Genomic DNA, 72,089 nt, shown 5'->3' on the forward strand with positions numbered 1-72,089 from the left:
TAGAGCCTGAGGGGGCCCTTTTCGAACTCGGGGCCCTGGGCTCTGGCCCAACGGGCCTAATGGGAAAGACGGCACTGGGCGCTGCCCGCGTTTCTGTAACTTTAATCACTGTAATACGATTTCGCGGTGCTTTTTCAACATTACCGTGTCGATATTGGTTTTTTAGAACTTACTAGGATTTATTACCTTTGATCATATTACAATTTGTGAATTAAATAGTTGATTTTATAAAGGGGGGGGGGGAATCTAGCTTGAAAATGTTGCCACCTACGTCAGTGTCTATCTTTATCAAGTCTACGGGCGCGAGATAGAATCGTGAGACGTCGCTTTTATTCTTTCGCCCGTGCGAAGAATATTATATCTCGTGATGTAGAGAGCAACATTTTAACAAGTTGGCTAAGACCACAAGTTATTTATAAAATTAACTACTCAAATTAGGCATTTGAAAAAGTATTGATTTTGGATTTTATAAATAAATTAAAAACACCATTCGTATCGAGATAATATATATACACCAACTTTATTCTGACAAGGCTCAATCGAACATTTGGTTTGGAAATCAAATGGGTTGGTCACGTGTTTTAACTATCAGTGACGATAAGCTAAGCGGAGAGGAGAGTAGTTTTGACGGACAAGCGCGGCTAATCGGGTCCGGCGAAAAAGGGGTCCTAGTTTTAGGGGGAGGAAAAAAGATTTTTCCTGCCTACTAACTTTACTACCAAAACCTCCGTGGGGCTTCTTTAGTAGTACTATTCACCACGTGAAATAAAAATCCCGCTTCGGAAACCTTCAACCTGCCATCTACACATTTTTTCTTTATTTATCTTTAGTTTGGGAAACTACCACAAGGTAGCGACCGCGTGCAGATGGCAGTAAAGGAAAACGTACCAAATTCGAATAATTTAAAAAATTAGTTTAGTTACCAAAATATAATATATTTTTTAAATTTTTGTTTTGCATTCGATTAAATAAGGTTAAACTTACGAAGCGTATGAATCTAAAAGATTTTCGTTGTACCGAAGTATATTAAAAATGATGACGAGATATGTTAAATATTGCTGAATTTTGTAACCATATAAAAAATTAAATAAGCCCTCGATTAAAATTCGCTTCGCACAAATTTTAAAACGAAACTTCCAGAGCAACTAAAAACCTTTCACAAAGCCATACGGTGAACGGTTTTCTAGAATAACAGGCGCAAAGTTGATATGTATCAGCATTATCATTGAAGTTTAATGCTCATTATTTTAATGTATATTTAAGATAGCTGATTATTTCTTTTAACATTTCAGAGAAAACATGTTTGTCAAATTGTATCATAAATTTGAGAGTGATATCTATTTTTAAAGTATTTAAATAGTTTATCTAAATACTTATCATTTTAGGTACTTTTTCAAGGTGAATTAAAAATTAACTAAGCGATGAAATAAAATTTCCTTCGCACACTTTATAGTTTTAACTTTGCTAAAAACGATACAAGAAACCGCTTACGAGATAAACGGTGTTTTGTGTGAGCGTGTATGGGCATTTCAGTCATATTTAAGTACCATTATCTTAATAACTATTAATTATATAAAAATTTTGTTCGCAGGTATTTTAGAACAAAACCTCGTTATTACAAAACCGAAGAGTGCTTAACAATTAGACCTATAGAACTCTAGATAAACAGGCGCAAACAAGTCGCGTTTTTTAAAATTTCACACTGCTTCCCCTTAAGGTTACAAATATTCGCAAATTTCGTAGCCTTTTCAACAATTTTTATAAAATCAAGCTGAGTTATTTGGTGTTTAAGGTGCTCAACCATATTCCACGTGGTAAGAAAATCCAAATTCTTGGTTGGCAAGTATTTTGCGACTGGACCAGCTTCGTCGAAAATTGACAAGTACACGTGAGCCGTCAAAATTATTTTGAAATCACAAAGCATGTGCAGAAGAGAACTAGCTTCGAAGGTACATTTTGGATCGAATTTCTGTGATTTAATTATAAAATGTAGAGCACTAATTACAGCACAAAATAGAGGTCCATCTACTCCAAACACCCAATTTAGAGCCTTTTCGCGAGCCCACCATCTTGTTTCTCCAATTTTCTGAAGGCGTTGAAGTTTTTTGTGTCCAAAAGTCTTCTCCCTTTCTTTAGTCCAAAACGTCATTCTTTTGTAAGAGTCACCAAAGAAGGTTGCTAGCCTATTTAGAAATCCGAATAAGTTCTTTGCTTCCAAATTGTCGCAGCTGTCGCAAATGCAAAGATTAAGCAAGTGACTGTAACACCAAATATAAACGCTATTTTCGTTTTCTTTAGCTATTTGCCCTCTCAACCCTTTATTTTCACTTCTCATATTTGCAGCACCATCGAAGGATTGTCCGATGCAATTGTGAAACTTTAAGCCATGTTCATCAAAACATTCTTTAAGCAGTTCATGTAACGCCACTCCTGAAGATTCAGTGACTCGTAAGACTGCAAACAATACTTCTTTAATTTGTCAGTCGTAAATATATCGTAAGCAAACAGCGGCTTGATCGAATACACAGTTATGACTGTGATAAATGACGTGGACTGCAAACGCGTTTTTAATCGAAATATCAATATATATATATATATATATCATTTGAAAGCAAACGAGTATTTAAAATAGTCAATTTCACCTTCTGATTCAATAATTTATCATTATTTGGTCAAAGCCAGCGTTATTTTCATTTATATTAATGGGCTTTGGCTTTAAGCTCGTGAAAGATATTCTTCGTCAAAATTACCAGGGAGTTACACTGAGCGGTGAAAGTGCCATTTTCGTTTGCGACATTATGTATGAACTACGTGGCCCTAAATGAGTTAGAGTGTGCAATAAGTGGTGGCTTTACCGGGGAGTCGGGGTCCGGCTCTTGTAACCCATAAGGGCGGTGGCGCACTGGGAGATGTTAGCTCTGATCAAATGGTCCTATCTCCACCTCCGACTTCGGTCAGGTTTGGGCTGGATACTGAGCTTCGGTTCAGGCTAACGGAGAGGGTCCAGGCAAACTGGCCGCCTCAGCGGATCGGGTAGCCTGCTGTGGGGCGGCGAGCCTCCATATGCGCGCACGGCGGTCCTGTTTCCCGGCCTTTTGGGGTCCACCGGGATCTCCGGTGCCAGCTGTGCCGGGTTACTTGGGCTGCTGTGTGCTCGTCGTTCCCCTTTAGGAGCTCTCTCCAAAGGGCTTGACTCCCTGCCTCCATAGGCGGGGTGTCGGCTGGAGTTGCTAAAGCTTCCATTCTTAATCCCACTGCTGTGTGCGAAGTGGGGATTGGTCCACCCATTGCTGCACCTTCTGCTGGGTTGAGTGGCTTGCGTCAAAGGTGCGATCATCAGTAGTAGGGTTCTGCTACCCATGCTGGATTTGTCACCTGTCCGGGTTAGGTGGACGCTGGCGTACAGCACTATGATGATAGGCCTCCGGTGGTATGGTCTTTGTTACCGGGCTATAAATTCTGACACACTGTATGAACTACGTAAATGGGACGATAATTTTTAGAGCACGAATGAGGTTGCCAGCCCCTTTAAGTTATTTTGTTTATTCAGTAAAGTAGGATAAAATGAAATCTTGTGTTTGAAAATTTCCATGGTTTCACCGTTTATAGATAAGGCGTTGAAAGTTATGTAATTTCAAGTTTTGGAAAGACATTGCCTTTACGGAGATATTTCTATGATTCGAGCAGTATAATTTGTTTTAGTTGAGTCTATTGTTCATTTGTTCTAAATCCCTTTTCTTTGTTTCACATGCATTCTATTATTTCGTTCAATAAGCACCATCATTTAAGAAATGTAACCAAAGACGATAGTTAGAAATTTTGATTTTCTAAATTAAAAAAGACTTAAAACGGTTTGAAATTCCGCTGAAACGTTGGATTTTATCATTGAGTTGGGAATAATACTATCTAGAGCCCCAGTTCAAATTTCCCCCATAGGCTTTAACACAGCATTAGTGAAGATAGGAACGAAAATCATGGGAGGGTTATCAACTACGACAAAAGCCACCTATGAGTGAAAAATGCAACTATTTAAATGAAAAATTCTTCGATGGCCCCTGCCGCCACCTATTAGCGACTTTGTGAACTATTATAATTTAAAGCTAAAAAACAAAACAACGAAGTTTCTTGGTAAATCAAATTTCATTTTGAAATAATTTAGAGTATTTTAAAAGATTAAATTGCACTAAAACAAAATAAAGTATTAAAAAATGAATACAAATAAATAATAATGAATATAAATAAATAAATAATGAATATAAATAAATAAATAATGAATAAAAATAAATAAATAATGAATATAAATAAATAAATAATGAATATAAATAAATAAATAATGAATATAAATAATAAAGGATATACACTGACTATTACCGTTAACCTCAGCAAGTTTACATGGGATTGGGAAACCGTAGATCTCGAGCGCATTTCCTACCCATTATGCTTAAAATTTCACTCAAAATCTATTACGAAATAGTAAAGAACCCACAAAAGAAACCTTTATTGTGTTAATAAAGAGTTTTCAGATATACATGACTTTAATTTAAAAAAACGCGTTTTCAAAATTTTTCTTAGAAACGCGTCGCTTTCCCTCTTCAATTCAAAAGTTAAAATTATAATAGTTCACAAAATCGCTAATAGCAGAGATACTGACAATATAGAGATATGAAACTCCCTATTCATCGCTGCGCCCCCTTTTTTTTCGTTAACGTCGGCGCCATCTATTAACCGGGAGAAAGCTTTTTCTTCACGTGTTTATTTGTAGTAGGTTTACGTGTGAATGAAATTCAATGAATCATATGTGCACTGTGCAGCTTTAATAAAGAAATACGATTGCTTAGAGGATTTTCAATATAATTTATTAAGATAAGATAAAAAGTAAGTTTTTAATTAATTATATTTAATTATTTTAAGAACGTTCATATATTATCTATTTTTTTTGTTATTTTAGACCTTTGTTACTTGAATCAGGGCCAGAGGTTAATTAATGATCATTAATCCAAGGATATTTCTGGGATAAATAATTGGAATATTATTAATCCAAGTATATGTTATCGAAATGGTTAACGACTAAAATGTTTGGTAAGTATTTGTTATTGTTGGACCTTAAGTAATTTGCGATCTAGACGTTTCTGGGCTTTGTCATGCTTATGGTTTAAATTATGTTTTTCCAATGTACTACGAATGGAAAGTTGTACAAAAAAATTGATTTGTTTTTTCAAGTAATCAACACATGGAACATGCTGATGCATCTCATCTTTTGAAATAAACCAAGATTGATCGATTGTTCTTGAAATAATTCTGGTAATCCTCTCTTTGACTTTATTCATGTGTATTACCATTGGGAAAAGTGTATCAAACTTGTCATTGATCTCTGATACGTAGCTCAGGAATCTTTCAGTTGGTATTGTCAAGCCACTGAATGTTGATATATCATGAGACTTAAATGATGCTAATATATTTGACTGGTTGAGTGTTTGTTTTTCATCTACAAGTTTGGTTTTGCATGATTCACAATTGTGGTTTTTATTACAACGTGATAAGACATATCCTGAAATATAAGATAGTATGTTTTGTTTTCCAGGCCCTTGGCTTTCAAGTGAACTTTTACAAATTTGAAAGTATTCCTCCAAACATGCCCTGGGATAATAATTATTTGCTGATGGAAGACTTTCATCATAATCATCTGGAATTATTATATGGGTGTTATATGAGTCAATGTTAAGAAGGAATTCTTCCATATCATCGCAACAGTTGGCATTTGATGGTTTGAGGAGTGAGTTAGCCGATGCACTTCTATAAGAACTTCTGAAATGCTGTGGTGTAGGGTGATCTCTGTAACCTCCCTTTAATCTAATGGAGCCAAACAAATTCTCAAGAAAGTCCTGAGATATTTTCCCAGTTAATAGATATTTAAATCCATAATTTATTTTCAGGTCCTTCCAAATCATTAGATAACTTCCAGCCTTCAATGCATGGCAAAGTTTTAGATCTACAACCTTGGATTTTCCATTTATCTAGCCAGGTCAAAGCTTCTTCAAATATCTTTTCATGCATAGAGCGATCATTCATTGGTCTCTTGTATTGATTTTTATGATGGATCTGTCGACTGTTGCAACAGTCGAATAAATCATTAATTCGGTCTACAAACTCAACAGTGTGACATGCTTCTAACGGCAATTCCGCTGTACCAATTGCAGCTTCCATGCCATTCGCAACACTTTTACTAAATACTTGTGCAGCTAGAGATACTTTCATCTTTGAAAATGCTGGTAAATCCAAATGTTTTTTCTTTAACTTGTAGGCAGCTCGAAATTTACCTAATTTAACATCAATGTCATAAAATTTTCGAAGGTAATCCCATTTGACTAGAACACCATCAATTATGAAAATATATCACTGCAAGTTATTTCGGACACTCTTGAGCAAGTGGGGCACGTCAAAGAAAAAGAAAATATTTTCTCCTTCAATGGTAAGAAATGGTTGTTTGGAGCTAATTCCAAAATTTTTGAACAAGGCTTGATTGTTTGGTCCTTGATCACAGACAATTGCTTTTACTATAAGGCCAGCATTTTTCAAGTGGGCTAGGCATTCTTCAAGCAAAAGCTTTAAATTTTCAGCCGGACAGGAATCTTTCGTCAAAAAAAAACCTACAGGTTGTTTCCATTTGCTTTTTAAACCCTTCACCATGAAAACTAACGCTTGGTTTGCATATTCATTAGTGCGACCTATTGGGCCAAAATCTACAAAACCATCTACTTGATCATCTTTGACGTTATACATTAGTCCTTCTGTGAGACTCATTTCATCAAATGCTACTAAGCATAACCTTTCACTTGCTGGTTTGTTTTCAAATCTAGCTTTTATAGCATGAATCACGTTAACATCAAACCCTGGCTTGATCTCACTCTTAGATAACCATTTTTGTAAGGTTCTCTTTGTTGGTAGGCACAGAACATTTTGCCATTGACGATATGCCTGAGGGCTATGATAGTACAAGGATAACGCCCAACTTTTTATTTTACTTGTGTATCGCCTGCCTCTTGCTTTTCTAGATTTTAACTTAAGCTCAGAGTCAAAAATGTCTTTAGCAATGTCTGAAAGGAAATTTGTAGCTGTGTTTTGACCCATGTGTACGTTACTTGCCAACTTTTCATTTAGTTTTTTGATTTTCAATTGCAACCTTTTTATTTTAGATTTCTGTTTGCTTATAGTTCTTAAATGTGATGTTTCCTTTTTTGTCTTAAATCCAGCGGCTTGAACCTTTTTGTTTTCGTATGTTTTGCTATCTTCTGTTTGATTATTTTTGTTTGCATAGGTTTTCAAATCCGCTACTTGAACCATTTTGTTGGCGGTTGTTTTATTTGACTTTGTCTCGATATTAGGTTTAGTAGCCCGCTGAATTTCAATTGTAGGAATTTCTACTAATAAAGAAAATCATGTTAAAATTTAATAGAGTTGTTTCGAATAAAACTGTTTACAATCCTGTTCTGTAGATAAAGTTTCGCTGGAACTTGCTATAACTGAAACACAGGTCCTTTTTGTAGGTCTATTGTTGCGCACTTCCACCATTTCTACAGACCGTTTACTAGATTCTTTTTGAAAATTGAGTTTTAACTTATGACCCCGCTACTAATGTATAAATTTCATCGTACCAGTTGTTTTATGACAGTCCTTGATATCATTTTCTACTAAGTTCTCCGGAAACTTTACGTTTGAGCAACTAGCTAAATTATCATTCCCTTGGGAAATATGATTCATTTAAATTAACTTATAAATAAACAATACTTAAAACTCAATATTTGTTGGCTTAAATTCATTTGAAAATATTGTTGGAATAGCGTTTGATGTCAGTCTGTTTTTTGTTTTACCATTCATAAAACAAGAATCCTCAAAATGTAGGCCGCATATTTTATTATGTATCGCATCTTTCAAATAAAGATCGCTTCTTCCGATATTTATCTGCCATTTCTCAGAGCTAAGTTTATTGACAAACAACATATTAAAGATAGGCCTTAAAAAGAGATATTAATTAATTTTTCCCACCGTTCTTTCTCTTTTGGAAACTTAAACAAGGAGATCCTTTGCTTTTCTTTAGAACTTACAAAATTTTACAGAACAATTGCTTCCAGGCATATTTCTCTAGTGTTAATTTCTAAGTCAAAACGCGTATATACATTTTTGCGTCTGAAATCCTCTGTTTGGGATTTAGAAAAATGCGCTTTCTCCCGGCCGTTAGGCGTCACTCCGCTCAGGATTTTTTTAAAATTCCGGGGGTCGCTTTTCAGGCGGAGTTTCATATCTCTATATGGTCAGAATCTCTGCTAATAGTTGGCGGCAGGGGTCATCGAAGAATTTTTCATTTAAGTAGTTGCATTTTTCGCTCATAGGTGGCTTTTGTCGTAGTTGATAACCCTCCCATGATTTTCGTTCCTATCTTCACTAATGCTGTGTTAAAGCCTATGGGGAAAATTTGAACTGGGGCTCTAGATAGTATTATTCCCAACTCAATGGATTTTATAAATAAATATATTGTGAATTTCATACAGTTTTATCTCTTTAAATTTAGTTTTTCACAATGTACTTCTCTTAACTTCTATTAGATTTTCTAAACAAAAACTACCCAGGTCAAAAATTAAATTATGCAAACGAATTAACCTTACCTTAACAACTTGAAATTTGAACTACTAACACCAAAGACAACTAACAATTCTAAGTTAATAATTTACCACGTTTAACGAATAACGATCTGCTATAAGACGTGTGTCTGGATACTTTTCAAAATTCAGTAAAGTAGGACTCCCTACTCTATGTTACTTCCTCTATGTACGTTGTTCGGATATTTAGGCGACGATTATTCTGCTGTATTTATAAAAAAATTGGCGTAAACTATCGGCTTAGAAAACCTAAACAAATATTTGAAGCAAGCAAAACATTAACTTTAGCCGCCAAAAGGAAAAACTAGATGAGTCCCCTCGCGGCTCCTCTGTACTCAGCCCCATAGGCAATTATGGGACCCCATGGCGCCTGGGATCCTCCACATTGCGGGGTCTGCATTGGCGATATCTACGCCACTGATTGCAGCCCCTAAAAAAGTTTCGACTTAGGCTTAGTGCTAGGCTGGCGGCTACTAGACATTTTCAGGTAGAATTATAGTATAAGGTATCCGTCGCCATTTTGTTTTTTCATTGATTTTTTTTTAAACAATCAATGGACAATACAATTTTTTTTTTCAAATAAACCCCCGCTTTTCGAGAAACATTGAGAATTTATGGTATATTTTCAAAATCATAAATTACGTTATTCTATCCAATATAGGTAGAATATAAAGCAATATTTTATAAAAGGCGTATTTTCTGTAGCAGGCATTAAAATTAACTAGCAATATTTCTAGACCAGGAAAAAAAACCCGAAAAAAGGCCGCGCTGCCAAATAAATATACACAAGCTGGAAATAATTTTAATTGACGGTTGGCATCCCAGATAAGAGTTGTATGAGTTTGCGACGGTTTCTGGCTTGTGCCAAATTTTTTAGAGCCAAAAACCACAAAATATTTTGACATTTTTCAGTTTTTCGCTTAAAACTCGAAAACGATGCCTAATACAGAAAATGTTATTCTTACTAAATCGAAAGAGCATACAATATCACGTCAAATACAGTTAAAATTTGTTAAGCCGTTTATTCACAATCGATCGTCAAAGAAAATTAGCTCACTCCTATCTAGAGATACCAATAAAAACGTGAAAGTATTCGTAGCTCTAACTTCCTGCTAAGACTGTTTTGGGAAGTCAAATTAATTTTTAAATACAAATCATACACCTTCGTCCATTTATTTTAATTTAAGGGCAATTCAGTTAGTGTACTTACCTACATAGGTAGTTAGATCTATGTTTAATTATTATTAATTAGCATGCTAGTTCAAAAAATGATAATAAACGGGTTTAAAAGTGAAAAAAAAAACATACCAATTGAAAGGTTTTATTAATGGGAAAAAATTTCAATTGCAATATAAAATTGAAAAGAGATAAATGTTTTACGAACATTCTTTTTGTTTGGAATTTACATTTATTTACTATTTAATTTTTTTCTGCGTTTCGGGGAAGATGGTCCCTGGGAGGAAACGTCGTTGTCCAATTCTTCATCTTCTTCTGGCATTGGATCTAAATAGATTTCTTCCTCGACGATGTCAATCTCATCGTCGATTTGCGTCGAATCAAGGAAGATGTCCTCTTCTGTTAGAGAGTTAAGGCAGGAAAGCCCCTAGCAATTGCTGCCTAAAGCCGAGCACTTAATTCCCGCTTTCCTGCAGGAACAAGCGGCTTGGCATCCCTTCTTGCACGTGCAGGATATTGTATTGAGCAGTTCCTGGGGCGCTGGCTGTTGGGTGGTTGCAATGGGGATCAGACCGTTTTTTGAGTTCTACCATCCCCATTTTAGTGGATCCAGCTGACTGTTCTTCCAGATCTGAACCTGCAAGTAGACCATGAGGGAGTGCTGGCGAGCGGCGGCTTCGCTGGGAGGCAAACATGCCAAATTGAAGTTATTATTTTTCGATAAAGCTCTCTGGAACAGTTGCAGACGAATTTCATTCAAAGATTTGGAGCTACCACCCGCGTACAAACACACAATGAACTTTACTCCTGTCTCAGCGATCTTATCAGGAGTGGCGTTGGGATCCGTGAAGTCTGAGGCGACATGTTGGAGGCTCGCGTTCTTTTGAAATGTTTTTATAACTTTGATTTTGCCCTGTCGAAAAAATTTAGAGGTGGTGTCACAGCCGCTGAAGGCGTGAAGAAATAACATATGTTTTTGGCTTCTTCAGAAAGCTTAGAAATGTTGGGGTTGTAAATGGATGGTTCTTGGTTTCCCTTTCCAGGTTTCATGAGGAATATATTCGCGACGGGTTCTTCCTGCTCACTTCTATCAGCTATGTGGTCAGTCAGCAGGACCAACAAATCAGTGTCTTCCCCGACAATGAAGACGGTGCCTCCCTGTCTCGACTTTTCTATGGCTGTTCCAACAATCAAGGGGTCTGCGTCTTCAAGGGCCTGTTTGACCTGATACCCTTCACCACATAATTTTTCTGTCAACATTGAGATAAGACGTTTCTTATTACGTTCGTTTAATAAGAAACGTTCTTTTGGCATAGTTGTTGGCATTGTCTCATCAAATAAAACAGAAGCGGATGACATAGCGCGGGCTCTTCGGGCACGTTCAGCAGATTTTATGCTTTTCTCAGTTCCCTCCTCAGGGTATCCATTAAATACTATGGTGCAATTGGACCCAAAGTGTTTTTTGACGTAGTTCACGTACTTTTTAAGGATGGAGGAAAACACTTCACCAGTATTCCACACAACTCGGTGTAAGAGGAACCCACCGTCAAGAACGAAGCCTGCGTTGCTTGTGATTTCAACATTGACTGGATTGAACAGCTTAAAGAGGTCTGATTTTCTTGTCTTGCGCATTAATCCGTCGTCATCAAAAAGAGTTAATGGATATGGGGCTAACTCAAAGGCGAAATATGACTCGAGCTGTTATGGCGACTTCATATGGAAAGGAATTCGACGGAAAATTGTATCAGGACTGACAGGAACTGGTTCACCATTCACCTTGACTGTACACTTCACGGCTCGTAGGGGCACTACTCGGTTCGTCCTCAGGAACTCTACTTCCTTAAAATTTTTCCCTTGAATATTTTCCATGCTTTTTTTCCCTTTTTCATAAGCCTCTGGGCAGTTGATGTCATCACCCCCCAACACTCCAGTACTAATGCACATGATGGACGTTCCTTGAGGGAATGGGTCATGAGAATCAAACCACTTACTGAATATCTCCACATCAATGTTGTCCCTCTTCATACGATAATTTGTGGTATCAACGTGTTGATCTGATATGAAGTAAACGATACACCAGAGAATTCCTCAATTTGGTGTGTAACGTCTACTGCTGTTGGCATTCCAGCAATCCATCTAGCCAAAGTTCCATCTGTAATCCCCCGCCCTCGTGACAAGCCCCCGCATGAGGATATAGCCCTCATGAGGACTTGTTCAATGGTCATGTCTGACCATATGCCTGACCAGTGTTTTTGGGTTCGTCTGATGGTAAAAAAACCTAAGGTTACAAATTGCTCGTATTCAGTAGGAGTGAGTTTTTTATCAAGTTTCTGCATATCCTGCAAGTATATTTGGCTAGCTTTGGCATAGTTAAAGTGTCAACTTGCGTGAAAGTAGGGTATCATATTCTTTATGCTTGCTAGGTGCAACTCCCAATCCCCACTTCTCTCAGCTTCAATGAACTGTTTGAGTATTGAAACCATACGGAAATATTGCACCCATAGTTTAGCTGTAGGGCTTTTTTCCTCCAAGTTTCGTAACTGTGCTTGAAATTTTGGCATCAGTTCTTCCACGTTGGGGTCATTCATGTCGAATTCATCAGTCCCAAAGTTGTCGAGAAGAGAAGATAGGGCAGTGTGCTCCTCTTGTTATAGTTCCATTGTAGACAGAATAATTTTACCCAGAGCAAGCTGAGCCAAAATATGAGCTCTTACGGCTCTTGAATAGTAGTGCCCAGACATCATGGCTTTTGTCAATGCTAGTGCGAAACAAACATTGAATAAATCTTGCAAACCACTGCCGTCCATTATGAATCCAATGGCACCCATGAATGACATTAATAAATGGAAGCCACCAAGCCGCACGATAACACAGCTCAGCTCACTATCTAGTCCACAGGAAGCAACAATTTTTCTTGCTTTTATGTAGAGTGGATGATCCAAGGTGACAAAACAAAACTTTTGATGTGGCTCCTTACATTTTTTTGCAGCTGTTTTGAGGGCTGTATAGATGGTGTCAACGTCCAAGGGGGAGCTCTGATAAATGGAAGGCACAATATGCGTGAGGTCTGGAAAGGCTGGTTAGATGTTATCGTCTCCATAAACCCATTCCAAACAGGTAAGTTGATAACATCCTTCCATTTCCCGTACATCCACAGCAGCTCTGCTAACCTCGGCAGTACTTCTTTTTCAACTCCAATAGCTATAGCCTCAACGGTCACTGTATCTAAACCTACTTCACTAGGTTTATCGAAGTGCTCCAGGGAAATACTGCCGTACTCTTTCAAGGAGGTTGATTTCGGAAGTGACTTAACCTTGTAAATAGGGGTTCTTGGAATCAGAGAGCTTTTGGGAGTAAAACACTGAATACCCCCCATGGCATAAAAAGTGTCATGGCCATCAATTGTATCCATGTTTATGTCTGCGTTGTCAAAAACGAATTGTGTGAATGAGTTCTTGTTTATGATTTCAAGAGGCTGCTGAAGAGTTGAAACTTCGAATTTCCTCACTTCTCCATATGAACTGCTGAAACCCATGGCTGAAAGCACGTCCACTAGGTGCCTCGATCCATACTTCCTGTACAACAAAGTTCAAACTCCTAGTAGGATTGGGGATGTGAATGATCTTGGTCCGGTCGATGATATCAGTGAATGGGCAATGGCTTGGACTTTTTTCCGAGTTTTGTCCTTCCTCTCTCCATCTTCCTTTCTTTTTTTAGCTGGACTGGTTATAGTGTCCAACATCAACTTCAAAGAATCTGGGATGTCATCATTCACACTACTTAAAAACATGTCAGGAGAGGGATACTTATCCAATGAATAAACTTTTGACCTGATGTCCTCACGTATGATCTCTGCGGCTGCTTTCACCACCCGCATACTTTCTTTGTTCACGTCAGTTTTCCTGGACTCATACCAATTATTGGTCAGGATATTGTGGCCGTTGTTTCGAAAGCATATTATTGATTGCTTGAAATTATTAGTTCCGGGTACCACAATTATATCATCTTTAAATCTTTCAGACAACTTTGCAAGTATATATTCCTTCCTGGGAACAATTCCTTCATATGTTTGTAGAATATCTTCTAGTGTAAATTGACACAATTCCTCATTCTCTTCCATCCATTTGACAATGAAGCCAATACATTCCGTAATTTCAGCACTTTCAGGCCGGCCACGAGGTTTTGAATCTGTTGAAGAAGGTGCATGGAGAAAGAAACGCATGCGTAATGAACTGTGGTACCTTCCTTCTGCTGCTACTAAATCTGTTTCAGTTCCAAGCCTCCGTAAAACACCCTCACCCCATTCATCCTCTCTAGCGACAGCAGCTGTTCTTATACTTCCTATGGTATCCAAGTTCATTACCTCCTGCACACTATCTCACCTGTGTTTATTTAACTTTTTTGTTGGGCCTTAAAGGATTCAGAGGCATCCTTCTCACAATAAATACATAGTTTCTTGAAGTTGAACGTGTTGACTTTACCTCTGGTCACGTGTTCTGGAGTTTTTTCTTCTCTTTCAGCCTTGAGAATACTTGACTCAATTGTGTAGACACCTTTTCGACACTTTTCATGAACGAAAACAGATGTTTGACGCTCTAACCAAGTATGATAGCCATCCTTTCTCCTCTTGCTGGCATCAATAAATGTTTTCAGTGACTTTTCCTTTATTGTACCTTGATCTTCATCATTTTTAACAGCATCACCACATATGAAACAAGTCGTGCCCGCCATATCAAGGCAAATTGCCTACCATATCAAGGCAAATTGCCTACCAATCACTTATGGCACAACACATACACGTCGTTGTAGAACACCGAAAACGGCAAAAGATATTAACTTAATAACAACAACTTAGTTAACTAAATTAACAAATTAATTACCGTAAAAACTGAAGAACTTCAAATTAGAAGCCGGCAATAAACTGGGTATAAGATTTAGAAGGGCTCAATGTGTGAGCTAGACAGGACGAGGGAAGATGGAGTGGGAACGAGGATGAAGGGATATGCCAGATGAAGATGTTTTCATTGGTATCTCTACATAAAAGTAAGATAATTTTAAAATTTAGGAGCTCTTTCTACGTAGAATTTGATGCTCTACAACCATCATGCGTGACATTTTTCATTTGGAGTAGCCGTTATTGAGTTACAGGCGTTGGAACATGAGCATAATTCCATTTTCCTCCAAGTTGGTAAAGATTGCCGATCTTTGACGATCAATTGTAGCTAAACGGCTGTACCCAATTTAACTGTTAAGTAGAGTATTCGACGTGCAATTGTATGCTCTGTCATTATAGTAAGAGAAACATTATCTGTAAGATGCATTGCTGTCGCATTATAAGCAAAAAACTAAAAAGTCCAAAAATTACGTGGTTTTTTGGCTCTAAAAAATTTGGCACAAGCCAGAAACCGTCGCAAACTCATATAACTCTTATTTGGGATGCCTAACGTCAATTAAAATTATTTCCAGCTTGTTAATATTTATTAGGCAGCAAAATTCTAATTTGTCTACACTATTCGGAAAAGGCGTATTTTTTATTTTAATTTATTTTCGGTTACGTTTTAGCTTATTTTCGGGTGGGTTTAAGCTTATTTTTGGGTAGTTTTAGTCATTAACTTAGTGTTGGACCCCTCGTATACAACAGTGCTTACGCGCCTACGGCGCGCGTACATCAACCTAACCTAACCTAACCTAACCTTGCCAAACCTACGGTGCCTGCGGGCCTTTGGCGCGCGTTCATCAACCTTACCTAACCTAACCTAACCTACGGTGCCTAACCTAACAAAGAAAGTAAATATATTCCCACCCAAATCCACTATATTTAGCCTTGGTCCCGTTAGGTTGTTGATTAAAAACATAAAAACTATTGAAAATCAATACATTATAACTGAATAGCAAAAATATTAAATCGTAGTTAAGTCCGAAAGTAGTAAGACTACCGACGTGCACCCTACTATCTATCAATCTATCAAAATGAATAAATACGACCAAATTTGCTCTGTATATTCTACCTATATTGGATAGTAACTTGATACTCCAAACTAGTGTATATGATATTAATAAAAATCACTCAAAAACAACGTTTTTTCGTACACTATAAAACTCTTTAATTTGCCTTAAAAGAGGCGCGTGACATGTTTCGGCATTGGCGAATTACGCCGCCGTTTTCAAACGCGTACAAAATCGAATGACATCGAGCACCCGCTCACCGTTCGTCGTTGTTTTTGAGTGATTTTTATTAATATATTGGATAGAATAACGTATTTTTTAATTTTGAAAATATACCATAAATTCTCAATGTTTCTTGAAAAGCGGGGGTTTATTTTAAAGAAAATTGGTTTGTCCATTGATTGTTTAAAAAAAATTGAATAAAAAAGAAAATGGCGACGGATACCTTATACTATAATTGTACCCATTTACCCACTAAAACTTATTAAGGTGACCGGCCCCCTAAGTTTAAGGATTTTGCACACCTGTCCACCTGGCCAGTCCGCCCCTGTTGAGTATTAAACTCATTGTACATTTATTTTTTACTCATTTGTTTTTGTTACTTATCTCAATTCCCACGCATTCGCAAATTCATCGTACACCTGAAATTGCATTTCCCTGCTGCTAAGTTTTGTGCTTGTTGCAGCCTACTTCCAGGGGCTAGTAGGCCACACTTTGAAGCTCTATAACACTCTTTTAACTCATCGTAGGGAAATTGGAAAAAAACAGGCATAATTCTCAACTGCTACAACTCCTTAAAATTTTTGCATAACCTGTTTAAACACCCTGTATATCGATGGTAAATATGTTAAAATTAAATATAGTGAATTATATTTGGCCATAAAAATAAAATGTGGTTAAGATTTATTAATTTTTTAAAGCGATCTTCATTATTTTTGAGAGGGAGTTTGTTTTCATCTTTTCTCTTTTGTTTTTTTAACGTAATCTAAAGTGTTTATCATGTTAAAAGTACCGTTCGAATTGCTTTATTAAATATGAAATTTTTTGCATTTTAACCCTTAGTCCAAGGTTTAGAGGCTAGAGCAAGGTCAAGTTGGGCCTTAATAAAGCTCAAGCATAGTAAGCTAAATGGAATATTCTATTAAATCCATCTATCTTAAGTAGCGATGGGCGATGTGTACGTTGTCATCATAAACTTATGTTACTAGAATTCCAAGTGGCCCATCACAAAAGAGGTTCATTGGTTGAGCTATTCTCCTCTTGGAAAAAGGGTAGCACACGGTGGCTCTTGCTGTGTAGTACGAAAGCGGCCTGGGACATCAAAGGGCACCACAGACCTGTTATTGCTTTGTCTACTAAGATGTACCTGTAACTAAATAAAATCTTTCTTTATAGTGTATCTAACCAATACAATAAATAAAAACAAGTTGATACACTCAGTACACACATAATAGCTTTACAATTACGATAATTTAAAAACAGACGATATATATATATGGGTAATACTAAAGGCTCTAGTTAATAAAATATCTTAATTTTATTATATTTTTATAAATTACGTTTCGGTTAAACTAAGAGTTAGGTGCACAATGTTTATTTAAAAAACGGTGTAAACTACAATCGGAATACCAACAACAGGCTGGTCTCGTTCATCAGTTCAATGCAAATATTAAGGCATTCTTGGACATTTAGAAACAAAATCAACACGTTGCAATATAGAAAGTTGAAATTTTAAAAATATCAATGATTTAAAATTTGTAGGGTGTAATTTATAATTTAAAAGACATTAACCAGCTTTCGTGTATTAAATTATGTGAAGTAAATTCTCGTCCGCTTTCGTCTGGCAAATATTGCGACCATAATTTCCAAAGCTAAAACGCTAGACGATATTCCAATGAGCAATATGTAGCATAAGAAAGCTCCCTTGGTTTCATTCAAAGTTATAGCGCCCAAGGTTTTGGCCGGTCTTTTCCAAAGAAGGGACTCCACTAAGAATTTTTCCCTGAAGTGCAGATATTCAGGACACTTTGTTTCAATAGCCACGAGCATTCTGTTCAAATAAAAACACACTTATAGTTATTATCCCTAAGAAAAAATAAATGTTATCTTGGTTTTACTAAGTAGAACATCAATAAATAATAAACATTCAGAGTGCCCTATATATAGGGCACTCTGAATGTTTATTAGTTTTACTGATATCGGCAGATTTCCGAGTAAAGCCAGAGTTCGTACACAGTACTGATGAGCCCCAAAAGGGCGAAACCAGTCTACTGTTGGAATATCTGCTTAAATTTTGAGTTTTGATAGAACATTAATAACTTTAATAATGGCATATTAATTCCAAAGGCTTTTCAGGCTCTAATATTGCGAAATTAAGCTTATAAATTCTAAAAAAATGTTTTTGCGCATATAGAGCTTTCCGTTGTTAAACTATATCGGATTTTTAATTAAACTTAATAAAGTATTTAAATTAATTAGTGAGCAAAACTGTTTTCGACGGACAGCAGGTCAATTTCGAAATCTAACTTGGTTCCAGTTGAGTTTATTATAAGTGGTGTTCGTTCCGTAAATTGATGGCATAACTTACGCTTTATTGATTTGTTCAGTTGCTTCTGGACAGTACCGCAACTTCTTGTCTAGTGGAAAGACGAATGTTAAGGTGTGTATCACTCGTTGATTGAAGTAAATATTGAAGTTAAGATCACTCTTTTCCTGGTCCGCCAGAACGAAGCCCATTAAGGCGTAAATGAAGAACACGGGCATCATGATGGCAAATTCGTTTTGCGAGATCTTTTTGTAGAACTCTAAATCAATACAATCAAACTCGTCATAGAAGCCGAATCGAGATTTGAGAGATAAAGAAGGGGTGTCGCTTGCTCGTGTTGCTTCCTGAATCAAATAAAAAATTCAAAGTTTAACGTAAAAGCAGTCAATATAGGGTAAAAACTGCGGTTATAGCAGAAGCAGAAAGATATGAACATTAAACCTAACTAAGACCTCTGCACTCTGTTGCCACCCGCGATGAAGTGCTTAAACAATATCTGCTTAAATCAAAGTTCTAATTCATTAAGTTCAAGTTTGCAAAATATAAATTACCCAAGTTTGCAAGAAGGTGTCAACGCTGCTTGCTTTGAGATATTGAAGCGGCATTCGACTTTTGGTGATGAACGACACCATGTCGTCGAGAAAAACGTAATCGGATGAGTACATTTCCGCTTGAAAGAAACAAGATACGTATGTGGTAATAAACACCGTCGCAAACAGCCAGGACCCAGTTACAATTCTCCACGAAATGCGCTCAGAAGCTTGGCTTATTGCTGAATTTAAGAAGAAAATAAATTTTTGAACTTCACATTCCATTTATTCTTGACGAATTGTTAAAAATACTTATAGAATATATAGTGATTTATGGGAATTTTTCCCAATGATACTGTTCTTTTAATGTATTTCGCGTGTTAAGTGGGTTTTTCTCTAGTCCAACTGTGGTTCTCGATATTCCTCTTAATTATAAGGTTTTATAGCTACATAATAGTAAGCCATTATGATTATAAAGCATACATTAATTTAAAACATCTTATAACGTTTTGAGATTAAATTTTCAGCGCCATGGTACCATTAGGGGCTAGTTAAATTTTTCGTAAACCAAAAGATCGACATTTTAGACAGAGTTATAATTGCATAAACCTCCATTCCCAGAAATAGCTAACTGATACACAAAAACCGTCAATAATAATATCAGCATGAATCTAAGAATTATTGCGTTTCTTTCAAAATTTGGCCTATTTTTTTTATATTTTATACAGGGGGTCTCATTACGATCGGCCAGGGCATTCTTCTCAAAAACAATTTTATCTAGAGTTCTGAAATTTTCAGGTTAAATTTATTGACAAATTAAATGTTTAATTTGAGAATTAATGATTAATTAGAGACGATTTCGTAGTTTTCCGAAGATATTATTTTCGCCGATTGGCGTCAGACTCAACGTTGCTTGATTCAATAAAAACCTTATTATTTGGTACACTGAATAGTGTTATGTTTATAACTAAATTCACAAATGGTCCCCCATAAGCTATCTTAAGTAGAACCAAATTGTTTTCCAAGTGATAACTCTCCTTTTCGATAGAACCAATTTTATTACTTTCTATAACTTTCTCAAGAAATGTTTGGTCTGACGCAAATCGGTAAATAATATTTACCGATAATAATAATAATAATCTTTTTCGGAATCTTTTCTCACATCATGAATTTATTCATAAACTTCGAAGAATATAAAGTGCACAGGTAATTAAAGCGAGTGGCTCCCGGGGTTCCACGGAGACATTTAAAAAATTATAAAAAAGTTCAAAAACCCAAATAACAAATGTAAGGGTTGAAAACCTTGGCTTAAGATCGTTCTTATGGCATTATTGAACTTAAAAACGCCGTACTGGTCCATGGTTCGAAATAGAAAGTGGTTAATGAACAAAAGGTTTTAAGTACTAACATTGAGATAACAGTTGTGGCATCCGGGAGTAAGTCAAGAAAACTAGGGCCTACTTTTTTACATGTATTTTAAAAGCACCCCCAAATCCTACGAAAGCTGGATTAAAATAAATGCCAGTAAAATGGTTTAAGAGATAAATTTTAAATATCTTAAAATTATATAGTTAAATATAACAGGAAGCAAAGTAATTGAAAAATTGTGGATGAACACCATATTTTGGTAGCTTTAGGAAATTGAAATGGGTCCCAAATCCTTATGAGGCCCGTACCCAGAAAAGAGAGCTCTTCGCACTTGGCTACCTTAAAAAAAACGCCTGGCACCAGTGTTTATAAACTGCTTTATTGGTGATAAACTTTTCCTTGGATAGAGATTCGTTTTAAGTGACCCAATCCTTCAAAGGAAGTTAACTTACGTTCAAAAAGTAAACTGAAGAGAAACTCCCAAATTTTTTCCGCATACAGACGAAATCTTTTCCCGATCGCCCATTTCGAAGAAGCAAAATGCCGCTCCACAATAAGCAAAAGCAGAGGCAACATTGTACATGACAATGCGATTCCTATTTTGGTCTGCAATACGTCACAACGTTTGAAAATAAATTTAATTCTGGGATAACTTTAGCCAGATGAGTCTAACTCTGAGAGTTAAAAGTTTTGTGACGATATTTTTTTAGGTATAGGGTTAGACGTTGTAGGCATATCACGATATTCGGGTTTTATTTAATATTTAATAAAATCTTAAAGGGGAACGGCCAAGCTTTTCCAAATATGGCCTTATTTCCGTATCAAAAGATTAACAAGACGTTCTATATACTAACACGTACCTTTTTTTGTCTTGAAAAAATAGCTTTTGGCCCAAAAATTTGAAACGAAAAATAACGCCAGGTGTTTGGGTTTGAATTTTCCCCGCCATCTTAGGGGCTGCCGCCAGCGCCCCTAACCCCGTATCGGCGATTTCCGAACTATCCTAACTTTTAAAACCGCGCAATTTAGTCTTAAGTCTCTTATAACTGGAACTCGCCGCACTTGCAAAACAATTTTTTCGCGTCTTCAGCAGCGCGCGCTTTTACGTTGTTTTTCTGTCTCGCCGACTTCTCACCAGGTGTCACGGCGGACGCGCGCTTTTCAATTTCCCGAAATTTCTTTACTTTATTAAAACTTAACCCCTCAATATTTTTTAATGCGGTTTTCGCCATAAATTTTAGTTTTTAATGTGCTATAGGGCTATCTAACTCGTTAAAGCTTGACCGTTCCCCTTTAAACACAAACGTATAATTCTTAAATATAAAAGAATATTTTGTGCGAGCCCCGTAGCTTGGAAACCAGTATAATTCTTTTCCTTTGGAATAGTCCCCATGTGCCATTAATCGCTGTACGCTTATCCGCCATCCATTCTCCGATGCTGGCTAACCAGGATGGATCCAATCAGCTGTTCTTAGCCGAAAGTTCTCAACTTCCTGGTTAAGACTACGGGCCTCGGGCTCGTTATTATGTGTTGAATCCATGATGGCCTTGTGGCAACACGCAACCGTGCCTCTATCTTCCAATCTTCGTAACGTTCTTTTGGTAGCTCAAGAGTAGCGCTCTCTCTTTGATATGCTCTCTTAAATCCTGACTGCAAAGCCTCCTCGTGGCGAGAGCCGGGCAACGTATGGCTAATAACCTGCGGCTGATTTGCACAGGTACCCTGTTCCTATCCAGTGGTTTGATGGGGTCACTGGAGCTCTTGAGGGGCTCCACACCCGGCGTTCGGAGTCGCGGGGCTCTTGGGGGCGGTCCACACCCGGTTAACTGGGTCACTGGAGTCCTTGGGGTGTCACGTGCTCGGGGCGCTGGGTCACTGGGACCTCGGGGGTGTTCCATACTCGGCATTCAATATCCTACTGGGGAGGATACTTGTGGTGGAAGAAGAAGTCACTCTAGTCCTCAGCTGTGCGAGGGTGGGAATTAGGGCAGCCCATGGTGTCGCCTTTTGTTGGGCCATGATGAGGGCGTTTGTTTGCCATATGTGAGCCTGTCTTTATGGCTGTCTCACTGGCCGAACGTTTGTTTCGCAAAGTGCATTTTTGTCCGGCATGACTCTTTGTCTTGTGTGCCGCCGTAGTGCCCAGCGGAACGGCGGGGTACAAATACATAACCTTAAGTCCCTATTTCCCCCGTGTTTATTGCCGCGCGATTTTATAACTACTTTATAAATCAAGACTTTATCAATCGTAAATAATAAGTTGGAACATATTAGGCCAAATATGAAATGTATTTATACCCCAACGTCCATATTCAAGAAGTCAGTTGAAAATATTTCTTCTTCCTTGGGAGGTCCGGAAATTAACAATACTTCCGTCGTTTTGAAAATGGAAGTGTAATACCAATCTTCACTCAGGCCCACCACTTGAAGATCAAGAGGGAATATTAGACCAACCACATCCTAAAATAATGGAAAATTAATAAATATTTAAAAAAATTATTGGTTTGTTTAAAACTAATAGCGTTCTATTAGCGAAATTTGCCAGTATGTGTAGGTTCGTGTAAATGTATATGATATCTTGTCTTAAGATCACACGGAAATGCTACCATAAATATGTATCTTATATTCAAAAAGTGCATACATAGAACGTGATAAATCCCCCAAAATATTAAGCACAAGAATTAACTATAAAAAATTGGTGATCTTGAATTTGAAAATTGTGATATCGACTTTCAAAAATAGCTGTCCTTAGAATTGGGAAATTGATAAATAGGGCAGGAGTTAACAAATTAAAATAAATCCTAAATTATTGTATGTTCTTCTAATTAAAAACCACCTATTCATCCCTATGCAGACCCCTGATAATCAGCGGATGCAGTTGCGGTAAGGAATTTCTGGCTATTTTGTTTATTTTTAATTTAGTTTATTACTCGAAGATCCGAGTTTCGCGTTTTTTGTTTGCTCGAAGACCTATTGGTACGAGTTATTAGTAAGTTTTTTAATTTCTTCAAATTTGTTTAGGATTTAGCTATATTATCCCTTTTAATTATGGACTAATCTACTTTTTGTAGGTGGTTTCTTCTAACTTAACTTATCGTATATACTATTCTCCACCACACTCCCCCCTTTTCGGCTTTCCGTTGCTACATGCAACGCGTTTTGAAATTTTTAATGTTTAGGCTTAGTTTCTCTTTTAGATTTGACAGTCGCCAGCCAGATTTCCCGCACGGTACTGATGAGTTCCAAATAGAACGAAACCGGTCTACCGTTGGAATTTCTGGCTATTTTATTTATTTTTAATTTAGTTTATTACTCGAAGATCTATTTGATCCGAGTTTCGCGTTTTTTGTTTGCTCGAAGACCTATTGGTACGAGTTATTAGTAAGTTTTTTAATTTCTTCAAATTTGTTTAGGATTTAGCTATATTATCCCTTTTAATTATGGACTAATCTTATCATATCTCTAAAATAATGTAAGTATGAAATTATGCCAGCGGAGCTATTAAATGCAATTTTAAATTTTTGTTCAGTTTTTTTTTCTAAACATTAACAATTTACCTGGAAATTATTTCTAAAAAGAACACAACAAAGTTATTAAAATAAGAGAGAGATTTAATATGGAAAACGTTTTGGCATAAAAAACTCCCAAGTCTCAAACACTCCCTGTAAGCCATCGCCTTTATCTTATTAGCTTTTAAACGTTCAAAATTAGATTTTCTAGTAGAAATTAAAGAAATCATACAATTTTTATGTAAATAAGAACTTCTTTAATACAATGGCTTGGTTCAGAAAGCAGCCTGTTTAGTATTTACCCAGCATCGATTTTTTAATTATTAGACAGGCTTCCCAGTTTAAAAAAGGTTAACAATTTTTAGTTCTACATCGATGTAAACAGGGTATTTGAAATTGTGGGGACACGGCATTTTTTTTAACACCATTTCACTTAGAGTTTTGGAATTTTCAGGCTTTATAGTTTCTAAATTTCAGAACAATCTGGAAATGTGTCAAGGACTTTTACTGGTAGGTGGTAGAGGAAACTTTTTAATGATAAACTTGTAGCGCATAGTCTATAAACAAAAAAATATTAACCCGTCAAAATTTATTCTTTTTCCACTAGGAAGTACCTTTTTAATAAACATTGTTTTGATACCTCTAAAAATTGTACGTATTGTTTGGTTCAATAATACCAAAACGCAATTGTTCTTTCATAGATTATTCATTCTATTTAGGAAAGAGTTGAATAATTAAAAATTAGAATCAATGATATCTCCATTTGCTGCAATACGTAGGTGAGCTTCATTAATCATATCACGAAATGAGCGCGGTTTTCGGGGTAATTTAAGCGACCCCAATGTTCATGGTTTTATATTTCCGGCTGAAAGTCGACATAACGTTCCTTAATTTAAGTCCGACTTTCATGAAAGTTATATTTTTGAATAGCTGTGGTTTCCATATACCCTAGAATTGCAATTACGTTGCTTAAAGTGTTGGTTGCACGAAAAATCGAAAGTAATAAAAGCGAATGAATGCGGGCTTGTTTTGAAGCCCAGGACGTTCTCTTTCCAAAAAGGTCGTTGTCAAACAAATTTCCAAGCCTAAGTGTATTAACTTTGAGTCCGAAACTGACCTTTTTCGCTCCTCAAAATCCTGAAATTTTCGGCGAATTTCTCCTCCGTATAGCACGAGCAATTTGGGGCAAATCAAAGCTGTAGTTTTATTCCTAAAATAGAAGGAACTGAAGAAGAGGGATTCTGTTTACTTGTAGAAGTTTTCAAACCAGAGGTTTTTAATCATAATATTAGGGCTGCGTTCAACAACTATCAACGGAGAAAAACCGCTGAGTTATCGTTGAGTTCTTTTAATCAACAATACGTCACAAAAATCTAAAAGTTGTTGTACGATTTCATAGTTCGCTGACTTAACAACAAAATATCGTCTGCTACCCCTCCTTTAACTTTGTCGAATGACGTCACGACACCGATGAGCAACGGAAAAACCTGCTCCTCCGACCGCTGACTTCGTTGAGCAACATGACGTAGAAACCGGAAGTTCAAAAAAGCGTACAGTAAGCTCAACGCTCAGCGCTGACCTCAGCGCTGAGTCCGCTGAGTCCCGCTGAACGTAGCCTAGGCTTATCGAATTAAAAAAAAATTTACGAGGAGCCGTCGGTTTCATATCGTTTTTCTACTACGTAGGCTTGTGCATGCCTATTTCAATTACTACTGCGTAGGACTTTTTCCTGGGTGTTAAATCAACCTGCTTTTAATCCCAGATGTAAAGAAATGTATTACAGACAATTAGCCAATGATACAATTCGCATTTTCTGACGTCATGGGTGCCGAGAAAGTCTGGAAATTTGCCGAAAAACTCGATTTCCACCATTTCGACTTCTTTTTATATTAATTTAAAGACCACTTAACCGATTTTCATGAAATTTTCGGTACTTGCTATAAAATGTTTGCTCTTTCCAATGAATCAATAATTAGCCATAGCTAAAATTTCGTGCAACCAACACTTTACGTTTAATTCTAAGTTAGTCTTTTTGGACAGCGTATACGTACCCCCCTCAACTTCCAACATTGGACATACGCGTGGTTATAGAGACTATACGCGAATTTATCTCTGGCATTTTTCAAAGCCATTCTAATATGACCCAAAGTAACAAATAAGTATGACACTTATCGGAGTAATACGCGATGCTTACAACGTATGACCTGAAGTAACAAAGAAGTGTGACACTCATCGGAATAATACGCGATGCTTACAACGTATGACCTGAAGTAACAAAGAAGTGTGACACTTATGGGAGTAATACGCGATGCTTACAACGTATGACCTGAAGTAACAAAGAAGTGTGACACTTATCGGAATAATACGCGATGCTTACAACGTATGACCTGAAGTAACAAAGAAGTGTGACACTTATGGGAGTAATACGCGATGCTTACAACGTGTGACCTGAAGTAACAAATAAGTGTGACACTTATCGGTATAATACGCTATGCTTACAACGTATGACCTGAAGTAATAAATAAGTGTGACACTTATCGGAGTAATACGATATGCTTACAACGTATGACCTGAAGTAACAAATAAGTGGGACACTTATCGGAGCAGTACGCGATGCTTGCAACGTATGATCAGAAGTAACAAATAAGTGTGATCAGAAGTAAAAATAAGAAAGACACTGATCGAAGGAATCTTCGAGGCTTTCAAAGTATGACTAGAAGTAACCAATAAGTGTTAATACAATTATGTGTGGCCGTGGATATATATTGGTTGTGATACTGGCGTTGCAGGTTGCTGTGAAAACAAACTTAACTCATTAGAAGGATTGTGTGTATTCTGACCGTTGTACGTCTTGTTACAATATAGATCCTGGTTTTATGCTGGAAATATATTTGGGTTTTTAGTCATTCCACCAGATAGGTCACATGACCCTTTGAAAAACCAAATTTTTGATAGAATAGTTTTTATTGTAATAAGTGGCGTACAGAAGGGGTCGTATTTGGGGGGAGTAGGGTATCATATTGGTTGCCCGGTGTACCGCAAACAGAGTGCACACCACCGGAGGTCCTTATCATTTTTCCCTACTCCAGCGTCCACAGAACCCTACCGCTGACGGTCTCACCTTAGACACAAGCCGCTCAACTCAGCAGAAGGGGAAAAATGGGACGAATAACCCCTCACTTCGCACACAGCAGTGGGAATAGGAGCGGATGCTATAGCAACTCCAGCCAACACCCTACCTACGTTGGTAGAGAACCACACCATTCAGAAAGAACTCCTAAAGGGGAACGACGGGCCACATAACCCGGCACAGCTGGCACCGGGGATCCAGGTGTGCCCCAAAAGGCCGGGAAACAGGACCACTGTGCCTCTTACGGAGACCCGCCGCCCCACAGCAGGCTACTCAGTCCTCCGAGGCGGTCAGTTTGCCTGGACCCTCTCCGTTAGCCTGAGCCGCAACTCAGTTTCCAGCCCATTCCTGACTAAAGTCGGATGTGGAGATAGGTCCATTTTATCGAAGCTAACATCTCCCAGTGCGCCACCGCCCTTATTGGTTAAAAGAGCCGGACCCCGACTCCCCGGTTAAGCCACCAGTTATTGCACACTCCAACCCTTTAAGGGGGAGTAGCTGTTTTACCAAGTCTACCCGGAATGTTTCCAAGTCACAAACTAAACCTCAGTTTACCAACTATATAAAATTAGGGGGGAGCCTCCCACTTCCCCTAAGGGACGCCTCTGAAAATAACGATTTTAATATAATCACTTATTTAAGGCTTTTACAATTACTTAAAGCCTTCAATGTGTTTTCTCAATTCTAATACGTTCCCATACCAAAATAGAAGTCTTGTTTAAGAATGAAATAAGGATGCATTTGGATTACGTCTTATTTAACAAATAAATAAGTCGGCAAAAAATATCGTAACCAAATTTTATTTGTTACATTTAAATATAATCAAGACTTATGTTAACCTAATAAATTTAATGTTTATGGGAGTAAATTTCACACTCAAAAAAGACTTATTTGACAGCATCAATTTCGTTCAGATGAAATTGAAAAAAAATGGTTGATTTATGACTACAATAAACATAGTTTTAAGGATAAATACAGCTTTAAATTAAAAACATGAAGACTCTTCAATTATGTTTATTAACCACTAAAAAAGAAAATAAAGACTGGGTATAATATTATCATTTTAAATATAAAATAGTTTTAAAATAGCATTGACAATACAAAGTTTTCATAACTAAATTTGCGGCTCAAATAACACTAACTGAACTCTTATATTTGTTTGATTTTTTCAGTTAAAATTCTGTTTCAATGAAGTCTTAATAAGTTTTAAATTAAGTCTGTAATAAAAGTAAATTCAATATAATATACATCTGAAACATTAAGTTTAAAAAAAACTTTAATCAATGGTGGCGCCAGGACGTTTTTAGGTGTAGGTTAATAATTTTTGTCAATTATGGGGCCCCTTTTATGTTTTAAAGGCAATAATATAATCCCCAACAAATTTATAAATTTGATCCTCAATCAACCACTAAAGTTAAATGTCCAGATCGAGGATGTAATAATAATAAAGTGTCATTACCAATTTCGGATTCGGGGTGCCTAAAGTCGATTGGTGGGCCCCTAGTGAAATTAAAATAATTTATAGCCTGCCGAACCTACCCACTGCGCAGCCACTGCCTTTAATTCTATTGAATAAAGGTGTAAATACCCTAGATAAAACCTAAACTGTGCAGTGTAAGTTATCCTTATTTAGAATAAAATTTGATGTTCAAATAAGACCTATTTCATTCTTAAATAAGCCTGATTTTTAAGAAACATTCCGTTTTACTCAAATCCTATATAACATTTAAAATAATACTGTCATAGAAGTATATTCAGTATTAAATAAATCAGAAAAGTTTAGCTTAAAAGAAGTCTGAAATTAGGTTTAAAATAGTCTAAATACCCTTTATGAAAACTAAAATACGCAGCGTAAATTTTTCCTTATTTGAACCTTAAAATAGTTTTGCAATACAGCGTTTCTATTATTTAATTTAAGGCTCAAATAAGACTTGTTTTATTCTTAAATGTGTCTGACGTTTAAGTGCACATTCGGTTTTACTCAAGTCTTAAATAAGATTGAAAATAGTGCTGTAGTAAACGTCCATTCAGTATAATATAAATCTGAAAAGTTAAGCTTAAAACGAGTCTTGAATTAGGTTAAAAAGGTTTAATTACCCTAGATGAAAACTAAAATACGCGGTGTTACTTATTCTTATTTTAACCTTAGTACAGTCTCAAATTACGATATACGAAAAAATATAAAATAAATAGGTTTTAAACAATATTAATACTGTTGGTTGTTAGAATCGAACATTGCATATTTATCACACACTAATGAGCTCTTTTCTAAAGATAGAATTATGACTATAAAACCATTGTATAATTATTTGACGACCCTATTCCTTTATAATGACTATCACGGTGCTAAACAAATTGTTGTTGAAAATGAAAAAAGAGTCAAAACAAGATTTACGGATATATTTTAACTACCCCTATGTAAAACCACTAAAAAATTAATGTCGCTAATGTATAGTGGTGTTAAGTTATTAAACATTGCTGTACACAACATTAGTATTACTATGAAATAACCAGTGTTTAAAAGAATCTAAAAGTTTTAATTTTTAATAATGAATTTAAAAATGTTATTTTCTTTTATTTCATTTTCTCTTGTATTTTTTTTATCTTTTACCTAAGTTATAAAAATATCAGGGCTTCCAAGTCACAGAGTTGACTTAGCCCTTAGCACCATGTACTACGTCTAATTGTAATAATAAAATTTGAATTTGAATATTTAAATGATTCGTCAAAACCATCTTTTATTAACTTGAATTCCCTTCGATAATGTTGCAAGGTTCCGCTTACCAAAACAGGAGACTTCTTTTAGGCTGTAATAATGATCAATTGGGATTTAATCTTATTTAAGAAATAATTTTTTGTAATATTTAAATATAAGTTAAATTAGATTTATTTAAGTCTTCAACAAGTTATATTTTTAAATACCAATTTTGACACTCAAAAAGATTTTATTAGCTCTTTAATACGACTGTTGTTTTCAGCTAAATGTCCGTTTAAATCAAGTGTAAAATAAGACTTGTATAACACTGTAAGATGAGTATTTTAGGAAAACATAAATCTTAAAAATGAACACCAAAACAAATCTTGAATTCGTTTTAAAAGTAAACTTAGGAATCTAGATGAAATAAATATATACAGTGTAAAATATCCATATTTTAAACTTAAAGTAGTCTTAAAATAAGATTTTTCATTACAGCGTTTTTAAAAATAAATATAACACTCAAGTAAGACTTAAATAGCTATTAACTACGACTGTTTTTAGATTATTTCCCATTTAGATCAAATGTAAAATAAGACTGTAACATAAATCTCAAAAGATAAGATATGAAAGAGTCTGATTTAAAAATACAGCCTTAATAACATAAATGAAATAAAAATATGCCGTGTAAAATATCCTTATTTAATCTTTATATAAGATTGGCAGTACATTATTTATAAAACTAACTTTGACGCTCAATTAATGAATTTAACAAAATGTTTCTCTTGGCACTTTCAACAAAATTTGTTAGTTACAGCAATTGTTCTTCATTTTGTGCCTTAAGATTTCCGTTAAGCGTACCTTAACTTAATATCCATCCCCTTCTCGACACTTCTTGGCCTTTACATTTATTGCAATTGCGTAAACCGTTTTGTGGGTAAATTCAAACCATTTATGATTTATTATTTAAACGCAAAAATTGTAAAACCGAAACGGTTTTTGAATAACCTATAAAAAATTTCATAATGGACTTAACAATTTCTTATTGGTATAAATAAGCTTTAATTCGCGTAACTTACATTGTTAGTTCCTTCCTAGAAAACCAATTAATTTCAAAAAATTATTATTTGAATGTTCATTCATTTAAACGGCGGCCCATACAAAATTCGATATAAAATCCAATTTGTTTTTATTTTATACTTAGGAATTCGAAACCAAAATATTAGTATCGTTTCTTTTAGTTTTCTTGACAAATAACAAGATCAACGGCTTAAACAAAGTGGTCTAGTTGGCTCTAAATCCACTGTAAACTTTTCTCAATGAGAATCTAATTTTGTAGGAAATAAATGTGTTACAAGTTGTCTATACACACATTTATAGATTTGAAGCTTATATCTAGAAAGATATTAAAAAAAATAATGTTTAAATGAAGCCAGATTTTCTGTCATTTTTGCAGTGTTATTTGAGACTGAAATATGCATTAGTTTAGCAGTTAAATTTGAGATTACAATGTGCATTATTTATGCAGTTTAAATTGACACTAACACATGCATTAATTTTGCAGTTTAAGTTGAGACTACCATGTGCATAATTTTTGCAGTTTAAGTTGAAACTAAAATATGCATTAGTTTGCATAAAATTGAGAATAAAATTAATATTATATTTGCAGCTAGTATTAAGTTTAAAATAGCCCTAGTAATATACGCTTAAATTTGATCTTAAAAAAGCTATTTAGGGGAGGAATATCAGACTTAAATTAAACTGAAATTAACCGTTTTTAGGAGTCTTAAATAAGACTCTCCCAGAGCTAAAATAAATCTTAAATAAGGTTATATGTGGCAGTTTCAAAAAAGTCTTAGACAAGTTTTATTTTTGCTAACTTGTTTGAAACTTAAACAAACAAAATAAAGCAATCTTAAATAAATATCGATTTTCCCTCCAAATAAGAATGAATTAACTCTGAAGCCAGGATATATTTGGGAATGTGGCAGCTTAAGAGGAGTCTGTTTCTATACTAAAAATTACAACTTCGCTTTTGGTTAAGGTATTCACAAATAATTGAATTTTAAATCTAAGACTAAATAAAAACTTAATTAAGGATTTACTTGGGAATGTGGCAGATTTAAAAACGTCTTAGCGAAGTTTGTTTATACCAAATTATTTAATACTTAAATTGATATCTATAGTGCAACCGAAAATAAATCTAAATTTAGTTAAAAGTATGTACGAATTACGTCTGACTTAAGGATGTATTTGGGACTGTGGCAGTCTTTTTTACAGCTTTAATTTTAGTAAGGGTTAACTCTAGCAGGTTGCCCACAAAGTTGAAATGCCTGGTTTCAGGGTTTTTTATACTAGCCTATATGGAGAGATGACCCTAAAAAAGAGTGAACATTGAAGATGGCGTCAACGGTCACCGTCGAGCTGAGGATGTCGCGGACGACCACCAGTGCCCACTTAAGTGCCGCGTTCGTACGCGGGCTTGCAAACCAAACGTTCCAAGTACAATATCAACTAAATTCTGCGCCAAAGAAATACGGGGGTAATTGGTTTTCACTGGAACTTAAATGTTTTTTGCATACAATCCCTAAGGTATTGGCTTCTATTGAATATAAAATAGGTGTCCTTGGGATAATAATATGATGTAAAAAATCTGGCATATTCTCATGTTGAAAATAGATGTTTGCGGTTTTTAAAAGTACTTGGATTAAGTTTTTCTTACAACTGACCTATTTACCTTTTTTAAGTAACAGTCTCCTGACGGATTTTGTATTTACGCCCACTCTTTATGAAGTGTTAATTGATGTTTTGTGCACGATCAGTTGAGCTTTTTTAATAATGCTTTTACTGTTAATGTAGTGTTGGATGCTGTTTTATAACACTATTTTTCTCAATTGGTTTGTACAGATAGATGTATGTCGTTTGTCAAACTAAAACAGAACCATTTGCTTTTCATATTTTTATTAACATACAAAATTAACCAAGTTTAGCGAATTATTTCCCGTTTAAATAGTTTTTATTTATATTTATGAATACACAATTTATTAAACACTATCAATAATTATTTCTAATGGCATATAACAAGTTTATTCTTATGAATTGGAAGCATTTAGTCGTCACCTCTTTTGTCATTTAATCTAAGACTTTTGTAATTAAAATGTCAAATAATAATTGCCTAAAAAATGAAACAAAAATCACAATAGTAGCCTCTTAAACTGGAATGAGAACAGAAAATAAAGTTTTCAAATATCTAAAAGCTCGTATCCCGTAACAGTTAATCACGCTATTGTATGTTTAGAAATTTGTTTATATATATTTTGGTTTTTAAATTGTTAATATTCCATCGCTAAATTTACCAGCTCAGTCAATATCAAAACCTTTTTTACCTACAATTTTTAATAGGTAAAGTTAAACTGGACGCTAGAAATACTACAGGAAAGTAGACCAAATGACTAACGTATAGGTGTATTTCACCTTGCACCTACCCAATGCATTCCGATTCAGTGGTCAACTTTTCTCGATCTTTTTGGATATCTCGACACAGGTGGTCTCCAGACATTGAGGCGGCCCTTCGACCATTTCGACATTAGAACTGAGGAGGGCCTAGTCTTTCACGTGCTTCCTAATGTACTTGCCACAATAGGGTAGAAATATTGAGCAAAATAAATTATTCCTAATAAATTTGTTCTTCTGAAATTTATTTTACACATTTTTTCCAAGACGAGTGAAACTACATTGTTAAGTTCTAAATGTAAGCGAGAGTTAATCGGTTGAAAACTCAAAAATAAATATAATTATACAACCTATATTAGCCCCGCCACATTTTTCCCACTTTTTAGTTCCACCTTACCTTTAACGTACTTATTAAGGGGAAACTAATGGTTCAAATAATTAATTTTAAAGATAGACTAATTTTAAAGTTGTACGAATCGAACGGTTCCGGGCGAAGAATTCACTCCGCTGCGAAGAGAGCTCTCCGTCGTACCGTTTTTGCCCTTTCGAAAATCAGCCTTTCTTTATTTGTTGGGAGTGGTAATGGCGCCAATAGGACCACAATATTCGCCAAATATGCTGCTGAAGTAGACGTGGGATCTAAGGATTAAATTGACAAACCGTATTCATTTTCCGCTAACCATGTCCGATACCGGGTCTTCGCGTAGTTCCGCAAGTTCGGAAGATTCTAATTCTGTTAATTCTGGCGACGAAGAGAGTGAATATAAGCTTTGTTTAACGCAATATACGTATAATAATAAAGTCTTTAATCAGTATGAAATCCACGATCTTACCAAAGATCCGTTAAAATTAATCGAATGGCTGCAAAAACTCAACCAAATTGCGAAAGATGTAACGCGACCCAAGGCGACGACTCAATGATTCTTACTAAACAGACGAGGGTAGACAAGCATGTTTGGCGTTGCAATAAAAGACCAAAAGTGCCGAAAAAAAATTTCCATCAGGTCTCATCAGGAGTCATTTTTTTTAAAACCTCCACCTCGATTTGCGGGAAATTCTTTTAATGGTGTACTTTTACGTACGCAACCTCGGTCTGCAGCGACAATTTGCCGCAACACACGGTGTTTCAGAAAAATCTGTGTCTCAGTTTAATAGTTATTGCCGAGAAGTAGCTTTGCAGGAGGTTTTACTTACTTGTCAGTACATTTCGCTAGTTTCTTTGGTTTTTTTAATGCGGAACATTATTTTTCGGGAATTAATACTTAAGGAGATATAGTAAATGGGGTTTATATATGCACCCATGATGATATAAAGAACGGGGCTGGGTGGTCACCGGTCCTGGCCCCAGCGCTCGAGAATGTGCCAAAATTTTAACATCATATTATTATCCCTAAAACAGATATATTATATTCAATAGAAAGAAATACCTTAGGGATTGTATGTAAAAAACCATTAAGTTTCAGTGAAATCCAATTACCCCCGCCAAATAAAATGTGGCATTTCTATGGCGCAGAATTAAGTTGATATCGTAATTTGAACTTGATTTGACACTGTCCGCACGTCACTACGTATAGAGTTCGAAAAGTACCTTCTTAAGGTTTTACATCCCCTTTTTCCCCAAGGAAAAACAGGTGTTGGTTTTCCGACTAACCAGCGGGTGGTCGTCCGCCACATCCTCAGCTCGACGGTGACCGTTGACGCCATCTTCATTGTTCACTCTTTTTTAGGGTCATCTCTCCATATAGGCTAGTATAAAAAACCCTGAAACCAGGCATTTCAACTTTGTGGGCAACCTGCTAGAGTTAACGTATTAGAATTTGGAAAACATATTGAAGGCTTTAAATAATTGTGAACGCCTTAAAATAAGTGATTATATTATAATCGTTATTTTCAGAGGCGTCCTTTAGGGGAAGTGGGAGGCTCCCCCCTAAGTTTTGGATAGTCGGTAAACTTAGGTTTAGTTTGTGACTTGGAAACATTCCGGGTAAACTGGGTAAAATAGCTACTCCCCCTTAAAGGGTTGGAGTGTGCAATAACTGGTGGCTTAACCGGGGAGTCGGGGTCCGGCTCTTTTAACCAATAAGGGTGGTGGCGCACTGGGAGATGTTAGCTTCGATCAAATGATCCTATCTCCACCTCCAACTTCGGTCAGGAATGGGCTAACGGAGAGGCTCCAGGCAAACTGAAACTGGCCACCTCGGAGGATTGGGTAGCCTGCTGTGGGGCGGCGGGTCTTCGTAAGAGGCGCAGTGGTCCTGTTTCCCGGCCTTTTGGGGTAACGCCGGAATGACTAAAAACCAAAATATTTTTCCAGCATAAAACGATATTAAAAACCAGTATTTATTAATAGCGAGAGAAAAATGTTTGCAGCAATCGAGTCCCCGAGATTTCAATGAACCTGTTTCCTACAGTGGTAACATTCAATCTGGAAGGGGTTTCGTGGTTCAATATCAGTATCTATATTACATAAAATAGTGCAATATAGATACAAAAGTCTAATTATAAAGATCCTATCCCTGTTTTTTTTTATTCAAGGAAGGAAGATACAAGGGCTGAGTGGGTCTGAGAAGACCGTGAGCCCGGCGAAGATTTTTGAGGCGTGAGTGGGACGGGGGGGGGGGACAAATGCGGTCCGCCCGTCCACCGGATTAATTAGGGCGAGATATGTGTAACGGCCACGCCAACGGGGGGATACGTGGGGACAGGGGTGGGGGCACCCGTGGCGGATGTATTCCGACCACCCGTTGGGGGATTGGTGGTCGTCCTCACACGGCCATCCACAAACTCTGCCTCCCAGACGCTTGGGATTACAGGAGTCCTATCCCTGGTTTGCCAAAACTTAGTCATGTATTCGTTTTTTATTTGTGAACCTTTTAACTTTGTATAATTTTTATAACCTATGGAATTTGAACTCTGTTTCTTTATTGATGACCAACCTTGAAATTGAATAAGACTAATTCTTCAATAAAATCAACCTCATATATGCAAATTTAACGAAGTTTTTATTCTTTTTTCTAAATATTAACGAAAATGTCAATACTAGGTTTCGTGGAGTTGGTCAACAAAGCATCAACATGGCAGACCCCATTCTCGCCTACTTTATTACATATCCTTGAGTCAGCATTAGATCCGCAAGCGATCACCTGTGTCTGTCAAGAAACTATTTCTGGAGAACTCTAAAGCATCACCAGTTACATCCGTATCGAGAGACTCTTCCAACCACCCCACGACCGCTTTGAATTAAACCACTGGCTTAGTACCATCTACGACGATAATCATTATTTTATTAATAAACTGTTGGTGTCCGATAAGTGCTCATTTTCCAGAGTTAGACCTTTCAACCGACAAAACATGCACGTTTGGAGCGATGTCAATCCGTAATGGGGTTTCCCTCATAGCCTTCAAGCTCAGTTTCGTCTAAACGTTTGGGCGACCTGATCGGAAATAGATTTTTAGACCGGTTTTTTCTGGCACATCGTATGAACGGGAAAAATGACCTAGCCTTGTTGCAGAACGAATTAGCATTAGAAGACATTCCATTGGGCAACGTAATTGATGCGTGGTTGCAGTATGACGGAGTTACACCACATCAGCATCGAGCTGTTGTGAATTATCTCGACACGGAGTTTCCTCAACGATGAATTGGAAGGATTGGTCTGGTTCGATGGCCTCCAAGGTCCCCCGACTTAACGCCGTTGGACTTTTACCTGTGGGGTTTTATCAAGGAGAAAGTAAACCAGACGCCAGTGACAAGCCTTGATGACTTACGACAGGGAATAGTTGAATTGATTCTTCTCGTCAATCCCGATATTATCCCGAGCTAATTTCGGTATACGATACATTGAGCTCGCATATGTATTGCAGCAAACGGACTTGTCATTGAACCTTAATCAATATATTTTTTTAAAATGAGTACTTTATGGTAGAACTATTGCGTAAAATTGTATTTCACGTTTTAGAGTATGCGCTTCAAGTTAATCATTAAAACCTTTCCACTAACCACCTACGGGTAAAATTTTTATTTCTACCACGTTAAAACATTTGCTGTCGTGTACGTCTTCACTCAAAATATTAAAATTCTATGTGAAAAGGTTAATGAGAAAATGCACAGTCTGAGAAATTAAAAACACCTGTATATCGAGTGGGACTGTTGGTCTGATCGAAATGTTGTTGCTGTAGCAGTATTAGTAGTCTTGTGTCTTAACAGCATTAGAGATGGCGCTCGCCCCGAGTGAATTTTAATATCTTGAAAACTAATCTAGGTGGGCTTCGATCTCGCCACCACTGACTTCCGAACCAAGCGCTGATCGCTCAACGCCACAGTACTCTAGCCTAAAAACACGTTAGAACGTCTAGCGTAGAACATTTTTATACGTTATCCATACCGGAGGAACCTCGTTAGCGAAATTTCATCGAAATCGTAAAACGTTTTCACGTTTTTTGAAAATTTAAGTTTTCACCGATAAGTGTTCCATGAAAATTAACAATTAAAAACTTGTAGAGCGTCATTGAAAACGTAGAAATATTGTTGGCGCGAATACATAAAAGGACTTTGTCACCGATAAAACACGACTTGAAAAAGTGACAGGTTGAGCAAGCTAAAATGAGTGTCCTCCATTTCCATAAGTAAAGTAGGATAACTGTATGAAAGTCTAAAGTTTGCAAACGTTTCTTTAATTCAATTAACACCACAGTAAAATCGAGGATACAATAGTGAAAGAAGGCATTAAGTTTATATAGGAAAATATTAGAATTTTCATGAAAACACCAATTTTCACTAATTACAAACAAAATTTAAAAGTTTGGTTTGAATACTCCACCATGGACTACGATGCAGGTTTGGGCGCAAACAATCATGATGTCGAAAGCATGTTGAACTATTTCCGGGGTTACTTTCCGTCAAGCGTTAATAATTCGTTGACGTAGTTCTTCGAGCGTTTCAACAGGAGTTGAAGCCCCAAAGAAAAAACTCCAAAGCGTCAGATCTGATGATCTTCCTGGCCAGTGTTCCGGAAAGTTTCTCCCTATCCATCGTTGTGCAAATTCATTGTTCAAGAAAAGTTTCACGTCTTTGTGTTAATGAAGTCTGGCTCGTTGGGCTAACGGCAGTTGGTCAAGTTGATCTGCCGGATCGATTCGCAATAAATTTAAATAACTCTAACATTCAGATGTTGAGGGAAAAATACTGGACCAATTAGATGGTTTTCTACGATAAAAATCCAAACGTTTAAGCGCCCAAATTGAAATTGGTGACGGTGTTCAAAACCCTAGTGTGGGTTTTCGTCTTGCCAAAAGTGATAGTTTGGCTGATTGTACCGCCCGTCTCTTGAGAATAGCACGTCGCGGATATATTGAGGGTCCTCAGCCACCGAATTCAGCAGCCAGTTGCGAAGGTCCAGCCGTCTTTGATCGTCTCCATCTACTAAACCTTGATGAAGTGTAGCTCTGCAAGGATAGTACTTACGTCTACGTAATATTTTCCAGACGCGTGGTATACTGCAACCCAAATCGGTACTTCTGTTTTTAAAGTCGAAATTACGCGGACTTCATAAACGTAATCTAGGTTCTACATCACCATACTGCTGAAAGACATTCACAGCTCACCTCACTATATTTATGGACCGTCTTCTATTCCGGTGTCGTTGTTCGAAAATCTCAGTCACTTGTCTAAGATTTCTTCCAACTTCTCCGTAGTAAATGGCAACTAGTTCCGTAGGATTCTGCTCTGGAATAATATTGAAACATTATTTTATTAATAAATTACCACAATCATGTAAAACACACTGTACATTGCCTTTTTATATTAAATAAATTTGAGTTTTGTACTGACCTTTAAACCTTAGGTCTATTTCGCTATCGACTTGTGGTTTTGTATCTACTCGTATGCGTAACCTATTTTAACCTTGAAGGAGAGAAGGGAAGAAAAATGTTAATAGGCAAACCTCACCGCTAAAAACTTTCCAGTTGCTCAGACAAATTGTATTCGATTAAGCATAGCTTTCACGCCAGTGACGTTGCGTTAGCTTAGTAACGCTTATTTAGCTTCTTTGGTGAAAAATTCCTTTTTTGTTTTCGTGCTAACGATATTTCTACGTTATTAATGACGCTCTACAAGTTTCTAATTGACAATTTATATGTAACGTTTAACGATTTCGATGAAAATCATCCCCCAGTATGGATAACGTACACTGAAATTTTCAACCTTCTAGTGAACATAGTTTTTGAACAAAATAACTTTTCCTAGCATAAAAAAAGCTTCAGTCACATTCGACCGAAATCCCATTCGACCAAAAGTAGCCCAAATGTGCGATTTTTAATTAAATAAATTTTTAGTCCCATTCGACGGAAATTTTATTCGACCTAACTAAACCTAACCCAACCTAACGCCATCTAGAAAGTTCTATACTACTGCCCCCGAGATAGAGCAGGACCCGTGAACTCAAAGTTTATTTTGGTGTTGCAAAGGAGTAATACTAAAAAATAATGTTTCAGTTGTAGTAGATTACATGACGCAGAAATACGTGTTTAGACTATATTAATGTACACATATCTTGTTCTTATAGTTATTGTGGATCTATATTAAAGCAGTATATTTTCAATCCATCATCTAACGGGACGAAGAAAAAAATAGACGTTTTCGGGCGGGAAAATAATTAAGTCTATTTAAGGAGAAAACGAGTGATTTATAGGATTTTAGCCTAGAATTATCGATTAACGTCTCATTTTTGAAAGCACGAGGCTAGTTTCTGAATTATACCCTATACTTTGTCTTTAGTGTTAGGTTGACTTATGGAACATGCAATGAATTTTAAGTATATTGGCGACTGACGACGCCACGCACTCGCTTCGTTACCCCTTTCTTTATACCCAAGTGGGTCGTCTAAAACGCGACCAAGAGGACAGTACCTAGCCTATCGCACCTAGTATTGTCCAACCCGATATTAATCCTACCTAAGCTAACCTATAGCTTTTTATTATAGTATCTTATCGTTTCTTGGCTTGATTTTAGTAAAAATGTCTGAAAGGAGTCTATAACCTACCCAGAAATAAGCTAATACCTACCCAAACGTAAGTTAAATAAGCTACTAAATGAAGTTGAACGACGTGTGTTTTACTTACCATCATAAGTAACAATATTAAAAAGTATGATACTAAGTGAAGCTGTAGAAAGTACAATCATAAGTAACATTGTATAAATTAGTATGTTACCAAATGAAATTTAAAGCGTTTTACACGATACTTGGTTCCCCTTTGTATAGTAATAATAATATAGTATTTTGAACATGCCTGGGTAAGTAACTTAACAGAAAAGATGTGGAACTTATAATCCGCCTGTACTGATTTGTTGATTTTATGCGTCATTCTAGTGTCGATCTACATGATATACGCCGCTTTTTCTTGTTTTCGAGAGTTTCGGGTACATTAGGATACAGAAAAAAAAATTGTTTGTTTCGATAATTTTTCAGCCTAAATTGTGTTTGTGTTGTATCAGAAGAAAACCATTTTCATTATACTAAATTTCTCCTTGTTTATACATTCAGGAACAATCGTGGCAATTTATTTCGTTATATTGTTAATATAAGATCGTTATTATGTAAAATAACGCGTGTGATTATATCTACCGTATTATGTTCATAATAATCTAATTCAGATTAAGTATGTATAAGGCGTATTACGCCAATTAATCTTACCGGAATTCCTTTTATAAGTGTGGACTCGCCTTTGATATCGGAAAAAGATACTTGTTTGTACACCAGTCTACAAATAAACATGTTATTTATATTGAAGTTACCCAAAGGTGTTAAGCATTATTTTTAATACACGTAGACTTCTATATAGCTAGAAGTTACTTTTTATAAAAAGTTATTATGAGTCATGCATTCAGAAATTATATTCTTGGAAAAGATAAAAACCATGATTGGTTATCAAAATGAAATTATCAAAAAAACCGTTTAATTTCACAAGAAAAGTTATTTCAAAATTTAGCTTATCAAAATTTAATATTTCGGATGTTTTATTCTACCGACATACATTTCTAATCTTCCACAAATATCTACGTTAGATATCTAAATATTAATTCTTGTGAATGAAGACGGCTTTCTTAGCGTCTCATAGTTAATTTCTTTAACATTTGATCACATTTGATTTATTCTTGGACACCGTGATAAGTTTGAAAGTCAGAGTGTTCGTTTTTTTAAAACGCTATAAAGTCGCAGCTGAGACGAAGGTAAAGTAAAGCCTTAATAAAGCTGAATCCTTGGGTGGTAATTAATTTGCCATTCAACAGTAGAGTGCAACTATTTTAGTTTGCTCAGCTACAGTACTACTTATCTTACTTGACATTGAAAGCTTTGAGAAAGAACTCGGTTATTAAAGCCATCATGTTTCTCTGAGAATCTTGCGACATTGCTTCCTAAATAAGAATCGTGAAAAAAGAGGTTATTTGGAAAAATTAACCGATTTTTATCTTCAAACAAGATATTATGATGAATAAGGTGGGGTGGCGCAGTGGTTAGCACTTTCGCCTCGCAGCAAGAGGAGCCGGGTTCGATCCCAGCTAGTGGCACTGGGTGAAAATCCGGAACCACTCCTTCTGCGTAGAGTTTGTAAGTTATCTCCCCACTGGTTAAAGGGGTTTCCCCCAGAGATATTCGGTTTCCTATTCCCATAAAAACTTGCTGAGGTTAACGGTAATAGTAAGTGTAGGGAGCTGACGGTTGGCTCGCGTGGCATGAAGGGCTTGCCACCACCCTCCTACGCATTGTAACCCGGCCACCTGTTACTTGATCACGCAGAAGCAACATTGCTTCTGTGGTCGAAGGTGGTGCCTTGGGTATTAACTCAAGTTAAAAAAACATACCTACGATACTAAAAAAAACGTCCAAGATTAGATTGGAGCTTGAACAACCAAAAATATTTCTATGAAACTAATACTTTTACACTAAAGAGTTTTTGAAATTAAGTTAATAATAGGTTTAAAACTCGTACACCGGCTTAAAATCGACTAAATTTATTGTGACTTTAGTATTAGGGGTCCAAGTCATATCTTTCGTGATATCTTTAAGTTTATTTCTAAAAATCGCTTATTTGGGTTTTACAGTCGCAAAAGCTCTATATTAATTTTTTAAACAAATCCACGGGGATACAGGGGGAAAAGTGGGAAAACTGTGCCAGAACAACCCTTATAATAACGTTACAAAATGTAATAAAAGCTTTCATTTTAAACAGGCAATTCAAATCTACCTATGAAGAAATGTATGTGCATATGGTGCTAATATAGAAAACCTTTTTGAGCTAAACCAAATTTTAACATTTATATAATGGGATTAGGTTACTGGCGCAAACAATGAGTATTAAAAATATGTTTGATTGAAAATATTTTTTTAAAAGCATAAACGTACCTCTACAACGGCCACTACTACTTCAGTTACATTTGCAAGTCTGAAAGGAAATAGGTTGTTCATTATAAAATACCTTGGTTTCTACCAAAATTACCACAATGGCTAGTGGAGTTTATCGGCCGGGATTAGTGGCGTACTCCTGTAATCCCAAGCGTCTGGGTGGCGGAGTTTGTGGATGGCCGTTTGCGGAAGACCGCGCACCAATCCCCCAACGGGTGGTTGGAATCCTTCCGCCACGGGTGTCCCCACCCCTGTACCCACGTATCCCGTCGTTGGCGTGGCCGATACACTTATCTCACCCTGATTAATCAGTTATTGTGTGCTGGTATCTAAAAAAAAGTGGAGTTTATCCAGGGCCGGACTTAGAGATCCTGGGCCCATAGGCAGATAAGGAGTCTGGGCCCCCTTTTCACGCACTGCATTTACTCTTATCCCTGGAACTAGGCTGTGCCTGAATTTCCCTGATTCAGCGTAGAAGTCTGAGCTCTACGGTTATACTACTACATAAAAGCTCTTAACAATCGTCGACTAAATACGCGATAATTATGCAACATTGCGATTTAAGGCTGCGTCCGTAAACTGCCAGGCAGAAAATTTGGTAATTTTAAAACAAAATCTTCTACCTAAGAATTTCTCCAATATAAATTACGATTGATATCATAGATTTATGCCTTCGAATACAGTAATTACGGTCACTGGAGGGCCCCTTCCAAGGATGGGCCCCTAGGCCACGGCCTAGGTGGAAATACGGCACTAAGTTTATCGTATTGTAAGACGATATCCGCAATCATAGGCGTGCGCAGGCATTTAAAGCAGGTGGGCCATCTTATTTTTTACGCCCTTTTAAGCTCTTGCGCCCTCTATCTTTTTTGTGAAACTTATTAAATACCACGGCGCTCCTGCGTAGTTCCTTTCTTTCTCAATAGATGTGGCTAGAAATTAATATAGTAGAGTATGTGACGAAACAATAGTACTTTTTATTTTAAACTATACTAAAAACCAATATAGTTAACAAAATTACATTACCGCGTGTTGCTTTAACAAAAACGTGTTCTACTGTTTAAAATTTGATTTTCATAATCCCATAATATCACATTTTTACTAAATTAAAAAAAAATCCGTCAAACCTTATTTTATACTTTTTAATCCAGATATCTGGTTTTTGTGTTTGATTTATTACTAGCTTTCTAGGTTTAGCCTTTTTAGAGGTTCCTTTCTAAAATCGTTGCCCGATTTACGTTTTCGATTTAACTTATTTATTTCTACGCGCTGGTTGGCGAAGCAATGCGAAGAGGGTTCGACTTTCGGCGAGCAGTTTCGGCTCCAGTTTCGGCGGGGTAAGCACTCGCTTGCACCTCTTTCTGCTAAAGCAGAATACACGAAAAAGAAAAAGTGATTGAACGATACTACAGCAATGGTAAAAATCCCATTGGACTACAGTCAGGAACGTCATTTCTGGATTTTTCAGGAGGGGTCAGAACTTGATTTAATTACAACTTACAAAAAATTACGTCTTTTATTTTCTTAAAAAACAACTCTGAAAACTCCCCGACAGCGTTACACTACTACAGATTGCAGCCCTAGGTACTAAAAGAAATGCCGCAGTTTTGGTTACAGTTTCCTCATACCGCTCTGTCCTATTGAAAACGCAACAATCCGTCGAAAACTTCCCAGTTTAAAATCTAAAAAACGAAATCAACGGATGGCCCGTCACTTGTTTAGTCACTGAAGCTTAAATATTATAGTCATCGCGAATTCTACTGCATGCCGCCTGCGTCGTTTTATCAAGGAGGATAGGAAGGGAGGCGAAGTAGGAGGGATGAACGCACCAGCATCCTTGTAAGAAGCTTAGCGCGCACTCGGCGGGAAAAGGACCCCGCACACGGCCTATGAAAAAAACCTTTCGGCCAATTTTGTTGAAATTTTCAAATTATGTACTACCGACCACGGTGAACTAATTTATGTTTGGATTATTGAACAAAAATTATTTGTTTTTCCGCTAGGTACCTTCGAAAAAACTGATTTTGCCTTTGAAAATATACTGTTAAGTTGTCCACGGTTAGTATCATCCAATTTAAAAAAATCTTTCTTCACGAGTCCGACGTTACAATATAATGATTAAAACGTTACACAACCTATGATATTGACTATTTTTCCGACCATTTTTGAATAACACATCCAAAATGAATTTTAAGGCTAATGCTGGGTACGTGACAATTGTTTAAGTGATTAGACGTTAATAAAGAGTTTAATTGTAGTATTTATTTTAATTATTATTTTCCTATTTAGATTTAGTCTTCTACTTAATAGTAGCAACCATCCACCTTTTCTTCCCCCTAATCATTGGCTTCAGTTCAGTTCTCCCCCTGAAAGATTTCTGGCTTCGCTCTAGTCTAATCAGAGTTTCATCGTCGCGTGTTTTGTTTCAATTAAATGTTGTTACAAAGTCTTAAATAACTACTTAATAATTATTATTATTGTTATTTGAAATGTAAATATAATTTAATCATCACTAAAGCTGTTATAAAATATTTTCGTACTTTAAAAATTATATATTTATTATCAATACTTAAAATTATAATGCAGATGGCGCTACTAATGGGCTCTATTGCCAAGGCGCAAATAGTGCGAATTTTTAAGAAAAAAATCAACAATTCATAGATAGATGGCGCGTCGAGCGCCATAATTATCTTGGTCGCGGGCTTGCAGTTCGTAATGGTCCCCATACATCGCATTTGAATTCTAAGTTGTGTAGATAAACCATGGTCATAGCTATCGCTTAGATAATTATAATTAATGCTCCGCCAATGTAATGTAGTTTGCGGACCCCTTTTTTTCAAAGGTAAAATCCTAAATATTTCTATAGCTATAAATCATTTAATATAATAACGAGAAGAAATACTACAGTTAGACTGTTTACTAACGTCTATTCATTTAAACAATTGTCACGTACCCAGCTTTAGCCTTAAAATTCATTTTGGATGTGTTATTTAAAAGTGGTTTGAAAAATTGTTAATATCATAGGCTGTGTAACGTTTTAATCAATATATTGTAACGCCGGACTCGCGAAAATAGAATTTTTTTAAACTAGATGATAAGAATCGTGGAAACTTAACAGTATGTTTTTCAATGGCAAAATCGGTTTTTTCGAAGGTACCTAGCGGCAAAAGAAATAATTTTTGTATAATGATCCAAACGTATATTAGTTCATCGTTGTCGGTAGTACATCATTTTTAAATTTCAACAAAATTGGCCGAATTTTTTTTTTCCATAGGCAGTGTGCGGGGTCCTTTCGGAAAAATGACGGCAAGATTGCGGCCGCTACGCTACGTGTTGTCGCCATTTTTCTGAAGTTTTATAGCTGAGTTCGAGCTAAACTTCTTACAAGGATGCTGGCGCGTTCATCCCTCCTACTTCGCCTCCCTTCCTATCCTCCTTGGTTTTATTTCCAGTTCCCGTAGGCATATATGGTATGCTGGTACTAACACTTGAGTATTTTTCTTTAGTATTTTCTTTTCATTTGTTTTATTTTATTTTTATTTTTATTTTTTTTAAATTTATTTTGCTTTTTTATTTCTTGTTTTTGGGTTTCCAGTTTTTGGGATTAACTAACGTATATATCCTTGTGTATGTATTCGGGACTCTCCTGATAAATAAAATTAGTATTATTATTATTTGGTTTTACGTGGGACGATTCGACGAAATAAAAGCCATTTTTAGAGTAAAAAAAAATAATTATTAGAAACCGGAAAATCCTCAACAGCGCGACACTACACCAACTACAGCCAGCAGCCTTAGGTATAATTGCCCATGGTATATACTACAGAGTAGTATCATCTCGTAGCTTTGGCCATGGCCGCCATTTTAGGCGCTTTGTTTATCTATAGGAAAAAGCATGGGTGACGTTGCGTGATGTAGCACTGATACTACTCTACTAAAAATACCGCTGTTTTAGTTATAGTTTCCTGTTACAGCTCAATCCTACTAAAAACGCAAACAACAAGTCGAAAACTTTCCAGTTTAAAATGTAAGAAAAATCGATGTTTAGACCGTCGCGTGTTTAGTCACTGAAGCTCCATAGTGTAAATGGCTATTGAGGAACTACTTAAGAATGAAATAAATAATAGCATTCAAGCGAAAACAATGTATAAATGAAATTAAACACGACCTTTCTAATGTAGTTTTAAGAAATTTTTCGTGACCTTTTTGGCTCACAAAAATGCAGGGGGGCAAGCCCGACTGCCCCATTCTAATGACGGCCTTGACTACAGTCCATGCTTTATATGCCGTCGTCATGTATTTCGCTGTAGCAAATATAGTTACGACGTTGTACTAACGAATACTAGTTGTTATTTAGGGCTCGTGTGAACTACATTTAGGAAACTAGTTTAAAATGTACTATTGAATCGTTTTCGGAAGTCGTGTGACCGTGGCTACAGGGTCCCAAAAAAACGTATCCTAGCTCCACACGACTAATTTCACGACAGTGTCCGTCAGTCGCCATTTTCACATGCAGGCAATTAAAATATAAAATACGTGTCCGAAAACGCCTGGGAGTGAATCTAGAATATCACCAAATAACAATAATTTTTTTAGCATGTTACCGATAACTATACTTTTTTATTTGTATTTTACATTCTTATCTTTTTATCGATTTTCTCTTCTTCTAGTTTAGAATCTTATTTTGGTGGATTTTAGGAAATTTTGGGCACCTACAATGTTAAGGCTTACACCCTTTTCCCAGATTTTTTGCGCTCTTTCAGTTTTCAGGTCGGGCCATGACCTACCCTGGCCCTATCGTGCGCACTCCCCATGTCTGCAATATCAAGGAACAATCCCCTACAAAATTAAATTTGTGTGAAATTCACTATGTCTAAATCCACAAGACCTTGTGAAAAGAACTACTCTAAAAATAAAGCTTCGAGATGATATTGACACCTGCAAAGAAAAACGTGAAATACACACAGCACTATTTAAAAAAAGCCTATTTTTACGTTTATTGCTTTGAGGACTACCAAAATTGATTTCTATGGTCATAAATTTGACGTGTTTCGTTTGATTTAATTTTCCGTTCAAGAAAATCTGGACCATGAATGAAACCGTCCAAGTTACGAAAGCGTATGGACCCCTGGACCCCAGGTTTGGAAAGTGGACATGTAAACAGCGAGACTCGCATGATTTGTACAGTTGGAACAGTTGTGTGGAAGCCTAAAGTGAGACAGAGGGACAGACAGACAGACAGACACCAACTTTCTGAAATATTTATGGGATTCAAACATAATTTATAACCGAATCAATAAATGTTTTATCACAACCTATATTTCGGCTTATCAGAGGTTTTTCCATTGATATTTATTTAACACCAAGAACGTTTTTAGGTCGTTAAAAAAGTGGGAATCTTCTATCCAAGCCCACAAGTGTTAGCTTCTATATAAGCTATTATCTCAATAAAAGCTAAGTTCTTTTATACAGGGTGTTTTGAATTGCTCTGACTGGCCATTTTTTCACAGGGAAATTATTTGGGTTTTTGTAAAAAATAATTTTTTCACCGGTATGTGCTAGAAAAAACGTTTCAATGAGAAAATTGTAGAATGCTGTCGAAAACGTTCAAATAAATTGGTTTCCTTAGAAAAAAACACTTCGCTGATGAAAAACAAGCTGTCCATAGGGGCCAATAACCTTCACATTTTTGTACGTAAATTAAATAAATCATGTTAAGAGATTAAATCCCTTAAAAAAAGTACATATAAATTACCAAAACGCCAATTTAGGCCTACAGTAGGCCTAAAAACGTACCAGTGGGCCAACTACGCACAAAGGTCAAGTTTTTAATTCGTAATTAATGTGAAATCTGTTTGTTTTCAACCATTCTCTAACGTTTATTCAATATGCCACTAAATTATTCTCGTGATCAGCGTGCTTTTATGGTCGAGTTATTTTATGGTGACGCCAATCGTAACGCGCATAGGGTTCTTGGAGCTGTTCGTGACTTTCCAGATTTCGTGGACCAGGTCGTCAAAACATCAACATGGAAGACACCGTTCTAGCCTATTTTATTGCGTATCCTCGAGCAAGCGTCAGAGGTGCAAGCGATGATCATGGATTATCGAAGAACTACGTGTGGACCACTCTTCACAATTACAACTTCCCTCCGTATCGAGCGACCCTCCACCAAGAAGATATGGAACGTAGATTTGGTTTCTGCAACTGGCTTATAACCATGTCGGATGAGAACCGTAATTTCTTCAATCAAATGATGGTGACCGAAGAGTGTTCCTTTGGGAGAGTTGGGTCTTTCAACCATCAAAACACCCTTATGTGGTGTCATGAAAGTGCTCACTGGGGTTTTCCTCACCATCGTCAACAACAACTCCGACTGAATATTTGGGCGGGTTTTCTCGGGGATCGAGTTATTGTCCCATTTTTCCTCCCCATCTCGTCTTAATGGACAACGCTTCTTGGTGCTTTTGCAGAACGAAATAGCAAACACTTTAGAAGATATTATTCTGGAAGCTTACAGACAGATGTGGTACCAACATGACGGCACACTGCCCCACGTACCTAGATGTGTAGTGGAGCATCTTAACAACAAGTTCCCTCATCGTTAGGTTGGCAGGAATGGTCACGTTCGATGGCCGGCGAGGTCTCCGGACCTAACTCCAATTGACTGGTGGGGGTTCATCAAAGCTCAAGTTTACGTGACGCCCGTTGAGAACATCGAAGATTTTCGTCACCTAATCAGTGCAGCTTTCGAACTTGTCACTCCTGATATGATCTGACGCTCGTTTCAAAACTTGCTTAATCGTGCCCAAATATGTATCGCTTCAAACGGAGGTATCATAGAACCTCACTTGTAAAATTCTTATGTTTATTCGAAAAAAATGTTCAATTAAATCTTTCAGACATTTCTTTCATCTACGTAAAAAATGCGAAGGCTATTAACAGCTGTTTTTTTTCATCAGCTCATATCTTCGTGAAAAAGTTTTATTTTCCAATGAAACCAATTTCTTTGAACATTTTCGACAGCACTCTATAACTTTTTCACTGAAACGTTTTTTCTAGCACCTACCGGTGAAAAAATATTTTTCCGATTATTCTGAAATTTAGGATTTTAAGCGATCCCACACTAGAAATAATACCCTGAAAATTTCGAAACTCTACCTCTTGCAGTTTACGAAAAGTTACTAAATGACAAAAGATAAAGAAGACTTTTATTAAGAAAATATTATGGATAAAAATTATAAAACAATATTTTTTAATAGATGAATATTGGGCAACTTAAAAAAATATATTGCGGAGTGTTTTATACTTAATTTTTTCCCCAGCTAAATAAGACAAATAATAAATGAGCTAAAACTTACTTAAATTTAAAAAATTTAGTAGAATCTTGAAGATGAAAATCCAATATATGTCGATATTCACACATTTTTTTTGAAATGACTGAAAAAAGTTTATAGATTAATTTAGATATTAACAGAGAAGAATTGTGTTTAGATTTTAATGAATGGTGTTAGCGACTTTTACCTTCTTTAGGTTTTACTATTTAATAACTTTAATTGTACTTAAATACCAATAACGATTGAGGCTGTTGTTAGCAATTAATATTAAATTTTCATTTACCAACCTCAACAGCATTACACTAATTTGAACTTAAAATTAAGAGTCATATCTTAATAGAAACACTTATCGCTACTCTTAGTAAATAAAAAGATTGTTTAATTTAACATTCTAAAAATTATTGTTTTACCGCACAAATGTATGAGATAGAACTCAGAAACTTACTTTAGATTGCTCTTAGATGTTGTAGGAAATCAATCCGAACATTGTGTGAGAGAAGTTTCAGATTTAGGGTAGGTACCTGAGTAAATGACAGATGCACGAAAAAGTCTTTCCAACGAAGCCTTTGTTTTGAAATAAGTAGAACAACGCACATAGATCGTTTTCGGGCTAGGTAGTTAAATAGCTTAAAAGGTACTGCTTCAAACCATTTGACTTGTAACAGCCAGGTGCCACTAACATTCAAAAGACGCATTTCCACAATATCAATATAATTATGGTAAACAAACTTTAATCGTAATATTCAAATAAAATTTCAGTTACCTCTCTTGCTCTATTTATGACTGCTTTGCGTGGGTTAACGGAAAAAAACTTATTGTTCTCTGTCTTTCAAGAAATCGTGTTGAATTAGATTCAGAAAAGTTAAATTTCGCTTTTGAATTTGGAGTACGTAAATTAAAAACCGATTTAAATAATTCAAGTCGATTATGAAACTTATTTCGAGGATTTATCTTTAAATTTAATAAACTTTTAAAAATAACAGATTTTCATCTCCATGTCCAAGTGTTATTTAAATGACCTAAAAACCATAATTATTTTATATTTTCACAACTATTAAAAAAAAACTTGGTGACTTCTCTCGGTGTCGAGATCCTCATTTTCAAAAGTCAAGATCCCCATTTTCAAGATCTAAATCCTTATTATGAAGGTCGAGATCCTTTTTTTGAAAGTCTAGATCGCCTTATTTATATAATTTCAAGATACACCATATGAAGGTCGAGACCGTTATTTGGACTACCTTGTTTTATAGATAATGGCATTTCCAATGCTTCTACTAAAGCGTTGTTCTCAGTTGCCTTGCCATTTGAGAAAAAAAAACATCTGGGGAGAAACCAAGGCTAGATCGCCCAGCTTAACGACCAGTTTATAGTAATTACTAAAATGGTTTTTCAATCAATTTTTAATCTCTCAACTACGATATCAACCTTTAATAATAGATGAAAATTTTACTTTAATAAATCGCACGCGACAAAACCATAAAATGCATGCCTAAGACTTAATAGGCCATTCACAAATAACGTAACACAGTGAGGGGAGGGTTTTATAGAAGTGTTTAAATGTCACAGTTGGAGAAGAAATGGCGAAATAAAGAAGTCGGCGTTTGAATAAGAAATTATCCAATTATTTATTTTTATTCATAACCGCAAATTATCCAAAAATATACGAAAAAACCGATTATTTTTGCATGTTAAATCATTGTTTATTCGTATAAAATGTTCGTAAAAACAATTAACCCAACTTTTTATGGTTAATCGAAATTTTGCTGGTTAATTTATTCGTTCCGCTGACCTCTAGCGAAATATAAATTATTTTAACCTAAAATCATACTTAGCATCAGCCCTCTAATTATAGGTGGATTGAGGCTCTTATTTTAACTCTGGACGTTATCGATGGTGATGGTGGGGACTACGCGAAAGGTCGATTGCTCATCAACGGCACTCGCTAAAAATATAATTGGTTCGTCGTTCGGGTGGTATAAGCTCCCTTTATCCGAGCATGGCAAAAAATCGACGTTATTATTAATCAAAGGTCGGTTTTTCATCCCCCAAATGCAAAAGTAACTTTTAGGTCCCTGGGAAACGGCGATTTCTCCTCAACGGCACTTGTTAAAAAAATATAAGTCGTTGTAGCTCCCTCTATCTATCTATGCCAGGGTTATAAATACATGGTTCAATCTCTGAGCTGAATTCTCATAGAAGAGTTTGGCTAAAGAAAAAGTAGTCCATAGATGGCGCGCGCGACACTGTGTAGCCCCTTCAAATATTTCGGTGCTTCACTAGAGATTATGCCTAATATACAGGAGATGGCGGGATATTTCAATTGTTCAAGCTGTCTTAAATTTGTTTCGTTTTTAAACCTACGAATTGCAAGTAGCTATTTTTTTAAATAATTATATTTAATCAAAAACTATAATAATAATATAATTACTCAAATAACGAAATGAAAGTTGAATTTTTTACTTTTGAAATCAAATGAAATTTTAACTAATATAACTAGATACAGGCACAGATTGCTTAAAGTTTTCTTTTTTTTTGACAGCTTTCGCGATTTCGGTTAACGTTTTTACATATAAAATGTAAACGTGAAACTAAGTATAGATAAAGAGCTTGCGAAGTTAGTGTAACAAAATGTGACTCGCAACCAATGGCTTATGTGGTGAAATTTACAGTTGAAAACACTTCATTCGTAATTTTCTTAAATAAATCTTCTGTTGGTTTCTCACTATATTTTTTTTACAATTCGTTCAACAGAAAACACAACAAATATATCATAATAACGTAGAAGACAACAACCAGTACTCTAAAGTCTTTGTTGCAGTTTTGCAAGAAGGTAGTGATAAAAAGGCTGAAAAGGGTTTAGAAAATGTAGAGATGCTTGCGAAATACGTTGACGTCGGCTTGTGGCCTACACAGCTAAATGATAATTTTATTAATCACTGTCTCTCACATGAAATGACTTATTTTCAAAATAAAGACCCAAAAAATATATATCCAAATTCAATAAGGAATTACAAAGAACAAAACAGATCATTTTGAAACAAGCACTTTACGAAAAAACTTAAAAATGGGCAGTTACTGGAACGATCTTGGTTGTGCTATTCTACTAGTATAGGAAGTGTTTTTTGTCTCGTCTGCAAACTTTTCTCTAAAATCCCTTCTCAATACAAAACCGGGTTCTCTGACTGGAAGCTTATATTACCTTGCTTAGAAAGTCATGAAAGTATGGCTGACGCGTAAAGAAAATAAGTCGGTTATTGACAAGCAAATACAAGAAAATATACGAAATATTACTACAATGTCCTAAAACGTGTTATTACAGTGGTGAACTATTTATGTGTTAGGGGCTTAGCATTCAGAGGTCACGAAGAAGTATTTGGCTCTCCGCACAATGGTAATTTTATGGGGGCTCTGGAATTACTAGCAGAGTTCGAAGACTTCACGCGCGAACATATCCAACAACGCGAACAGCGATCAAATCCTTCTGCTTCATACTTATCAAAAACAGTTTATGAACAAATAATAGAAATTATGGGAAAACAAGTTAAAAACCGAATTATATCTGAAATAAAATGTGACGATTTAAAGTACTACTCAATTGTGATGGACTCGACACCAGATTTGTCCCATAATGACCAAATAGCTATTATAGTAAGATACGGTTTTGAGGGAAAAGTGTATGAAAGATGTGTATCTTTCATCAAAATTACTAGTCACAGTGGCTTATCTTTGTTCAATTCCTTAGAAGAATTTAAAAAAAAAATGGACTTCCACTGGATAATTGCAGAGGACAGTCTTTCGACAACGCAGCAAATATGTCCGGCCTATACAATGGTATGCAAGCGAATTTCAAACAAAAAAATAAATTCGCTGATTATGTGCCGTGTGCTGCGCACTCCCTAAATCTAGTTGGTGGGGAAGCTGTTAAAGTTGCAACTCAAATCGTGAACTTTTTTGGAGTAGTGCAACAAATATATTTTCTTTTCCGCATCTACCCATAGGTGGGAACTTCTAAATGGTAAAATAAAATTAAAATTTTCGATAAAAACTTTAAGCCAGACTAGATGATCTTGCGGGGAATGTTTAACCAGCTGTTTTAAGTTACTATGCAAATATAACCTACACTGCAATACGTATATAATATAATTTGTTACAAGTTTACGAAAATTTTCTTACTTTACCTTGCACTCAGGTTGAGTGCGAACGAACATTTTCCAAATTAAAAATCATAAAATCTAGATTGCGTTCATCTTTAAAGCAAAATTTCCTCGAAACATTAATTTTATTGTCAGTCGAGCGAAAAGCTGCTAATGATATTAATGTGGAAAATGTAATTGAAATTTGTGCTAATCCTTCAAATTAATGCAGAAGGTTATTGTCTCAATAAAATATTATGGACAATACATTATGTTTAGTTATTACAATTATTTTTTACATTATTATAGCTAATCATGAAGCTTAACGGTAAAGAAATGTATAAATCTTTGCCCAGGGAGCGAGACGTTTGGCACCTTTTCCTTAACTAGCCCACTGCGCCTTTACCTTCCCAGTCCGGCCCTGAAGAGGTACGTGCTTTAGTGTTAGAGGCTGTTAGAGTTAAATTTAGATTTGTATTTGCTTCCAGCTCTAACTGAGCTACAGAAATAGCCGCCGATCTTTTTGTCCGAGAAATATCATGATTTCTAGTAGGAGTACAAGCTCTAGCTGTAGTTGTTGAAGCTGTTGTTAACCCTTCTTTTCCTGATGTGATATAGTGAAATTTAATTGAGATAAAATTATATCGGGTTTAATCTTACTAAGAGAAAGTTGACTTAAACTGGATCTAAGGGGTTTAGTATAGGTATTTAATGGCCTTTTCGGACTGTCATTGCAGTTACGTTTCTGTGGACTGTTTTCATCAAGCTGCTGTGTTTTTTTCACTAAAATGTAGAAATTATTTAAATTACGAAAACTGAGCCCATAATCAGTGCAATTAATTTAGTTTCCAATAATGTTTGTAGCACTTACTAGGAGACTTTAACAATTGCTTTCAGTATTTGTTTTATCACTTAGTGCTGCTATTGTTGGGTTTTCTGTACTAGAAATTGATGTAAATATGGTAGGAACAGCATCAGATGCTAAACGAATTTTTTTCCGGGGAAAACGCTCTTCTTTTCCATTAATAATATGCACAAAGTTTTTAAAAATATATTTAGCCTCAAATTGGTCCATTTTGTTCTATCCATCGTTGTTGGAATTCAACGTAAAGATGGTCTACTACAGATGAGCTTGATGTATAGTGGCACCGTCATGTTGGTACCAGAGTCGTCCGTAGTTGGCCAAAGGAATGTCTTCTTATGCACCCACGACTTCATTCTGTTACAAAGCTAAGTAAATCTGCCCCCATTTAGACGGTTTGGCAGAAACAAATGGGCTGATGACTCGATCTCCAACCAGACTTGCAAACACGTTTAACCGAAATTGTTGTTGGGGGTGGTGGGGAAATCTACCATCGTGGATTCACATCACTCCACATGTTATTGATTTGGTGTTAAAATGTACGTCTCTCCCAAACGAACCCTCATCGGTCATTAAGAGCAGATTTAAAAAATCCGGAGATTCGTTCACCATGCTGCTTAACCAGTTACAGAAGTCCAACTTATGAACCATATCTTAATCATTAAGAGCTTGATTAAGTGTTGCTGCGGATTCTGGGCAAACTCAACGTTTGCACTTTTAATGCTTGCTTGAGGATATGCCACGAAGTACGCTAAAACTAGCTCTTCTTCGTCGACGTTTTGACGACCAGCTTCTCGGTGTCTTGATTTGACATCTCCATGGTTCTGGAAATCTTGAACAGCTCCGAGAACGGTGTTGTGTGAGGAAACCACATACTGAAAAGTTGACATACCGTACGAGCGTTTCGATGGGCTTCATCAAAAAAATAATTCGACCTTTAAAAGCGCTATATAGCGAAATAAACAGGCATTGTTGGACTTTGCAAACTTGCAAGACTCAGAATGCGCTTCACTTTGGGCTGTTTTGGTTTAAATACAAAAAATTAACTAAACCTTTGTACAAATCAACTAAGAAAAACATGTTTTGTAAATTTAGTTAGTTGAATTAGACCAGCTTATCTTACTCTCACTTGTTTGTTGATATGTTATTGTCAAAAACAAATAATTTAACTAAGCTTTGTAAAGAATCCCTTTGGTCGGCTAAGGTGAGCTTGTTTTTTTGCTGACCTCATTGTAAAATTTGTTCGTTTGTGATCGAACAATCGTTTTTTGTAGGTTTTCAAGTAGGCTCTACAACTTTCTCATTGAAAATTGTTCCCTAGCATATATCGGTCCAAAAATAAATTTTAAAAACACGTGAAAACGTATTTGAGTTTTCTGCAATTTACAATTCAAAGCATTCCTAACTAAATACGCATACCCTGAAAATTTATAAATAATATCTCAAATAGTTTTTGAGAAAAAAGCCTGGTCAGAGAAAATCGAGGCACCCTGTACAGAAGATTGCTTATGGAGAATCATCAACTGCCGCTGCCTTCCATAGAAAATGAAAAAAATCTAATCGGCATTGAACGAATTTCAATTTTTCAAGATGATCTGGTACCGACTGGCAAAAACGATAAAGAACATCTTGAAACTTTCCAAAACAAAAAGAAGCTGTTGCTAAGTTGAGGAAAGAAAACGTACTTGATGCACAGGGTCTACATTCTTAACAGAAGCATATCAAGCCAATAACTGACGCACCAGTTCCAACGAACGTTCCAAAGCTACGTTTCTTAGTTATGTCATATACAACTCCAAGTTCGTTTTCATGATATCAGAGCTACTAGCACTACTCTACAAACTCACTGGCATAGGAAAAGAATGGAATTGTGACAACAGCAATGACAATCCTTTTCGATGACCTGAACTTCAGTTCTATAAAACTATAATCCAATGAAGCCTATTATTCTTGCATGCAAAACCTGTCTTTTGAAGTTGGAGCTGTTCTCTCTCACGTTCAAGATTATGACCAAGACACACCAATAGCAAAGCTGAACAGAATAATAGCAGAATTGAAATATAACCCACTATCCTTCCATCACAGCCATCGGAAACCTTGCGTCAATATACAATAAGTAGGGTCTTCGAGCGGGTCCCAAAACCGTACAGTGGAAGGCCACCGCACGAGCGGTGAACGTACAAAGGCAGGGCGGCGCTGGTGGTGAACGTACAAAGGCAGGGCGGCGCTGGTGGTGAACGTACAAAGGCAGGGCGGTGTCGGCGGTGAATTGTAGAAGGCAGCCACCTTTCTGTGTATTAATGGTTGGCAGTCATCTCTTTACCCACCTCCGGAAAAGAAGGGTTATGATCCTGATTGACAGTCCCCGCTTTCCTTGGACGGTGAAAGTGTAAAGCTATAGAGAGTGGTGAATATGAAAAGGTACAGACTTTACCCCGATAAAATGGAAGGCAACAGTCTTTCTCGGTATTAATGATAGAAGGTCCTACAGAAAAGAAGAGTTTTAATCCTGATTGACAGTCCCCGCTTTTTCACTGCCTGTATGAAGCGCGTACGTTTCTCCGATACAATTGTACACGTTCTACCGTACGAAGACCGTGTAAACTACGAATTGAGAAATAAACAACATTTTATTATGCAACTTAGACCTAAATTTGAACCACTGATCTCCCCGGTATTATTAAAAAAGGCGAATGAGTGGTGGTGAATCTTTCAGCGGTGGTGCGAAATCCATGGGTTTTTCAGCTGTGGCGATGTAAATACAATGACGCAATAACTGAGAATATAAACTCAAGCGATCATTGGATAAGCATTCAAACACGAAAATTCAAGTCAAGAAGAATAACCCGACAAGAACTATGTAAGTATAATCCCTTTTTTTATATTTTAGTCCTCTTTCTCGGAGGGTAATGTATTTACTTTTGAATTATAGGCATAAGAAATCAATAGTCATTGATTTTGAATTTTTTGACGGGCGGACCGAAGATGAAAAGCCGGAGAAAATAGTGAAAGAAGCGTCAGCTTGTTCGGCCGAAAATACATCCCAAGTCGCATCGTGGGTTTTTCTTCCACCATGCCCCCGAACCGATCTACCTTCCCGAACTCAACGACAGAATACCTGGGTAGAAAAGAACATACACGGCCTCGCTTGGGACTATGGTTTCACCCCGTACAACAAATTGGAAGAATGTATGCGAATGGCTACTCACGGCTATGACCGCGTATTTTGTAAAGGAGAAGAAAAGTGCATATTTTTATTAGAACTAATACACCGCGAAGTGATAGACCTAAATGGTGTAAGTTGCCCGAAGGTTACTGAATTGGATGAATACAGACCCAGGTTCACGTGCCTTATTAGACACAATACTAATTTTGAAAGTAAGAAATACTCTTGCGCTTTAGAGAAAAGTACGATATATGCCGAGTGGCTATATAAAAATATCTTTATTGTAAATTGGAGATTATGTGAATAAAAAGCAATTTTATTTAGCTCAAGAGTTTTATTTTTATCTTAAAAATATTTTAAAAAATAATAAAACAGTACATTTTAAAGAATTAAAAAAATATTTTAAAGAATTAAAAACATTTTAAAGAATTAAAAAACATTTTAAAGAATTAAAAAACATTTTAAAGAATTAAAAAATATTTTAAAGAATTTAAAAAAACATTTTCAAAATCTAATTGCATTTGGAAAGTTTTCCAAGGTGGCCCTTGTAATAAACGCACCTGGATGTTGCAATACGGATGCAACTAGAGCGTACAGCATGTTCCTCCCCGAAGGTTACTGAATTAGATGTAGACGGACCCATGTTTGCGTGTCTTACCCCTCAAAAAACGAACTTTTTAAGTAGGAAATATTCATGCGCTCTTGAAAAGAGTACATTATTTTCCGAGTTGATATATAAAAATATGGATTATATAAATTCACGGTTGATAAAGCAATAAAAATAAGGGATTCAGGAAAACTCTTTTTTTATTATTCAAATTCGCAAAGAATTGGGAAAATTGTTCAAAATTTCAGATATTATAAATCTATGTAAATGATTTAACAACGCGAAATCAAAATTATTTCGAAATTCCGCAGTTTCCACGTTCTGTAGATGGCGCACATCTCGCCTTATCATGAAATATGAGGCGAATGAGGTTTGTATGCTAAATAAAATAAAAAAACTTTAGTTAAAAATATCTTGATATTAATATTACAAATTATTCGTACGCATAGCCATCTGCATTTAATTCAAGATATTTTCCAGTTGGTGCATATACACCCACATCATTCCTTGCCGGACTAAAATATAACGAATTAACGATTAGGTATGGGGAATTTATGTTTACGCATTAATATACATACACAAGGAACATATTTATTGCCACAACATCTTCAAGAGTGCCCATCATAAACGAAAAGTTATCACCCCCATGTAATATACTCGGGGTGATGAGATCACGTATCAATGTAATTAATCTAATGGAGAATAGTTTAAAATAACTTAAGAATAAGTCGGTTAAGAAGTTTGATTAATTTGTGCTTACGTAAACCCATTCACATTTAAAATATTAGCTTGAAAAGTCTCAAGCAACCCGCTAATGTGGTGTTCAGGTGCTACCTCATAAATCCCCGCATTCTCCCTAAATATATATATATATATATAAATTTACAATATTTCATTTACAACATAATAATTATAGTGCAATCTATATTCCATAGTAATAATAATAATAATAATAATAAAATACTTACAAGTCTTCTGCATGGATTATCGGAAAGGTGTCGCTTTCCGACACCTCACTTTCACTATCGCTAAAAAATTTCTTCTTCACTATTTTCACTTTCTAATTCTTCTAAAAACTCCATCGTTAAGGGCACTCGTCCAACCACCATGATTATGAATGACTAGTAGATATATTCCTCGAGAAAAATACTTTATGATCATCGTGGGGTCTATTTATAGGTACCAAGTATATATGTCGGGTTTTGCCCATAGTTGTAAAAATAACGTTCACAAAGGTTAAGTAGTAAGAAATACCCTAATGACACTATGTATTTTTCGTGTTTTACGATCCATAGATACTAAATATAGGGATAAACTTAAATACCCTAGAGTAAAACTATTGTTGCGGAAAAACCATCAGGTATTCGCTAGTTTTCGATGGACAATGAAAGGTTTTCTTAATATATTTGCGGTAATCCGTAGTAGAAACCAGTCTCCTCGCACTTCCCCAACCTTTTCTCCTTTACGTCAATCATTGACGTGCGTGAAAATTGGAGAAAATTACAAAATGTCCTGAAGAAACCCAGTAACCCAACTAGGCCTCTTAACTTTGGATACGTTACTTTCAACGTATAGTTAAAGAGAGAGTGAGAGAGAGAGAGACATGCATCGCAAAATTGCACAATATTGTGTTTGGACGACAAAGTTTATTTTAATATAATTTATTCATAAAATTTTTTGAAGTACAAACAAGAATAGTAACCTAAGCCTACACACAAGAAACATCATTACCCTACTTTAAATCCAATCAAATCTATTTCCGATATGTAACTAGGTGGAAACATATTGCAAAAAATCTCTTTTTCTACTTTTAATTGGTAAAATACAATTCCAATATGTAAATATAGGTATAAAAATACGACAAAAACAACTTGCCTATATTTTAAATATGGTAAAATACAATTCTTATACACAAATATAGTCAGAAAGATACTATAAAAACACAAAAATGAAAATAAAATAAAATAAAATTAGTGTGGATAAGATTTGTAAATATCATTTTGAAACTAATAATTTTCACGCTTTATTTAAGTCAAGTAATTACATTAATAAAATGAAAGACGTTAAACAAAATAATAATTTGTAAATATTGTAAATATTTTAAGACAATAAAGAAATTAAGAAATGTTTTAATTAAAACCTCTTTTATTTTCTACAATAGTTACTTTTTATTACTATAAATATTCCAATATTAAATGGGAACCGCTGCCCTAGAAAAAGTGCATTCGGAAAAATTTTAAATATTGTAAATTTGTACAGACATTATCTCCAATTGGCTATAGACAGAATATTTCACCCGGTGGGGAATTGTACACTAACTCACATACAAACTAAGACGTTAAACAAAATAATATTTTAAGCCAATAAAGAGATTAAGAAATGTTTTAAATAAGATCTCTTTTTCTTCAATAGTCACCTTTTATTTCTATAAATTTTTCAACATTGATATATTATTATTATTATTATGTTAATATTAAATCGCACAATTATCCGGAGTTAAGCCACTCAATGGTAAACAACATTACAAAAAGTTCTAATGGTACTGATTCACGATGTCAATTATTCTAGATTTCGTTTCGAACTGAGAGACTGTTTAAACTAGTTCGCGTGTTTCACTTTTTCTTTCTAGTTTTCTGCTCTCTTCCAACTATCTTGCAATATTTTCAATCCAATTATATCTGTTTTTATATATTTAACTTCATTTCTCAGTACCATTTCTCTTTGACAAGCCTCATCTAGCTTAAATCTCCACTCTTCAATATGCTTTTCCATTTCTTCCAAATACTTTCTTATTTCTTGCCCATCTAGAAACGTCACATTATACTCTTCCACTATTTTACTCGCTTCTTCAAATGTATTGAAATCTATATGGTTATAACTAACAAAACATAATATAAAAAGTTCAGAAATTCTAAATTTAGGTCGTCTGAAATACCCTTCTCTCTACTACGTCACACATGTTTTGTTTAAATTAATGATATTAATTATGAACTCCATTTAATATCATTAAGTGTCTTTAGCCAACATCACAAGCATTTTGTTAAAATAAATATCTCAATTTTTAGTATGAGAAACTTATATTTCTCAAGTATTGTAATTGTTCATGGGATTCCGTATGAGGACCTGGTAAATTTATATATACGTAACGCTACTCATTTCAAATGGGTATACGAATACGTTAAATTACATTCCGATATACAAATATATATATACTTGACGCTCAATACGTTTAAATAGACTTCCAAAATACAAATAAAGATAGTAAAATACTAAACGAACGAACATTTTCCAAATTAAAAATCATAAAATCTAGATTGCGTTCATCTTTAAAGCAAAATTTCCTCGAAACATTAATTTTATTGTCAGTCGAGCGAAAAGCTGCTAATGATATTAATGTGGAAAATGTAATTGAAATTTGTGCTAATCCTTCAAATTAATGCAGAAGGTTATTGTCTCAATAAAATATTATGGACAATACATTATGTTTAGTTATTACAATTATTTTTTACATTATTATAGCTAATCATGAAGCTTAACGGTAAAGAAATGTATAAATCTTTGCCCAGGGAGCGAGACGTTTGGCACCTTTTCCTTAACTAGCCCACTGCGCCTTTACCTTCCCAGTCCGGCCCTGAAGAGGTACGTGCTTTAGTGTTAGAGGCTGTTAGAGTTAAATTTAGATTTGTATTTGCTTCCAGCTCTAACTGAGCTACAGAAATAGCCGCCGATCTTTTTGTCCGAGAAATATCATGATTTCTAGTAGGAGTACAAGCTCTAGCTGTAGTTGTTGAAGCTGTTGTTAACCCTTCTTTTCCTGATGTGATATAGTGAAATTTAATTGAGATAAAATTATATCGGGTTTAATCTTACTAAGAGAAAGTTGACTTAAACTGGATCTAAGGGGTTTAGTATAGGTATTTAATGGCCTTTTCGGACTGTCATTGCAGTTACGTTTCTGTGGACTGTTTTCATCAAGCTGCTGTGTTTTTTTCACTAAAATGTAGAAATTATTTAAATTACGAAAACTGAGCCCATAATCAGTGCAATTAATTTAGTTTCCAATAATGTTTGTAGCACTTACTAGGAGACTTTAACAATTGCTTTCAGTATTTGTTTTATCACTTAGTGCTGCTATTGTTGGGTTTTCTGTACTAGAAATTGATGTAAATATGGTAGGAACAGCATCAGATGCTAAACGAATTTTTTTCCGGGGAAAACGCTCTTCTTTTCCATTAATAATATGCACAAAGTTTTTAAAAATATATTTAGCCTCAAATTGGTCCATTTTGTTCTATCCATCGTTGTTGGAATTCAACGTAAAGATGGTCTACTACAGATGAGCTTGATGTATAGTGGCACCGTCATGTTGGTACCAGAGTCGTCCGTAGTTGGCCAAAGGAATGTCTTCTTATGCACCCACGACTTCATTCTGTTACAAAGCTAAGTAAATCTGCCCCCATTTAGACGGTTTGGCAGAAACAAATGGGCTGATGACTCGATCTCCAACCAGACTTGCAAACACGTTTAACCGAAATTGTTGTTGGGGGTGGTGGGGAAATCTACCATCGTGGATTCACATCACTCCACATGTTATTGATTTGGTGTTAAAATGTACGTCTCTCCCAAACGAACCCTCATCGGTCATTAAGAGCAGATTTAAAAAATCCGGAGATTCGTTCACCATGCTGCTTAACCAGTTACAGAAGTCCAACTTATGAACCATATCTTAATCATTAAGAGCTTGATTAAGTGTTGCTGCGGATTCTGGGCAAACTCAACGTTTGCACTTTTAATGCTTGCTTGAGGATATGCCACGAAGTACGCTAAAACTAGCTCTTCTTCGTCGACGTTTTGACGACCAGCTTCTCGGTGTCTTGATTTGACATCTCCATGGTTCTGGAAATCTTGAACAGCTCCGAGAACGGTGTTGTGTGAGGAAACCACATACTGAAAAGTTGACATACCGTACGAGCGTTTCGATGGGCTTCATCAAAAAAATAATTCGACCTTTAAAAGCGCTATATAGCGAAATAAACAGGCATTGTTGGACTTTGCAAACTTGCAAGACTCAGAATGCGCTTCACTTTGGGCTGTTTTGGTTTAAATACAAAAAATTAACTAAACCTTTGTACAAATCAACTAAGAAAAACATGTTTTGTAAATTTAGTTAGTTGAATTAGACCAGCTTATCTTACTCTCACTTGTTTGTTGATATGTTATTGTCAAAAACAAATAATTTAACTAAGCTTTGTAAAGAATCCCTTTGGTCGGCTAAGGTGAGCTTGTTTTTTTGCTGACCTCATTGTAAAATTTGTTCGTTTGTGATCGAACAATCGTTTTTTGTAGGTTTTCAAGTAGGCTCTACAACTTTCTCATTGAAAATTGTTCCCTAGCATATATCGGTCCAAAAATAAATTTTAAAAACACGTGAAAACGTATTTGAGTTTTCTGCAATTTACAATTCAAAGCATTCCTAACTAAATACGCATACCCTGAAAATTTATAAATAATATCTCAAATAGTTTTTGAGAAAAAAGCCTGGTCAGAGAAAATCGAGGCACCCTGTACAGAAGATTGCTTATGGAGAATCATCAACTCCCGCTGCCTTCCATAGAAAATGAAAAAAATCTAATCGGCATTGAACGAATTTCAATTTTTCAAGATGATCTGGTACCGACTGGCAAAAACGATAAAGAACATCTTGAAACTTTCCAAAACAAAAAGAAGCTGTTGCTAAGTTGAGGAAAGAAAACGTACTTGATGCACAGGGTCTACATTCTTAACAGAAGCATATCAAGCCAATAACTGACGCACCAGTTCCAACGAACGTTCCAAAGCTACGTTTCTTAGTTATGTCATATACAACTCCAAGTTCGTTTTCATGATATCAGAGCTACTAGCACTACTCTACAAACTCACTGGCATAGGAAAAGAATGGAATTGTGACAACAGCAATGACAATCCTTTTCGATGACCTGAACTTCAGTTCTATAAAACTATAATCCAATGAAGCCTATTATTCTTGCATGCAAAACCTGTCTTTTGAAGTTGGAGCTGTTCTCTCTCACGTTCAAGATTATGACCAAGACACACCAATAGCAAAGCTGAACAGAATAATAGCAGAATTGAAATATAACCCACTATCCTTCCATCACAGCCATCGGAAACCTTGCGTCAATATACAATAAGTAGGGTCTTCGAGCGGGTCCCAAAACCGTACAGTGGAAGGCCACCGCACGAACGGTGAACGTACAAAGGCAGGGCGGCGCTGGTGGTGAACGTACAAAGGCAGGGCGGCGCTGGTGGTGAACGTACAAAGGCAGGGCGGTGTCGGCGGTGAATTGTAGAAGGCAGCCACCTTTCTGTGTATTAATGGTTGGCAGTCATCTCTTTACCCACCTCCGGAAAAAAAGGGTTATGATCCTGATTGACAGTCCCCGCTTTCCTTGGACGGTGAAAGTGTAAAGCTATAGAGAGTGGTGAATATGAAAAGGTACAGACTTTACCCCGATAAAATGGAAGGCAACAGTCTTTCTCGGTATTAATGATAGAAGGTCCTACAGAAAAGAAGAGTTTTAATCCTGATTGACAGTCCCCGCTTTTTCACTGCCTGTATGAAGCGCGTACGTTTCTCCGATACAATTGTACACGTTCTACCGTACGAAGACCGTGTAAACTACGAATTGAGAAATAAACAACATTTTATTATGCAACTTAGACCTAAATTTGAACCACTGATCTCCCCGGTATTATTAAAAAAGGCGAATGAGTGGTGGTGAATCTTTCAGCGGTGGTGCGAAATCCATGGGTTTTTCAGCTGTGGCGATGTAAATACAATGACGCAATAACTGAGAATATAAACTCAAGCGATCATTGGATAAGCATTCAAACACGAAAATTCAAGTCAAGAAGAATAACCCGACAAGAACTATGTAAGTATAATCCCTTTTTTTATATTTTAGTCCTCTTTCTCGGAGGGTAATGTATTTACTTTTGAATTATAGGCATAAGAAATCAATAGTCATTGATTTTGAATTTTTTGACGGGCGGACCGAAGATGAAAAGCCGGAGAAAATAGTGAAAGAAGCGTCAGCTTGTTCGGCCGAAAATACATCCCAAGTCGCATCGTGGGTTTTTCTTCCACCATGCCCCCGAACCGATCTACCTTCCCGAACTCAACGACAGAATACCTGGGTAGAAAAGAACATACACGGCCTCGCTTGGGACTATGGTTTCACCCCGTACAACAAATTGGAAGAATGTATGCGAATGGCTACTCACGGCTATGACCGCGTATTTTGTAAAGGAGAAGAAAAGTGCATATTTTTATTAGAACTAATACACCGCGAAGTGATAGACCTAAATGGTGTAAGTTGCCCGAAGGTTACTGAATTGGATGAATACAGACCCAGGTTCACGTGCCTTATTAGACACAATACTAATTTTGAAAGTAAGAAATACTCTTGCGCTTTAGAGAAAAGTACGATATATGCCGAGTGGCTATATAAAAATATCTTTATTGTAAATTGGAGATTATGTGAATAAAAAGCAATTTTATTTAGCTCAAGAGTTTTATTTTTATCTTAAAAATATTTTAAAAAATAATAAAACAGTACATTTTAAAGAATTAAAAAAATATTTTAAAGAATTAAAAACATTTTAAAGAATTAAAAAACATTTTAAAGAATTAAAAAACATTTTAAAGAATTAAAAAATATTTTAAAGAATTTAAAAAAACATTTTCAAAATCTAATTGCATTTGGAAAGTTTTCCAAGGTGGCCCTTGTAATAAACGCACCTGGATGTTGCAATACGGATGCAACTAGAGCGTACAGCATGTTCCTCCCCGAAGGTTACTGAATTAGATGTAGACGGACCCATGTTTGCGTGTCTTACCCCTCAAAAAACGAACTTTTTAAGTAGGAAATATTCATGCGCTCTTGAAAAGAGTACATTATTTTCCGAGTTGATATATAAAAATATGGATTATGTAAATTCACGGTTGATAAAGCAATAAAAATAAGGGATTCAGGAAAACTCTTTTTTTATTATTCAAATTCGCAAAGAATTGGGAAAATTGTTCAAAATTTCAGATATTATAAATCTATGTAAATGATTTAACAACGCGAAATCAAAATTATTTCGAAATTCCGCAGTTTCCACGTTCTGTAGATGGCGCACATCTCGCCTTATCATGAAATATGAGGCGAATGAGGTTTGTATGCTAAATAAAATAAAAAAACTTTAGTTAAAAATATCTTGATATTAATATTACAAATTATTCGTACGCATAGCCATCTGCATTTAATTCAAGATATTTTCCAGTTGGTGCATATACACCCACATCATTCCTTGCCGGACTAAAATATAACGAATTAACGATTAGGTATGGGGAATTTATGTTTACGCATTAATATACATACACAAGGAACATATTTATTGCCACAACATCTTCAAGAGTGCCCATCATAAACGAAAAGTTATCACCCCCATGTAATATACTCGGGGTGATGAGATCACGTATCAATGTAATTAATCTAATGGAGAATAGTTTAAAATAACTTAAGAATAAGTCGGTTAAGAAGTTTGATTAATTTGTGCTTACGTAAACCCATTCACATTTAAAATATTAGCTTGAAAAGTCTCAAGCAACCCGCTAATGTGGTGTTCAGGTGCTACCTCATAAATCCCCGCATTCTCCCTAAATATATATATATATATATATAAATTTACAATATTTCATTTACAACATAATAATTATAGTGCAATCTATATTCCATAGTAATAATAATAATAATAATAATAAAATACTTACAAGTCTTCTGCATGGATTATCGGAAAGGTGTCGCTTTCCGACACCTCACTTTCACTATCGCTAAAAAATTTCTTCTTCACTATTTTCACTTTCTAATTCTTCTAAAAACTCCATCGTTAAGGGCACTCGTCCAACCACCATGATTATGAATGACTAGTAGATATATTCCTCGAGAAAAATACTTTATGATCATCGTGGGGTCTATTTATAGGTACCAAGTATATATGTCGGGTTTTGCCCATAGTTGTAAAAATAACGTTCACAAAGGTTAAGTAGTAAGAAATACCCTAATGACACTATGTATTTTTCGTGTTTTACGATCCATAGATACTAAATATAGGGATAAACTTAAATACCCTAGAGTAAAACTATTGTTGCGGAAAAACCATCAGGTATTCGCTAGTTTTCGATGGACAATGAAAGGTTTTCTTAATATATTTGCGGTAATCCGTAGTAGAAACCAGTCTCCTCGCACTTCCCCAACCTTTTCTCCTTTACGTCAATCATTGACGTGCGTGAAAATTGGAGAAAATTACAAAATGTCCTGAAGAAACCCAGTAACCCAACTAGGCCTCTTAACTTTGGATACGTTACTTTCAACGTATAGTTAAAGAGAGAGTGAGAGAGAGAGAGACATGCATCGCAAAATTGCACAATATTGTGTTTGGACGACAAAGTTTATTTTAATATAATTTATTCATAAAATTTTTTGAAGTACAAACAAGAATAGTAACCTAAGCCTACACACAAGAAACATCATTACCCTACTTTAAATCCAATCAAATCTATTTCCGATATGTAACTAGGTGGAAACATATTGCAAAAAATCTCTTTTTCTACTTTTAATTGGTAAAATACAATTCCAATATGTAAATATAGGTATAAAAATACGACAAAAACAACTTGCCTATATTTTAAATATGGTAAAATACAATTCTTATACACAAATATAGTCAGAAAGATACTATAAAAACACAAAAATGAAAATAAAATAAAATAAAATTAGTGTGGATAAGATTTGTAAATATCATTTTGAAACTAATAATTTTCACGCTTTATTTAAGTCAAGTAATTACATTAATAAAATGAAAGACGTTAAACAAAATAATAATTTGTAAATATTGTAAATATTTTAAGACAATAAAGAAATTAAGAAATGTTTTAATTAAAACCTCTTTTATTTTCTACAATAGTTACTTTTTATTACTATAAATATTCCAATATTAAATGGGAACCGCTGCCCTAGAAAAAGTGCATTCGGAAAAATTTTAAATATTGTAAATTTGTACAGACATTATCTCCAATTGGCTATAGACAGAATATTTCACCCGGTGGGGAATTGTACACTAACTCACATACAAACTAAGACGTTAAACAAAATAATATTTTAAGCCAATAAAGAGATTAAGAAATGTTTTAAATAAGATCTCTTTTTCTTCAATAGTCACCTTTTATTTCTATAAATTTTTCAACATTGATATATTATTATTATTATTATGTTAATATTAAATCGCACAATTATCCGGAGTTAAGCCACTCAATGGTAAACAACATTACAAAAAGTTCTAATGGTACTGATTCACGATGTCAATTATTCTAGATTTCGTTTCGAACTGAGAGACTGTTTAAACTAGTTCGCGTGTTTCACTTTTTCTTTCTAGTTTTCTGCTCTCTTCCAACTATCTTGCAATATTTTCAATCCAATTATATCTGTTTTTATATCTTTAACTTCATTTCTCAGTACCATTTCTCTTTGACAAGCCTCATCTAGCTTAAATCTCCACTCTTCAATATGCTTTTCCATTTCTTCCAAATACTTTCTTATTTCTTGCCCATCTAGAAACGTCACATTATACTCTTCCACTATTTTACTCGCTTCTTCAAATGTATTGAAATCTATATGGTTATAACTAAACAAAACATAATATAAAAAGTTCAGAAATTCTAAATTTAGGTCGTCTGAAATACCCTTCTCTCTACTACGTCACACATGTTTTGTTTAAATTAATGATATTAATTATGAACTCCATTTAATATCATTAAGTGTCTTTAGCCAACATCACAAGCATTTTGTTAAAATAAATATCTCAATTTTTAGTATGAGAAACTTATATTTCTCAAGTATTGTAATTGTTCATGGGATTCCGTATGAGGACCTGGTAAATTTATATATACGTAACGCTACTCATTTCAAATGGGTATACGAATACGTTAAATTACATTCCGATATACAAATATATATATACTTGACGCTCAATACGTTTAAATAGACTTCCAAAATACAAATAAAGATAGTAAAATACTAAACGAACGAACATTTTCCAAATTAAAAATCATAAAATCTAGATTGCGTTCATCTTTAAAGCAAAATTTCCTCGAAACATTAATTTTATTGTCAGTCGAGCGAAAAGCTGCTAATGATATTAATGTGGAAAATGTAATTGAAATTTGTGCTAATCCTTCAAATTAATGCAGAAGGTTATTGTCTCAATAAAATATTATGGACAATACATTATGTTTAGTTATTACAATTATTTTTTACATTATTATAGCTAATCATGAAGCTTAACGGTAAAGAAATGTATAAATCTTTGCCCAGGGAGCGAGACGTTTGGCACCTTTTCCTTAACTAGCCCACTGCGCCTTTACCTTCCCAGTCCGGCCCTGAAGAGGTACGTGCTTTAGTGTTAGAGGCTGTTAGAGTTAAATTTAGATTTGTATTTGCTTCCAGCTCTAACTGAGCTACAGAAATAGCCGCCGATCTTTTTGTCCGAGAAATATCATGATTTCTAGTAGGAGTACAAGCTCTAGCTGTAGTTGTTGAAGCTGTTGTTAACCCTTCTTTTCCTGATGTGATATAGTGAAATTTAATTGAGATAAAATTATATCGGGTTTAATCTTACTAAGAGAAAGTTGACTTAAACTGGATCTAAGGGGTTTAGTATAGGTATTTAATGGCCTTTTCGGACTGTCATTGCAGTTACGTTTCTGTGGACTGTTTTCATCAAGCTGCTGTGTTTTTTTCACTAAAATGTAGAAATTATTTAAATTACGAAAACTGAGCCCATAATCAGTGCAATTAATTTAGTTTCCAATAATGTTTGTAGCACTTACTAGGAGACTTTAACAATTGCTTTCAGTATTTGTTTTATCACTTAGTGCTGCTATTGTTGGGTTTTCTGTACTAGAAATTGATGTAAATATGGTAGGAACAGCATCAGATGCTAAACGAATTTTTTTCCGGGGAAAACGCTCTTCTTTTCCATTAATAATATGCACAAAGTTTTTAAAAATATATTTAGCCTCAAATTGGTCCATTTTGTTCTATCCATCGTTGTTGGAATTCAACGTAAAGATGGTCTACTACAGATGAGCTTGATGTATAGTGGCACCGTCATGTTGGTACCAGAGTCGTCCGTAGTTGGCCAAAGGAATGTCTTCTTATGCACCCACGACTTCATTCTGTTACAAAGCTAAGTAAATCTGCCCCCATTTAGACGGTTTGGCAGAAACAAATGGGCTGATGACTCGATCTCCAACCAGACTTGCAAACACGTTTAACCGAAATTGTTGTTGGGGGTGGTGGGGAAATCTACCATCGTGGATTCACATCACTCCACATGTTATTGATTTGGTGTTAAAATGTACGTCTCTCCCAAACGAACCCTCATCGGTCATTAAGAGCAGATTTAAAAAATCCGGAGATTCGTTCACCATGCTGCTTAACCAGTTACAGAAGTCCAACTTATGAACCATATCTTAATCATTAAGAGCTTGATTAAGTGTTGCTGCGGATTCTGGGCAAACTCAACGTTTGCACTTTTAATGCTTGCTTGAGGATATGCCACGAAGTACGCTAAAACTAGCTCTTCTTCGTCGACGTTTTGACGACCAGCTTCTCGGTGTCTTGATTTGACATCTCCATGGTTCTGGAAATCTTGAACAGCTCCGAGAACGGTGTTGTGTGAGGAAACCACATACTGAAAAGTTGACATACCGTACGAGCGTTTCGATGGGCTTCATCAAAAAAATAATTCGACCTTTAAAAGCGCTATATAGCGAAATAAACAGGCATTGTTGGACTTTGCAAACTTGCAAGACTCAGAATGCGCTTCACTTTGGGCTGTTTTGGTTTAAATACAAAAAATTAACTAAACCTTTGTACAAATCAACTAAGAAAAACATGTTTTGTAAATTTAGTTAGTTGAATTAGACCAGCTTATCTTACTCTCACTTGTTTGTTGATATGTTATTGTCAAAAACAAATAATTTAACTAAGCTTTGTAAAGAATCCCTTTGGTCGGCTAAGGTGAGCTTGTTTTTTTGCTGACCTCATTGTAAAATTTGTTCGTTTGTGATCGAACAATCGTTTTTTGTAGGTTTTCAAGTAGGCTCTACAACTTTCTCATTGAAAATTGTTCCCTAGCATATATCGGTCCAAAAATAAATTTTAAAAACACGTGAAAACGTATTTGAGTTTTCTGCAATTTACAATTCAAAGCATTCCTAACTAAATACGCATACCCTGAAAATTTATAAATAATATCTCAAATAGTTTTTGAGAAAAAAGCCTGGTCAGAGAAAATCGAGGCACCCTGTACAGAAGATTGCTTATGGAGAATCATCAACTGCCGCTGCCTTCCACAGAAAATGAAAAAAATCTAATCGGCATTGAACGAATTTCAATTTTTCAAGATGATCTGGTACCGACTGGCAAAAACGATAAAGAACATCTTGAAACTTTCCAAAACAAAAAGAAGC

At 35.7% G+C, this 72,089-nt stretch overlaps 1 protein-coding gene and 2 long non-coding RNA genes across 3 annotated transcripts; 1 reads left to right on the forward strand and 2 right to left on the reverse strand.

Moving 5' to 3' along the window:
* The first annotated feature begins 5,058 nt into the window (after nt 1–5,058).
* LOC149945635 (uncharacterized) lies at nt 5,059–5,640 on the forward strand. Its single transcript, XR_016480935.1, has 3 exons — nt 5,059–5,079; nt 5,221–5,301; nt 5,582–5,640. It is a non-coding gene; the product is annotated as an uncharacterized LOC149945635 (long non-coding RNA).
* An 11,941-nt stretch (nt 5,641–17,581) lies between these two features.
* On the reverse strand, nt 17,582–22,584 carry LOC149945636 (uncharacterized). The gene is made up of 5 exons (XM_090176006.1): nt 22,519–22,584; nt 20,672–20,825; nt 18,873–19,093; nt 18,364–18,665; nt 17,582–17,826 (listed from the first exon to the last, which is right to left on the reverse strand). Exons 1-5 carry the CDS (start codon nt 22,528–22,530, stop codon nt 17,586–17,588), a joined length of 930 nt encoding a protein of 309 aa, XP_090032132.1. The 5' UTR covers nt 22,531–22,584; the 3' UTR covers nt 17,582–17,585.
* LOC149945637 (uncharacterized) lies at nt 22,533–49,788 on the reverse strand. The gene is made up of 6 exons (XR_016481087.1): nt 49,770–49,788; nt 42,409–42,448; nt 41,344–41,420; nt 40,699–40,765; nt 22,622–22,680; nt 22,533–22,563 (listed from the first exon to the last, which is right to left on the reverse strand). It is a non-coding gene; the product is annotated as an uncharacterized LOC149945637 (long non-coding RNA).
* Nucleotides 49,789–72,089: the final 22,301 nt, after the last annotated feature.

This window comes from Leiobunum rupestre, chromosome 5 (genome assembly GCF_980474605.1).
Source record: "Leiobunum rupestre chromosome 5, qqLeiRupe1.1.hap1, whole genome shotgun sequence".
NCBI lineage: Eukaryota > Metazoa > Arthropoda > Arachnida > Opiliones > Sclerosomatidae > Leiobunum > Leiobunum rupestre.

What these genes read in the sequence shown, in the direction of transcription:
- LOC149945636 (XM_090176006.1), bottom strand. An exon ending in ACACCTTCTTGCAAACTTGG is followed by an intron (nt 18,666 to 18,872) that starts GTAATTTATATT and finishes TATTTGATTCAG; the next exon opens with GAAGCAACACGAGCAAGCGA. An exon ending in ACTGAACAAATCAATAAAGC is followed by an intron (nt 17,827 to 18,363) that starts GTAAGTTATGCC and finishes TTATTTGAACAG; the next exon opens with AATGCTCGTGGCTATTGAAA.